Source organism: Triticum dicoccoides, chromosome 2A (genome assembly GCF_002162155.2).
Source record: "Triticum dicoccoides isolate Atlit2015 ecotype Zavitan chromosome 2A, WEW_v2.0, whole genome shotgun sequence".
Lineage (NCBI taxonomy): Eukaryota > Viridiplantae > Streptophyta > Magnoliopsida > Poales > Poaceae > Triticum > Triticum dicoccoides.
Genome location: NC_041382.1, coordinates 617,134,425 through 617,203,144, shown reverse-complemented (window position 1 = coordinate 617,203,144; position 68,720 = coordinate 617,134,425). Strand labels below are relative to the sequence as shown.

Here is a 68,720-nt window from a genome sequence, read left to right as displayed (position 1 = left end):
CCGGAGAGCCGCCGCCGCCGAGGTAGTCGTTTTTTAGAAAAAAAACCGATTTGTTTTTTTAAACCCTAGTTCCATTTTTTAAAATAAATAGATTGGTTTTTTTCCGGTTTATTTTTTAGCGAGCGCCCGTTCATCCGTTCGTTTTAACGAACGCGTTTTTCGTTTAGTTTCTGTTAATGAACGTTCGTTCGTTAACTTTTCGTCGTTTTTCTTTTTCTCGGATTAAATCCGCGGTTTTTCTGATCGCGATCTCTGATCCGATGTTCGTTCTAGTTTAACTTTTCGCTCGTTTATCGGAATCAGGCAATTCAAGCGCCTGGAGTTTCGTCTCGAAACCCTCTTTCCGTTTAACCAATTCAAACAAGTTTTTGCCACTATAAAAATTGCCTTAGACCCAGAATAGTAAACGAAGCTTGTTTCTCTTGCCGTTTGTCTTTCGTTGCTTTGTTTGTTTTGATTCTTTTTGCCAACCGGAGTTCTTAAGTTGAAATTTCTGGTTAGTTCTCTTGTTCGAGTTTTATCTGTGCATTAGTTGAGTACTTATTGTATGTTTGTTTGTTTGCGATAGAGTACCCAGAGTGCGCCGCTTGCTACTTCGAATCGCTAGGTTTCCCGGATCATCAGCAAGGCAAGTAACACTTTGATCATACCCCCTACTACCCAGTTTTATTGCATTAGATCAATCCTCACACATTTCATGATTAGGATCTAATTAAATTGTGGGTTTGGGGAGTAGTTGAGGTAGAACCTATTACCTGTTTATTATCAAATCTTTGGGAGTTACTCTACGTTTGCTTATTATTGCTATGCTATGCTAGTAGAAGTGGTTTGGGAGAGTGTATCCATGACAAATGTGAGCTTTGTTAATTAATGGTTTATTTAAGGTGGCAACCTAAACACACATCTGGGTGGATTGAGGCACCTGGGTATTCCAGCGATTGTCTGTTTTTTCTTTTGGACAGCCACCCAGGCTCAAAGGGATCATGAGATTATTCATACTAGAAACTTCCGTGTGCAGCCACAAGCTACTATGGGCTCTAGCATAGTTGACTAAGTCGTGCGAACTCTTACAGTGGTAGACTAGCAGATGTAGGGGATGTAGGTTGGTACGGTCTACCCGTTCGTAAGGTGCTAGCGCTTCTGAAAGACTATGTCTCGGCCATCCGTTTCTCAAACACCATGTAGTGCGAGAAAACCAACGGAGGAGATCGAATCTTGTGGGGAAAAGTGCGCAAACCTCTGCAGTGTGTATAAACTAATCATGGTCCCTGGTTATGGACATCTTGAGTATCTAGTACCTGGATTATCATGTGAATCTCATCATGTTACTCTAAAGTTAATTGTTGGGTTTTAATAATGATGCTTAATTGGGATTGAGAATGCTGTCAACCATTCTCAATGTTTAACAACTACCATGATAGTTAAATAAAAATTATTCCTTTGTAGTAGGGAAAAATTGGCTTTACGCAAAACTATAACCATAGAGCTTTCCACCAGCCATATATGCATATAGAATAGCCTATTTTATTCCATTACTCTTTATGTGTTACATTGCCAGCATATTCCATGTGCTGACCCGTTTCGGGCTGCAACGTTAATGTTGCAGTCCTTTCAGATGATGATTAAGGTGCCATTAGGTCGTGGTTCTATACTCAGTGATGCCGTTGGAGTTGATGGACTCACTTATCTTCCAAGCCTTCTGTTGTTATCATTATTAGATGGCCTTAAGCCATATTTATTGTAATAAGTTCTCTTTTGAGACACTCGATGTAATAAGTGTGTGATTGCTACTCTGTTATAAATCCTTCAAGTACTATGTGGTGTCAGTATTACTGATCCAGGGATGACACCGGAGCACAGAGATTGGACCGTTTGAGGTCTGGTCGCTACAGCAGTATCATGTCTTCACCACTAGCTTGTGTAAGCGTGATCAGAAGCTTCATAAGAGGGTAGTAAACTCTGTTGAACCGGCGGTTCCTCAGTATTTGCGCTAATCCGAGCAACCCATTTTGTGGAGTAGAGAGGATCACCCCCCCGGGTTGACAATCTGGGTCATCTGGCTTTAGTGGTGGCCCCTCAAGTTGGGGGATACAAGTTCACTAAGGTACTCATGGACGGGGGAAGTAGTATCAACATTCTATATTATGATACATTCCGCCGTATGGGGTTGACAGATAAGAATCTTAAACCGTCAAATACCGTTTTTCATGGTGCGGTGCCTGGTAAGTCTGCATATCCAGTGGGCAAAATAGCCTTAGAGGTGGCTTTTGGAGATGATCATGATTCAAGATCAAAAACATTGACTTTTGAGGTGGTGAAAATCAAAAGTCCGTATCACGCTTTGTTTGGGCGGCTGGCTTATGCTAAGTTCATGGCAAGGCCATGTTATGTTTATCTGCAGCTTAAAATGCCAGGTCATAAGGGGACCATCATAGTACATGGGAGCAGGAAGATCGCTTTGGTATGTGAGGAAGGTGATGCGGCTTATGCTAAGTCGGTTTGCGCCACAGAGGAGCTGAAGTTTTATGAAGACCAAGTTGATCCGGAAGACATGACTTCTTTGAAAAAGCCAACTACGAAACATGATCCGGCGTTGAAGTTTAAATCGGCTACAGATACTAAGATGGTTGATTTTGTTCCTGGCGATTCATCCAAACAGTTCAGTATCAGCGCTAACCTGGATCCCAAATAGGAAAGCGTGCTCATAGAGTTCATCCGTGAGAACCGGGACATCTTTGCATGGAAACCTTCTGACATGCCAGGTGTACCGAGGGAACTCGCTGAGCACACACTTAACATTGATCCTAAGTCTAAACCGGTCCGGCAGTTTCTCCGCCGTTTCAATGAAGAAAGGCGCAAGGCTATCGGTGAAGAGGTAGCTCAGTTGTTTGCCACAGGGTTTATCATGGAGGTCTTTCACCCAAAGTGGTTGGCTAATCTGGTGTTGGTTCTTAAGAAAAACGACACTTGGCGTATGTGTGTAGATTATACAGACTTGAACAAAGCTTGCCCTGCAGACCCCTTTGCCCTCCCTCGTATTAATCAGATCATTGATGCTACGGCAGGTTGTGACCGTTTGTGTTTTCTGGATGCTTACTCTGGTTATCATCAGATCAAAATGGCAGTTAAGGACCAGGAGAAGACAACTTTCATCACTCCCTTTGGAGCCTTCTTCTATGTCTCCATGCCCTTTGGGCTTAAGAGTGCCCAGGCGACTTATCAACACTATGTTCAGAATTGTCTTCATAAGCAAATTGGGCGTAATGTTCATGCATATGTGGATGATATTGTGCTAAAATCCAGGAAGGAGGAAACATTGATAGATGATTTGAAAGAAACCTTTGACAACCTTCGGGTTTACAAGATGATGCTCAATCCGGTAAAGTGTGTCTTTGGTGTCCCGGCGGGCAAACTCTTGGGATTTCTGGTATCGAACAGAGGCATTGAGGCTAATCCGGAAAAAATCTCAGCAATCACATCTTTGGCTAAACCGGCGTGTATCAATGACGTTCAACGTTTGGCCGGCCGGATTGCGGCTTTGAGCCAGTTTATCAGTCGTCTTGGGGTGAAGGCTATTCCTTTATATCAGATGCTGAAGAAAACAGATGATTTTGTCTGGAGCGAAGCGGCTGATAAAGCGTTTGAGGATCTGAAGAGGAAGTTAGTTGAACCGCCTGTGCTTGCAGCCCCAATCGATAAAGAACCGTTATTGCTATATGTGGCTGCTAATGCCCGAGCTATTTGCGTGGCTATTGTGGTGGAGCGCAAGGAAGTTGGAAAGGAGTATTCAGTTCAATGGCCGGTTTATTATATCAGTGAGGTGCTCATTGAATCAAAGCATAGGTATCCACATTGGCAGAAGCTGGTATGTGGAGTGTTTATGGCAAGCCGGAAGCTTAAACATTATTTCCAGGGCCATCCTATCACAGTGGTCAGTTCAGCCCCTCTTGGAGATATCATTCAAAACAGAGAAGCAACTGGCCAGATTGCCAAGTGAGCTATTGAGCTTGGACCTCACATGCTCAAATATATACCTTGCACAGTGATCAAATCCCAAACACTTGTGGACTTCATCAATGATTGGACGGAGTTGCAGGCACCAGAGGAAAAGCCAGATAATACATACTCGACTATTCACTTTGATGGATCCAGACAGTCGGAGGGCTCGGGGGCTGGAGTCATACTAACTTCCCCAAGAGGTGACAAGTTTTGTTATGTCCTTTGTTTAATGTTCCCTTGTACTAACAATGCAGCTGAGTATGAGGCTTTGCTCCATGATTTTAGGATGGCTAAGGAGATGAACTTAAGCCAGGTCAAGTGCTTTGGGGATTCAGATCTGGTGGCTCAACAAGTGTCTAGCACTTGGGATTCTAAAGACCCACTCATGGCTGCATATCGGCGAGAGGTGGACATAGTGGCTGGTCACTTCAAGGGTTATCAGGTGGACCATATAGACCGGCGCAAGAACAAAGTGGCTGAAGATTTAAGTCATCTTGGTTCTCAGCGTAAACCGGTTCCACCAAATGTCTTTCTTGACGTGTTGCATAATCCGTCAGTCAAGGTACCAACAGAGGAAGAGTTGGCTATTCCTGATCCGGAGGCTCAATTGGTGGCGGCTTTGCATGTCATACTGGATTGGACGATCCCATATCTGGCTTACATGAACCGGGGCGAGTTACCGGAGGATGAAACCTTGGCCCGACAGGTAATCCGGCGTTCCAAGTCCATGACCATAATCAACGGGGGGTTACATCGTTACAACGTCTCAGGAGCAATTCAGAGTTGTGTCTCTCCTCAAGAGGGTTGTGATATTTTGCGAGAAATCCATGAAGAGGATTGTGGTCACCACGCCGGTTCAAAGTCCTTGGTTGCTAAAGCTTTTCACCATGGTTTTTACTGGTAATAGCACATGCTGATGTAGAGGATTTAGTCAAGAGATGTGACGGTTGTCAAAAATTCGCAGGCCGTGGTCACATTCCGGCTCAGGAGTTGAGATGATTCCAATAACTTGGCCGTTTGCGACTTGGGGGCTTGATATGGTTGGACCCTTCAAGCGATCCAAGGACAAAAAGACCCACTTATTAGTCGCAGTTGATAAATTCACCAAATGGGTGGAAGCATAGCCAGTCAGTAAGTGTGATGCGGCCATGGCGGTTCAATTCATCAAAAAGGTGATATTCCGGTTTGGTTTTCCACACAACATTATAACTGATAATGGTACTAATCTGTCAAAGGGAGAGATGGAGGAATTTTGCCAACGTGAGCACATCCGGCTTGATATAGCATCGATGGCTCACCCCCAGTCTAATGGTCAAGCAGAGAGGGCAAATCAAGAAATTTTACAAGGTATCAAACCCCGGCTTATGGTTCCTTTGAAACTAACACCGGGTTGTTGGGTTGAGGAGTTACCTTCTGTGTTATGGAGCATCAACACCACACCCAATAGGTCTACGGGTTATACACCTTTTTTCATGGTTTATGGAGCGGAGGCAGTTCTTCCTAGTGACATCCATCACGACTCGCCCCGTGTGACAGCTTACGGTGAAACTGATAATGAGAAGGCACGTTCGGATTCCCTAGACCTGTTAGATGAAGAGCGTGATCTTGCAGCAGCACGTTCGACAATTTATCAACAGGATCGCCGACGTTATCACAGCCGCCGGGTTAAGACCAGAACCTTTCAAGAAGGCGATTTGGTGCTCCGGCTCATCCAGGATCAGACTGATATGCACAAGTTATCCCCACCTTGGGAAGGAACCTTTGTGGTCAGCAAGAATCTGCACAACGGGTCATACTACCTCATTGATGTTCGAGAGCACAAAGACTCACGCAAATCGGAGGAGGAGACCAAGCGGTCATGGAATATAGCTCTTCTTCGGCCTTACTATACTTGAGCCATAGGCTCTTCATATGTCCATATTTATGACAATGTGTATATTATATAATAAACTGGAGCCTCGAATAAAGCAGGGTCTCTGTTCTTTTTTACATCATGTGTGTTCTTACAAGAATTTCTACTGATAAATCGGAGTTTTGATTAAACCGGTCTCTGCAGCCGCACGACAATAAAGAAAATCACTAGGGGGCTTGGTCATATCTGAACCGTAGCCACACCTCTTGATTGGTTTAAACTGTTGGGGAACGTTGCAGAAAATTAAAATTTTTCCTACGGTTTCACCAAGATCCATCTATGAGTTCATCTAAGCAACGAGTCTAGGGAGAGAGTTTGCATCTACATACCACTTGTAGATCGCGTGCGGAAGCTTGCAAGGTGATGATGTAGTCGTACTCGACGTGATCCAAATCACCGATGACCAGCGCCGAACGGACGGCACCTCCGCGTTCAACACACGTACGGGACGGGAGACGTCTCCTCCTTCTTGATCCAGCAAGGGGGAAGGAGAGGTTGATGAAGATCCAGCAGCACGACGGCGTGGTGGTGGATGCAGGGCGTCACAGCAGCAGGGCTTCGCCGAGACTACGAGGGAGAGACGTAACGGGGGGAGGTGGAGGCGCCAGGGGCTGGTGTATGAAGTCCCTCCTCTCCCCCACTATATATAGGGGTGCCAGGGGGGCGCCGGCCCTAGTAGATGAGATCTACTAGGGGGGCGGCGGCCTAGGGGAGGTTTCCCTCCCCCCCAAGGCACCTAGGGGTGCCTTCCACCACTAGGACTCCTCCTAGGGGGAAACCCTAGGCGCATGGGCCTATAGGGGCTGGTGCCCTTGGCCCATGATGGCCAAGGCGCACCCCCTACAGCCCATGTGGCCCCCCGGGACAGGTGGCCCCACCCGGTGGACCCCCGGGACCCTTCCGGTGGTCCCAGTACAACACCGATAACCCCGAAACTTGTCCCGATGCCCGAAATAGCACTTCCTATATATAATTCTTCACCTCCGGACCATTCCGGAACTCCTCGTGACGTCCGGGATCGCATCCGGGACTCCGAACAACATTCGGGTTTCTGCATATCCATATCTTCATAACCCTAGCATCACCGAACCTTAAGTGTGTAGAGCCTACGGGTTCGGGAGACATGCAGACATGACCGAGACGCTCTCAGTCAATAACCATCAGCGGGATCTGGATACCCATGATGGCTCCCACATGCTCCTCGATGTTGTCATCGGATGAACCACTATGTCGAGGATTCGATCAAACCCTGTATGCAATTCCCTTTGTCAATCGGTACGTTACTTGCCCGAGACTCGATCGTCGGTATCCCTATACCTTGTTCAGTCTCGTTACCGGCAAGTCACTTTACTCGTACCGTAATGCATGATCCCGTGTCCAACACCTTGGTCACATTGAGCTCAATATGATGATGCATTACCGAGTGGGCCCAGAGATACCTCTCCGTCATACGGAGTGACAAATCCCAGTCTCGATCCGTGTCAACCCAACAGCTACTTTCGGAGATACCTGTAATGCACCTTTATAGTCACCCAGTTACGTTGTGACGTTTGATACACCCAAGGCACTCTTACGGTATCCGGGAGTTACACGATCTCATGGTCGAAGGAAGAGATACTTGACACTTGCAAAGCTCTAGCAAAACGAACTACACGATCTTTTATGCCATGCTTAGGATTGGGTCTTGTCCATCACATCATTCTCCTAATGATGTGATCCCGTTATCAACGACATCCAATGTCCATAGTCAGGAAACCATGACTATCTGTTGATCACAACGAGCTGGTCAACTAGAGGCTTACCAGGGACATAGTGTGGTCTAAGTATTCACACGTGTATTACGATTTCCGGATAATACAGTTATAGCATGAATAAAAGACAATTATCGTGAACAATGAAATATAATAATACTTTTATTATTGCCTCTAGGGCATATTTCCAACAGTCTCCCACTTGCACTAGAGTCACTAATCTAGTTACATTGTGATGAATCGAACACCCATAGAGTTCTGGTGTTGATCATGTTTTGCACGCGAGAGAGGTTTAGTCAGCGGATCTGCGACATTCAGATCCGTGTGCACTTTGCAAATCTCTATGTCTCCATCTTGAACATTTTCACGGATGGAGTTGAAACGACGCTTGATGTGCCTGGTCTTCTTGTGAAACCTGGTCTCCTTTGCGAGGGCAATTGCTCTAGTGTTGTCACAGAAGAGTTTGATCGGCCCCGACGCATTGGGTATGACTCCTAGGTCGGTGATGAACTCCTTCACCCAAATCGCTTCATGTGCTGCCTCCGAGGCTGCCATGTACTCTGCTTCACATGTAGATCCCGCCACGACGCTCTGCTTGCAGCTGCACCAGCTTACTGCTCCACCATTCAACATATACACGTATCCGGTTTGTGACTTAGAGTCATCCAGATCTGAGTCGAAGCTAGCGTCGACATAACCCTTTACGACGAGCTCTTCGTCTCCTCCATAAACGAGAAACATGTCCTTTGTCCTTTTCAGGTACTTCAGGATATTCTTGACCGCTGTCCAGTGTTCCTTGCCGGGATTACTTTGGTATCTTGCTACCAAACTTACGGCAAGGTTTACATCGGGTCTGGTACACAGCATGGCATACATAATAGATCCTATGGCTGAAGCATAGGGGATGACACTCATCTCTTCTTTATCTTTTGCCGTGGTCGGTGACTGAGCTGAGCTCAGTCTCATACCTTGTAACATAGGCAAGAACCCCTTCTTGGACTGATCCATTCTGAATCTCTTCAAAATCTTATCAAGGTATGTGCTTTGTGAAAGACCTATGAGGCGTCTCGATCTATCTCTATAGATCTTGATGCCTAATATATAAGCAGCTTCTCCAAGATCCTTCATTGAAAAACACTTATTCAAGTAGGCCTTAATGCTGTCCAGAAATTCTATATTATTTCCCATCAGGAGTATGTCATCTACATATAATATGAGAAATGCTACAGAGCTCCCACTCACTTTCTTGTAAACGCAGGCTTCTCCATAAGTCTACATAAACCCAAACGCTTTGATCATCTCATCAAAGTGAATGTTCCAACTCCGAGATGCTTGCACCAGTCCATAAATGGATCGCTGGAGCTTGAATACTTTGTTAGCGTTCCATAGTATGCGGCAATTGCTAACATGATTCGGACGGACTTTAGCTTCGCTACGGGAGAGAATGTCTCGTCGTAGTCAATCCCTTGAACCTGTCGATAACCCTTAGCGACAAGTCGAGCTTTATAGATGGTAATATTACCATCCGCGTCCGTCTTCTTCTTAAAGATCCATTTGTTTTCTATCGCTCGCCGATCATCGGGCAAGTCTGTCAAAGTCCATACTTTGTTTTCATACATGGATTCTATCTCGGATTTCATGGCTTCAAGCCATTTGTTGGAATCCGGGCCCGCCATTGCTTCTTCATAGTTCGAAGGTTCATTGTTGTCTAACAACATGATTTCCAGGACAGGGTTGCCGTACCACTCTGGTGCGGAACGTGTCCTTGTGGACCTACGAAGTTCAGCAGTAACTTGATCCGAAGTACCTTGATCATTATCATGGTTTTCCTCTTCAGTTGGTGTGGGCATCACAGGAACGGTTTCCTGTGCTGCGTCACTATCCCGCTCAAGAGGTAGTACTTCATCGAGTTCTACTTTCCTCCCACTTACTTCTTTCGAGAGAAACTCTTTTTCCAGAAAGCATCCGTTCTTGGCAACAAAGATCTTGCCTTCGGATCTTAAGTAGAAGGTATACCCTACAGTTTCCTTAGGGTATTCTATGAATACGCATTTTTCCGACTTGGGTTCGAGCTTTTCAGGTTGAAGTTTCTTGACATAAGCTTCGCATCCCCAAACTTTTAGAAACGACAGCTTAGGTTTCTTTCCAAACCATAATTCATACGGTGTCGTCTCAACGGATTTAGACGGTGCCCTATTTAAAGTGAATGTAGCTGTCTCTAGAGCGTATCCCCAAAATGATAGCGGTAAATCGGTAAGAGACATCATAGACCGCACCATATCCAATAGAGTGCGATTACGACGTTCGGACACACCGTTTCGCTGAGGTGTTCCAGGCGGCGTGAGCTGTGAAACGATTCCACATTTCTTTAAGTGTGTACCAAATTCGTGACTTAAGTATTCTCCTCCACGATCTGATCGTAAGAATTTTATCTTTCGGTCACGTTGATTCTCCACCTCATTCTGAAATTCCTTGAACTTTTCAAAGGTCTCAGACTTGTGTTTCATTAAGTAGACATACCCATATCTACTCAAGTCATCTGTGAGAGTGAGAACATAACGATATCCTCCGCGAGCCTCAACGCTCATTGGACCGCACACATCGGTATGTATGATTTCCAACAAGTTGGTTGCTCGCTCCATTGTTCCGGAGAACGGAGTCTTGGTCATTTTGCCCAAGAGGCATGGTTCGCACGTGTCAAACGATTCATAATCAAGAGACTCTAAAAGTCCATCGGCATGGATCTTCTTCATGCGCTTGACACCAATGTGACCAAGGTGGCAGTGCCACAAGTATGTGGGACTATCGTTATCAACTTTAAATCTTTTGGCATCTACACTATGAACATGTGTAATATTACGCTCGAGATTCATTAAGAATAAACCATTGACCATCGGAGCATGACCATAAAACATATCTCTCATATAAATCGAACAACCATTATTCTCAGACTTAAATGAGTAGCCATCTCGTATTAAACGAGATCCTGATACAATGTTCATGCTCAAACTTGGCACTAAATTACAATTATTAAGGTTCAAAACTAATCCCGTAGGTAAATGTAGAGGCAGCGTGCCGACGGCGATCACATCGACTCTGGAACCATTCCCGACGCGCATCGTCACCTCGTCCTTTGCCAGTCTCCGTTTATTCCGCAGCTCCTGCTGTGAGTTACAAATATGAGCAACGGCACTGGTATCAAATACCCAGGAGTTACTACGATTACTGGTAAGGTACACATCAATCACATGTATATCAAATATACCTTTGGTGTTGCCGGCCTTCTTATCCGCTAAGTATTTGGGGAAGTTCCGCTTCCAGTGACCCTTCCCCTTGCAATAAAAGCACTCAGTCTCAGGCTTGGGTCCATTCTTTGACTTCTTCCCGGTAACTGGCTTACCAGGCGCGGCAATATCTTTGCCGTCCTTCTTGAAGTTCTTCTTACCCTTGCCCTTCTTGAACTTAGTGGTCTTATTGACCATCAACACTTGATGTTCTTTCTTGATTTCAGCCTCTGCTGACTTCAGCATCGAGAACACTTCAGGAATGGTCTTTTCCATTCCCTGCATGTTGTAGTTCATCACAAAGCTCTTGTAGCTTGGTGGGAGCGACTGGAGGATTCTGTCAATGACCGCCTCATCTGGGAGGTTAATGTTCAGCTGGGTCATACGATTGTGCAACCCAGACATCTTCAGGATGTGCTCACTGACAGAACTGTTCTCCTCCATCTTACAACTGTAGAACTTGTCGGAGACATCATATCTCTCGACCCGGGCATGAGCTTGAAAAACTAGTTTCAGCTCTTCGAACATCTCATATGCTCTGTGATGCTCCAAACGCTTTTGGAGCCCCGGTTCTAAGCTGTAAAGCATGCCGCACTGAACGAGGGAGTAATCATCAGCGCGAGACTGCCAAGCATTCATAATGTCTTGGTTCTCTGGGACGGGAGCGTCACCTAGCGGTCCTTCTAGGACATATTGTTTCCTGGCAGCTATGAGGATGATCCTCAGGTTCCGGACCCAGTCCGTATAGTTGCTGCCATCATCTTTCAGCTTGGTTTTCTCTAGGAACGCGTTGAAGTTCATGTTGACATTAGCGTTGGCCATTGATCTACAAGACATATTTGCAAAGGTTTTAGACTAAGTTCATGATAATAAAGTTCTAATCAAATTATGAACTCCCACTTAGATTAGACATCCCTTTAGTCATCTAAGTGTTACACGATCCGAGTCGACTAGCCTGTGTCCGATCATCACGTGAGACGGACTAGTCATCGTCGGTGAACATTTTCATGTTGATCGTATCTTCCATACGACTCGTGTTCGACCTTTCGGTCTCCGTGTTCCGAGGCCATGTCTGCACATGCTAGGCTCGTCAAGTTAACCCTAAGTGTTTTCGCTGTGTAAAACTGTCTTACACCCGTTGTATGTGAACGTAAGAATCCATCACACCCGATCATCACGTGGTGCTTAGAAACGACGAACTGTAGCAACGGTGCACAGTTAGGGGAGAACACTTCTTGAAATTTTATAAGGGATCATCTTATTTACTACCGTCGTCCTAAGTAAACAAGATGCATAATACATAATAAACATCACATGCAATTATATAGTTGTGACATGATATGGCCAATATCATATAGCTCCATTGATCTTCATCTTCGGGGCTCCATGATCATCTTGTCACCGGCTTGACACCATGATCTCCATCATCATGATCTCCATCATCGTGTCTTCATGAAGTTGTCACGCCAATGACTACTTCTACTTCTATGACTAACGTTTAGCAATAAAGTAAAGTAGTTTACATGGCGTTATTCAATGACACGCAGGTCATACAAAAAAATAATGACAACTCCTATGGCTCCTGCCGGTTGTCATACTCATCGACATGCAAGTCGTGAATCCTATTACAAAGAACATGATCTCATACATCACAATTCATCATTCATCACAACTTCTGGCCATATCACATCACATGATCAATCGCTGCAAAAACAAGTTAGACGTCCTCTAATTGTTGTTGCATCTTTTACGTGGCTGCAATTGGGTTCTAGCAAGAACGTTTTCTTACCTACGAATCACCACAACGTGATTTTGTCAACTTCTATTTACCCTTCATAAGGGCCCTGTTCATCGATTCCGCTCCAACTAAGGTGGGAGAGACAGATACCCGCCAGCCACCTTATGCAACTAGTGCATGTCAATCGGTGGAACCGGTCTCACGTAAGCGTACGTGTAAGGTTGGTCCGGGCCGCTTCATCCCACAATACCGTTGAGCAAGAAAAGACTAGTGGAGGCAAGTAAGATGACAAAATCCACGCCCACAACAAAGTTGTGTTCTACTCGTGCAAAGAGAACTACGCATAGACCTAGCTCATGATGCCACTGTTGGGGAACGTTGCAGAAAATTAAAATTTTTCCTACGGTTTCACCAAGATCCATCTATGAGTTCATCTAAGCAACGAGTCTAGGGAGAGAGTTTGCATCTACATACCACTTGTAGATCGCGTGCGGAAGCTTGCAAGGTGATGATGTAGTCGTACTCGACGTGATCCAAATCACCGATGACCAGCGCCGAACGGACGGCACCTCCGCGTTCAACACACATACGGGACGGGAGACGTCTCCTCCTTCTTGATCCAGCAAGGGGGAAGGAGAGGTTGATGAAGATCCAGCAGCACGACGGCGTGGTGGTGGATGCAGGGCGTCACAGCAGCAGGGCTTCGCCGAGACTACGAGGGAGAGACGTAACGGGGGGAGGTGGAGGCGCCAGGGGCTGGTGTATGAAGTCCCTCCTCTCCCCCACTATATATAGGGGTGCCAGGGGGGGGCGCCGGCCCTAGTAGATGAGATCTACTAGGGGGGGCGGCGGCCTAGGGGAGGTTTCCCTCCCCCCCAAGGCACCTAGGGGTGCCTTCCACCACTAGGACTCCTCCTAGGGGGAAACCCTAGGCGCATGGGCCTATAGGGGCTGGTGCCCTTGGCCCATGATGGCCAAGGCGCACCCCCTACAGCCCATGTGGCCCCCCGGGACAGGTGGCCCCACCCGGTGGACCCCCGGGACCCTTCCGGTGGTCCTGGTACAATACCGATAACCCCGAAACTTGTCCCGATGCCCGAAATAGCACTTCCTATATATAATTCTTCACCTCCGGACCATTCCGGAACTCCTCGTGACGTCCGGGATCTCATCCGGGACTCCGAACAACATTCGGGTTTCTGCATATCCATATCTTCATAACCCTAGCGTCACCGAACCTTAAGTGTGTAGACCCTACGGGTTCGGGAGACATGCAGACATGACCGAGACGCTCTCAGTCAATAACCATCAGCGGGATCTGGATACCCATGATGGCTCCCACATGCTCCTCGATGTTGTCATCGGATGAACCACTATGTCGAGGATTCGATCAAACCCTGTATGCAATTCCCTTTGTCAATCGGTACGTTACTTGCCCGAGACTCGATCGTCGGTATCCCTATACCTTGTTCTGTCTCGTTACCGGCAAGTCACTTTACTCGTACCGTAATGCATGATCCCGTGTCCAACACCTTGGTCACATTGAGCTCAATATGATGATGCATTACCGAGTGGGCCCAGAGATACCTCTCCGTCATACGGAGTGACAAATCCCAGTCTCGATCCGTGTCAACCCAACAGCTACTTTCGGAGATACCTGTAATGCACCTTTATAGTCACCCAGTTACGTTGTGACGTTTGATACACCCAAGGCACTCTTACGGTATCCGGGAGTTACACGATCTCATGGTCGAAGGAAGAGATACTTGACACTTGCAAAGCTCTAGCAAAACGAACTACACGATCTTTTATGCCATGCTTAGGATTGGGTCTTGTCCATCACATCATTCTCCTAATGATGTGATCCCGTTATCAACGACATCCAATGTCCATAGTCAGGAAACCATGACTATCTGTTGATCACAACGAGCTGGTCAACTAGAGGCTTACCAGGGACATAGTGTGGTCTAAGTATTCACACGTGTATTACGATTTCCGGATAATACAGTTATAGCATGAATAAAAGACAATTATCGTGAACAATGAAATATAATAATACTTTTATTATTGCCTCTAGGGCATATTTCCAACATAAACACCAGAAAGGAATTTCACTAGGGGGCTTGGTTGTTATCACACCATAGCTACACCTCTTGATGGGCTTTAAAGCCACAAAGTAAATTATGTGGAGCCAAAGAGAGTGTTGCACAAAGCACAAACTCAAACATGGGCACACACTGAGCACAACTCACAAAGTTACTTGGGGGCTCTTTGTGCAAAGCAACAAAGAGTTTGAAAGGACCCTTGTAATTGGCTATCAAGCCACGGCTTGGAAGCCTGGTGTATTCACCTAAAACCCCGGGTTATCCTGCCTTCATTAAGTAAGCCACTCCTGTCTAGGTAATCCTGGTATGACCCACCGAATGTTTGACAAGTCAATCTTCTACGGACCCTGAACTTGTCAAAGTTAAAACGAAGATTGGTTAATTGGAGGCCCATCTTAAAAGGCTTTGTTAAATGGTTTAACTCAGAGGCCTGGCAGCCCATGAAAAGCCTCGATTTGGAGCCTGGCAGCTCGTAAAAAGCCTCGCATATTTCTTTTCTGAGTCCTATTTACTAAGTTTTTCGCCTTTAATGAGGTTCATAATATGTTCTGATAAACCGATGTCCTTGGCCCGGCTTGGCTTTCAACTACAAGTTGTCAGTACATGATCAGTTACAAACCGGCGTTCCTTACCCCGGTCTGGTTTAACCAAATCGCCAGTGCTATAAAGAAAACCCGGTGGTTATTATACCTAAAATCTAAAAAGTGGCCGCGCACCAACTAGACGTTCCGGGCGGCCGGCTCGCGACCGCACGATCACTTGCGATCGGCCTCCGGGGAGCGCCAGGTGTCGCCTGGTCGGTTCGTCCAACCGCGCGGTCGTGGGCGGTTTGTCCTCATCCGGACGAGTGTGGACCCACATGTAAGCGGGCGTGGCGTAGATCGTGGGCGGCTGTTTTCGAAACACGAGCCATTCTCGCTCTTTATCCCCCTTTCTCTCTTGTTCCTCCCCCATTCTCCGCTCCTCTCCTCCGCCCTCGCTCTCGCTCCGCGGCGAAATCACGTCGCGGCTCTCCAAATCTCTGGTGGACCGCGCGGGGATTCGCTGCTGTCCCTCATCGGTGTTGCAAGTACCCAGTGCATCTCTCCTTTATCTGTCTTGTCGTCGGGGGTCTAGGTCGTCTCGAGGTCGTCGGCGGTGGAAATGGCGGGCTGGGATTCCTAGGGTTTCTGCGGTTTCTGTGGTCAACTTACTCACACGGTCGTTTTGGTGTAGACGCTTTTCGGGTGGGATGGGTGTGCTTCTGTTCGACTAGTCACAGTGTCATTGGATCTGCCCTTGGATCTGTAATGGTGGGGATTCGTGGGGGGAATGTGTTTCTTGTTGGTGCAGGTGGTTGTTGGATTTGCGCTCGAGGCAGACGTCCACGACTGCCCTCTGCTATCCTCCCTCTCTCTCTCTCTCTCTCATCGCCGGTGGCGAGGTGGTGTCTAGGTCGACGGGTGGCGGATGTGGCGGACTGCATAGGGGGGGAGCCCTTGCTGTGTTTCCGCTGTGTTTTGCTTCGTTTTTGTGCGGTAGTGGTGGTGGTGGTTTTTGTCCCGCGATTCGTCCTTGATTCGATGTTCATGGCCGGTGCAGGAAGTTTATGAACTGGTTGGCTATGCATTTGCGGTTCTGTGAACTTGCTGTCTCTCTTAGTTGTGTTCGAGTTTTGCAGAAATTACCGTGTAGTTGGTAGACACTTGTGTTCCAGTTGCACAAAATTCTATCCAGTTGGCTTCATTCATATAGTAGTTGGCTGTCCCTTTGTTCTGCAGTTGCACCAATTTTTGCTAGGGTGTCTACACAATGTTCAGTTGCACAAGTTGCCTGCTCAGTTGGCTGCATCACTTTTACTATTTGGCTGTCTATATGTTCTACACCTGCACTAGTTTGTCCCCCTTAGTTGGTTTGCTGTTTTGCACTAGGTCAACTGTCTATATGTTGTTCATTTGCACAATTAGATGGATGCATTCATATACTAATTGGCTGTATATATATACTATTTTTGAGTTGCACAAGTTGCTCTGCTTTCGTGGTCAAGTTGGTTGTCCATGTGTTTTACAATGGACACTAGTTGCCCTGCTTAGTTTGCTTGCTATTTTGTGCTAGGTTGTCTGTCTACGCGTTGTTCAGTTGCACAAGTTGCCTGATTAGTTGGCTACATCCATGTACTAGTTGGTTATGTACTTCATTTTGCGCATCTTCTAACTCATTTTGCGCATGAGTTGGCTGTTTCCCCCTCTGCTGTGTGCAACTAGGGACTCTTGTTTGTGCAATTTTAGCCCCAATGCTTGCTTGTTTTCCAATATAATCTACCCAATCCACCAGCGTTGTGGTGGATGTGGTGGTTTATGTGTTATTCTCGTGCTTTGTGCAACTAGGACCCCTTGATTTGTGCAAATTAGTACCAATGCTTCCCAATTTTCCATTTTAATTTTTCTCAATGTGCAAGTCTTTTGTTGTGGATGTGGTTGTTTTCATGTGTCTCCCCTCATGTTCAACTAGGGACGCTTTTTTTCAGAATAAGTTATCTCACTGAGCTTGTTGCCTTTACTTAACTTTTTTCTGCCTAGGTATTACTTGTCACAGTTGGCAAGTAATAACTAGGCAGAAAAAAGTTAGTTGGCTTATTTGATGTCCAGTTTGCACAAGGTTTATTGTCCAGTTGGCTGCATCATTGTAGTAGTTGGTTGTCAACATCTTCTAACTATGTTTTTTTGTTGTATTTCCTGCCGCAGGGCAAAAATGGTTATAATAGGAGGAGATGCGGATGGCAATGAAGGAGGTGTATTTTTTTCACCTTTTTTCTTTTGTTTTTGAGTTGTTTTCAACTTATGTATGTATGCTAATGTCTTTTTTTTCATGTTTTCTTTTGGTTGCTTAATCAATGTTCTGGAAGTCAGCCGCTTCGCCGAAACTCGAAGCGTCCTGCTAATCGCCAGCCACGACCTGCGCAGAGTGTTGAGCAGGGAGAGGATGTTGAGGTAAGTGGCATGCTGATGACACAAGTCCATTTTTTTTGGTTTTGTTTGGGTCATATAACATTTTTTTTGTTTTTTCCCAGGCTCATGTTTTTTATTTTTTTTCTTAGGATGCTGATCAGTTCCGTGTTATAAAGCGGACTAGACGTGCAGCACTTGGCAAGGGAGCTGAGTCATCTTCTAGGGTAAGTAAAATCTCGAATATAAGTGGTTTTCTCGCCTTTTTTAGATAGTGATGAAATTATGCAGAAGTTCGGACCACTATTTTTGTTTTTAGTCTGTCAATAACAACCTTTTGTAGTTGACATCTCTAGTCATATTGATTTAAATACAGTTGACATTAGTTGGCATCTTGTAGTTCACTAGTTGGCATCTTTTCATAGTTGACATCAGTGGTCATTTTTGTGTGTAGGCAGCAGTTGCTGGAGAAGCTGTCGCATCTTCCACAGCAGATGCTGAGGTATGTGGGTTTTTTTGTGTGTTTATGAGCTATTTGAATAGTTCTTTGCAAACCTTTTTTTAGTTACTGTTTTTCTTGTGTTGCAGTATCATTTCTTATTGTTGCACATCCACTAGAACTTTTTGTAGCTGCCAGGTCTCGTGCTTTTTTTAATTTTTTTTGAAGGTTGCACACTGGCAGTCTTGCAGTTGTCCTCATGAGCTTTATTAGTTGCAAAAATACATCATATTAGTTGGCATGATTCATTTTATGAATATATAGCTCATTCTAATACTGATCCAAATGATGATTGCTAGTTTTTTTTTTCATTCTTGTTTTTTCTCTTGTGTTTAATGTTTGTGTAATGCTTTCATTTTCTAATCAACAGGGCAGCGGTGAAGGAGTTGAGGTGGCTCCAGGGGAAGATGTGGAGCGACCATCACAAGCAGGCAGGATAAGGGCATCACCAGCGCGCTTTGCAAATTTCAACGCTTCTCTAACCGCATTACAGAAGTCAGAGCTAGTTTCGAGGTTGTTCGGGAGGCTATTGAACTTATCAGACACACTTCCAGCGGACCTCACTAAGTTCTTGGTGCAGTCCTACCAGCCACAGACCTCTGAAATGGTTTTCCCAGGAAGGGAAAGGATCAGTGTCGATGCTGACAGTGTTCAGAGGGTATTTGATCTCCCAAACAGGGGTCAAAAACTCAGATATTTAGTTGACAAGGATGCCACTAGGAGATTCAGACAGGCTTTCAACATAACTGGAAATTCTCATCCCCAGATCACTACATGGCTCAAGATGATTCAGGATATGGCTGGAAGAACGGATGACACATTTTTATGGCCTGGCTTGCGGTTGCCTTCAGCACTTTTCTAGCACCAACGACGGCCTTGAAGCTCAGCCCAAAGTGTTATGGACTTGTGCTAGATCATCAAATGCTAAAGAATACAAACATCTGTCTCTTTGTAGCAGAACACATTAACGAAGCTTTCCGGAACATGGACCAGGAGAAGCAAACTGTCTATTGCTGCTTGTATCACTTGATGGTTAGTGAAAACGACCACTTTTTTCCATCTGTTGCTGTTCTTTCTGTGCAGTTATAGTTTGCTGAAATTCTCATAACAATAACTGAACTTGGCTTTTTCTTTTGTTTGGGTCTGGTGCAGATACTATACCTTGATGCACTTGTACATGACATCCCAGTAAGCAACTGCGCGATACGATCGAATGCATGGGATAGTACTCTAATTGCCAAGGTGATCAAGAAGGATACTATCTGTCCTGGTGTGTTCGGCAAATTACAAGTGAGTTCTTTTTTGTTTTTTTCCAACAGTGTCTTCCTTCTATGTTCTTTTGATGTCTGGTCACTCTTTTTGGAAATTGCACAGAAAACTGTCATCAGTTGGCACAACAATGCATGTAGTTGCATAGATTGTAGCTTTAAGTTTGGCAATCTGCACAGATGTTCATTTTAAATTGGCACACCGTCTTTTTTAAGTTGCATAGTTTTACTAATCTTGTTGCACAGATGTGTTGCATCAGTTGGTAGAAACTTTTTTTAGGTGCCATGTGTGTTGCACAATTTTTGTGTCTTTTGTTTAGTTGCATATATGTATAATTGAATTTGTCTACCCCAGTATCTTGTTTGTAGTTGCACAGGTTGTAATGTGTGGTTTCGTTCAACACACAAATCTATTTTGATAACCTTGTTATTTTCTATTTCTCTTTTTCTTCACATCAGCTTAAAGAGGAGTATAGAGGCACGGAGCAGACACCACTGTTTGGTGGAATTTTGCAAGCTGAAGCATTCGTGGCATCCAAGTTACCAATAACATACAATCCGCAGGTTAGTGTTTTGCATACAGAAACTTGTATCACTTACCAATATTTTTCTATTGGCTGGGATGTATGTTCAGTTGGACATGTATAACTTTTGTAGTTACGAGAATACAGAATTTAGTTGGCTGTGATGTATGTTCAGTTGCACATATAAGATTTTGTAGTTGCACATGTTCTTTTGGACAGTCAAAGTGTTCATTTACAACCATTGTCATCAACTTTTGGCAGAATGCATGTTTTTTAGTTTGTGTCACAGTGCATGTGTAGTTGGCTAGAATCATGTTTTTAGTTGGCCAGAAAGTGTGTATTAGTCGTTTTTGCTTATCACATCATGGTCAGTTACAGACATTTTTACTTTTTATTATTTTTCTAACTGAATCAGTACTGATTTTTTTTGTTGATGCAGAAAAAGGCAAAGATTGTGAAAGTGGTCAATGAGCTGTGCAAGGCTGTAACTGAACAGGTTGGCACCTTCATTGAAGCAGTTGCCAAGATTGATGACGAGGAACCAGATATTGATCCTTACGTACAGCAGCCATCAATGCAAACTGGGGCGTCACGCCGTGCTCCAAAAAGAAAGAGACAGGGGTCAACTATAGAAGAAGAAGAAGAGTTTGTTGAGGATGAGTCAGAAGAAGATGAGGAAATGGAAGCAGCGATAGATGTTGACGATGAAGCAGACACAGATGCGGATGAATCATAGGAGGAGGACAAGGATGAGGATGACAATGAATAAGATGCAGAGGAGGAGGAGGAGGAGGACAAACAAGAAGAGGACAAAGGAGAGGAGGAGGACAAGGAAGAAGATAGTGATGCAGAGGAGGAGGAAGAAGAAGGTGAGGCCAAAGAGGGGGACGGGGACAAAGGGGCCGCAGTTGATGGCAGTGAGAGGGGAGAACACAAAGGCGCAGTAGCTGATGGCAGTGAGAGGGAAGAAGACGATGATGAAGAAGACGAGGATGGTTATGGTGATGATAAAGGGGGATCCAATGGAGGCAGCGACAGCAGCGATGACGATGATGATGACAACGCCCCTGGTTCTGGTGGTACAGGTGGCAACACATCCAGGAGGACTAGCACTTCTGCCACCCCTGCGAGCAGCAGCAATTCATTGAGTAGCAAGAGCACACTACAGATGTTGATTGACAAAACTTGCTGGAAAGACAAGGATTTGCCGAATTCAAAGAAAAATGACGAAGCAGAGTCTCAGGGCAGCATTGATATGTTCAAGCTCTGCAACTTGAAGCCAGCTTTGCCAACCACCTTTCCTATGCCAGATTTCAGCGACAAAGATATGTGTGAGAAGATCAACTTTGCCATTGACAAGAGCCTGTTCTTATCAAGTGAAGCTGAAAAGAATCAAATTGACATGGAGGAAGCAGGAAAGGGTCTTGACTGGGTTCATTCAAAGGAAAAATACAAGGAATATTTAAACCAGCTCCGAGACCTAAGCTCCAGCAAGAGCAAGGCAGCATCCATGGCAAACCCTCACGTGGTCCAGAAGCGTAAAGCAGTTTCAATGAAGAAGAATCTGTAGTTGCCTCAAACCAAGGAGAAGATGGTGAGTGCAGATGCTGAAGTAAATATGGTCAAGGAAGTTGCGCTTCAAACTGATATGCCAACTGTAGTGAGCAAAGAGCCAACCAATGTCAGAGAAGTTCAATAGATCAAGGGGAAGACTCCTCTTTCAACAGTCCCACCAAAACCACCTAAGTAGAAGATTGTCAAGTTTGCCAGGGGCACAAAGGGGGAACAGGCCACAAAAGATTTGGGGTTCAGAGACGAGAGAGAACTGCGAGCCGCAGCCATTGATGCAGGGGTGCCAAGTTCTGCTAGGTTGCTGCCAACTCAGACTGGAAAGATGCCAACTACAGATACCAGTGTGCCAACTGATGTGTCAGTTAGCAGCATGGTCACATTCAAAACCACCACAGCTGGTCAGGAAGGCACCACTGCAACTGCAAGTCCCAAGGTGCCTACTCATAGAGATGCTTCAATTCCAAACACAAAAGGAGGTGATCCAACTATCAAAGTGCCGTCCCCAAGAGCTAAATTTCAGCAACCATTAACACAAGAGGAGGTGTTCAACATTATAAGTAGGTGCAAGCCTCCAAGGCCGCCAACTACAACACTATTGCAAACCAAGTCAGTGAATGATGCACCCGTGTTTGTGCCGCAAGGAGATGCCCTGGTCCTTGAACCCTTATGAAGATCAAAGTCTTATCATGGTGACGGGTTCTGCGATGCACCATCTTTTGACCTCGGCATAGATGGTGATGCTCCAGCACCTGCTCCAGCAGCAGAAACAACGGAAGCTGGTGTGATTTGCATTGATGAGTGTGAGTTGGACCCAACAGCTGTGAATGAAGGATGTGATGCTGCTGATGTTGGCAAGGCAATAGCTCAAGAACTAGATGTTGGTTCACCAGAGAATTGCCACACCCTGATATGCGCAGAACCAGAACTTGGCACGAGCAGTTCTTCGGGACCACCTCTTGAACGAAGACAGAGGAGGGTAAGAAGGCCCACAGCATCTCAAAGGTCTCCATTCATCGACTACAACAAGAAGAAGACTTCCAGCACCAATGAGGCAGTGAACAAGCTTTGCGCTGCCCTCTTGTATTGGGTCAGGCATCACAAAGGAGCAGATGATGGAGCTACCAGGTAAACTAACTCCCCACAGCCTACATACATATCTTTTTCAGTTGCATAGGACCAGCCACTTAGTTGCACAGAAAGCATAGCACGTTGCACAGAACATGGCTTTTAGTTGCACACTGTTCTGTTTTCAATTTCATGCATATTTTTTTTGCTACTGTGACCCTTCGAGCTAACTTGTCTTTTTATTGCTTTCAAAAAAAATCAGCCCTGAGATAATCAGGTATGGTGCTTTCTACATTTCTTTAAAGGAGTTAGTTGATTCGATGAAGCCGGTTCAATGGTTGTCAAAAATTGTTATTGAGACTGGAATCTTACACATCATGGATAACTTACCAGAAGGGTCAAAGAAGGTTCTTATGCCACTGAGGTTTTCTGTAAGTTTTTCCAAAACCTTCTTTTTGCCCTCATCTTTGTTCTGTAGCACTTTTTTTCGTTGACCATTTGAGGGAGGCCTTTCACCTACTAAGGAGTTTTGGGCCATGTTTTATAATCTCTGCAGATAAATTTACAGCAAGGGATCCATAATGTGAATGAGATAAACAAGAAGTTTGATTACAAGAACCGTCTCGACAAGAAAGACTTGGTGAGTGTTGTGCCCACATGATCAATCTTTTTTTAGTTGGCACCCACAGCATATCCAGTTGCACATGACACATCTGTTAGTTGGCAGACACTTGTTGTAACCTGTTATTTACTTGACCAAGTCTTTTACTGTTTTTGCTTAGCTATAGCCTGTATTTTGTGTCTGAAATCGTTCATGGTTGCAGGTCATGCTGCCAGTGCTCGAGTGCGCTGATGTAACCGATAAGGACGGAGGGAGGCATTATTGGGTCTTCAGTGTCAACTTGAGGGACAGACGCTTCGAAGTTCTTGATTCAAGCAAGACACTGGACAACATTGAGCTGATGAACACTGCCTCTACCATCGCGGGGGCAGTATGCCAGCTATGGAGGAAGCATTACCCAAAGTTCAGCATCGAGCACTTCCAGATTATTGACATTGATGTACCGAAGTAGCTCGACAAGTAAGACAATAAGCATTTCATTCCTTCTCAATCATATACCATCATTTTGTAGTTTTTAAGTTTTTCTACATGTGCAATCTTTAGTATTTTTAAGACACAGTACTAGTCTTCAATCTGTTTTATCATTTTTATGAGTTTCTAATGGATTATCTAGCCAGTTGCAGAGTGGCGCATAAGTAGTTGCACACTGGCACGTAAGCAGTTGCACAGTGGCACATAATGAGTTGCAGTAGAACACAAGCAGTTGCACAATAGGACATAAGCAGTTGCACAGTAGAACATAAGCAGTTGCACAGTAGGACATAAGCAGTTGCACAGAGTGCATTACCTTTATTTGGTTTTAATTTTATGTGACAATTTTTTTTTGCCCATTTTGCAGTAATGAGTGTGGGTTGTTCGCACTGCTTAACGCCACCGAGTGGAATGGTAGCCAACTGCCCAACTACGACCCCAAGGAAGTACTCAACATCAGGAAGAAGCTGGCATATGATTGGGTCACCAGCGTGCACAACATCGCCCCATGGAGGAAGTTGCTGAGATACGACAAGGAGTAGGTCAGTACTATTTTTTCTTTTTTTTTGCTGCATGGAGGAAGTTGTTGGTTTGTACAATTTTATTAAGCAGATTTTGTAGTTGCACACTACTAGTAATTGCGTTTGCAACTCAATATCATCACTTTTGTTGATACATTAGGAGCACTGGATATACAATTGTTCAACAACTAAATATTTAACTAGTTGCCAACAAAGGCACAAATAGCAACTTTTTTTACACAGTGCATGAACTAATTCAAGCAGCATAAATTAGATAAAGAGGAATCATAGATATGAATGTGTCCACTTGGTCCGAACATTGCTAAAAAAACATCATTCTTTTCCTTTTTGTTCCAAAGTTACAAATGAGGAAACAGAATCACAGGAGCCTGAGTGGACACACACCAGCAGTGTGCTCTGTAGATTGGCACTGGCTGCATTTGTTTTTCTTCTTTGGGTGTAGCTCCAGCGCCGATTTGTACCGTCGACTCTTTGCCCTACCCTTTGTAGTAGACCTTGGAGGATCCCTGGGCACAAAATCATCAGAAGCTTGTGCAAGGGATGCAGCCTCCAACGGGGCAGTAGGACCGGCACGATCACCTGTGTAATAATCATATAAAAAGTTTAGTATTTTTGTTATTGTGCAACCAACACTGATGTTCTGTGCAACCACACAGTACATTTTATGCAACTAACTAGTTGCTGTGTGCAAGTTAAGTTGAAAAAAACACCTTCAGTAGCACGGCCTGTCATGGTACTTGGATTGTAGTCGCCTATGGGCAGAACATGAAAAACAAGTTAGATTTTTAGCTTGATCCTCAAACTAACACAGCGCGCGCAACTAGGCAGCATGTTCTGTTCAACTGGGCACTATGATATGTGCAACTAAAGTCACTCACCCTAGTTTTTGTTTTGGAGTCGGTGAAGGTACTAACCTGGGTGATGAGCCCCCTGAGTCCTGGCGGGGAGGAGGTCTTTGAGGGTTGGCATCACCTATAGGCAGAACAGGACAAACAAGTCAGTTGTGTTTATCTTTTGATGCTCGAACTAACACAGCGTGCGCAACTAGGTAGCCTGTTCGGTGCAACTGAGCACCATGATGTGTGCAACTGGAGTTATAGACCTAGTTTGATGGGGAGTTGGGGGCAGGTAATTACCTGGACGACGAGCCCCCTGAGTGTTGCCTGTAGGGCCATTGGGAGGAGCACGCGGGGGAGGAGGTGGCGGAGGATGCCGTGTACAACCAGGAGGGGGAGGAGGTCCTTGAGGGTTGACATCACCTATATCCAGAACTGGAAAAATAAGTTAGCTGTGTTATCTTGATGCTTGAACTAACACAACATGCGCAACTAGGTAGTATGTTCTGCCCAAGTGGCTACCATGGTGTGTGCAATTGGGCACAATGATGTGTGCAACTGAAGTTACACACCTAGTTAAATCAGGAGTTGGGGCAGGTAATTACTTGGATGATGAGCCCCCTGATTGCTGCCTGGAGGTGGAGGAGGTCCTCGAGGGTTGCCATCATCTGATGGCCCTGTTGCAGCAGTCAGTTTTTTCTTTTTCTTGGCCTTGTTCAGGTGGCTGATCTCGGTACGTGCTGCACGCATATGCTTGTATACAATAGCTTGTGATGGATCAGAACCACTCGCAAACTTTGCTAGTTTCCGAAAATCGTGTATCATGTTCCTCTCCCTTATCTGCTTCTTTGATTGAGGAGGCATTTCATCCGGTTGCTCATAACCAGTCCCTGGCGCACTAGGTACAGCAGTAGGTGTCCACCGTCTTAGCACGTACCTTTCCGGTATGACATCAATGCCAACATGGGTGAACACTTTGAGGATGTGGCAACAGAGGATGCCGTCCTTGTCCATTTTACAGCACTCACACAAATAGGAACCCTCCTCCACCCTTGCCTGCACCAAGTAGTTTCGAGAACCATATTTCGCAACAAATTCCTGGTTCGGTCTGAGCTCAAACACATCAGCACCAACTTGGAATGCATTATAACGTCCAATCAGCTCAAACTCTTCTCTGAACTTGCGGTAAAGGTCTCTAGTATAGGTTTTGTAAGCTTGCTTCTCTATTGAGAAGTTGGACCACAACTCAATCTAAAGGTGTTCTATCCTGTAATCATTGCAGCCTTCCTTGGCAAGGATGTGGTTCTGGATTTTTTCATATTGCTTGACGAAGTTCAGCATTGAGTTGTGTGGGTTCACATATCTTTTCAGGACGGTGTTGAACCCCTCACTACGCTGTGTAGACTGGAGGAAGGGGAAGAACCTGTGTTTGAAGTAGCACGGCACCCAAGTTGACCTGTATTCGTACAACTTCTCAAAGTGCATGTCTGTCATAGCCTCATACTTCATCATTAACCCAGCCCAATTCTGCTCAAACTCGTCTATAGTGAAGCTGAAGTCAACACACTTGTTGAAATCATCAGAGAGTCCTGGATTCCGGCACAACAGCCAACCAACCTTTTCCTGAGCCTTTTTCATGATGTGCCATCGACAACAGCGGTGCACGATGGTTGGAAAGATGCTCTGTATTGACTGCCTCATCGCACCATCCTGATCGGTGATGAAGTTGTCAAGAGGTTTGCCATCCATAGCCTCTAGGAATGCTCCAAAGACCCAATCAAAGCTCAATGCCAACTCCTGCCTCACAAACGCGCAACCCAACATGAAAGATTGGCCATGTCGGTTTATTCCTATGAAGGGAGCGAACGGCATATTGTACAAGTTGGTCATGTAGGTGGTGTCAAACGATATGCAATCGTGGTACGCCTCCGCATAAGCTTTTCGAGCTAAGCCGTCCACCCAAAATATGTTGACAACTCTGTCCTCTTCATCATATTTCACCTTATAGAAGAAGTATGGATCGGCTTTTTGTATATCCTTGAAGTGTGCAATTGTCTCAATCAGATCACCCTCCTTTGTGTCATCTCTACGGAAACTTGTACAAAGATTTGTTATTGCCTTTGGTCCGAACGGCACCATCATCTCAGATCCATAGAACTCTGCCATTACATGCATCATTCGTCCTGCATAATACAAAAACAAACAGTATATCCTTTTTTTAGTTGCACAAATGCTCACATCCAGCTGCACAGTAATAGGACACGTGTTGGCACAGAAGATAATCGCAGGAAATGGACACCTAGCTGCACCTTTTTAAAAACACTTTGTAGTTTTTGCATACAGGACATTGTGTAGTTGCACAGTAAAGACAATCTAGTTGCACAAGAAGCACCAAAAGTGATATATAAAAAGCATGGGAAATTGGACAGCAGTTGCATAGTTAAGCCATTTCAGTTGCACAGTAGTACCATAACAGTTGCACACTGGACTGCCTAGAGGGAAACTTAATTCTTCAAGGGATATAGAAAAACACCACACCTGTAGTCAAGTTGCAGTTATACAAGATGCCCAGAGACTCCTTTTCATCAGGTGAGATGCCTTGGCGGGATCTCAAGTATTTGGACAATGAAGGTTTGTTCACGAGCGGATGATTGTGGTCACGAACAAAGTGCGTCACCTCCCATCGCCCATCTATCAGCTTCACCAACATTTTCGCCTTGCATTCAGTCTGCTTTATTGTCTCGCGTTTGCGCTTCTTCTTCTTCTTACTAGTACCAGCCTCCTCTTTAGCAAATATTGGAGGTTCTTCTTCCATCTCCTCATCACTGTTAACAGATTTTGGATCTGGAATAGGGTCCAGGACAGGAGGAGCCTCAACTCCTCCATCATCAGCTTTGGGCTTCTTGAACTTGTTGCAGCAAAACTGTTGTTTTATCAATTCATTGGTGCGGGCTGTCCGTCTAGAGGTGTTCATCTTGATAGAGAAACCCATCCGTAGTGCGTAGCTGTTGTAGTGATCCTTAGCAATTTGAAGGTTGTCAAACCTCATGCCAACATAGGGTTCCATAGGTTGAGAACCATCCTCATCCTCTCCTTCTTCTACTTGCACAGCTCTGTCAACAGCCCCAGCTCCTAGCTCAGTCCTGGTTGGACCAGGAACATTTGCCTCGGTTCCTGTGTCATCAAGAGTATGGCTCTCTGACTGCAAAGACACCACTACAGGGGCACCACGGGCTGATGACTGGCCTGCCACATTGTCATGGCCCGTAGGGTTACCATCACGACTTGCTTGCGTGTAGTAAACAGATCGACCATTTTCTGTCCAATTTCCTTGTTGTATGATGGGTTCCTGCTGATCCATATCATGAGGAAGCTCATTGAGATCTAGAGGCAACTCATTGAGATCAAGCATTTTTTTTCCTTGTTCTTGGATGCTGCCACACACTCCCTGCACATATATAAAAAGAAGAAATTGATGTCATCAGTTGGTAACCACAGAAAAAGAGTGTTTCAAACAACCTAAAAACTTAGTAAATAGGCAGTTGCACACCATTTTGTGATAATCTTAGTTCCAAAAACAACATGACCGTAGCATAATCTTTATTATAACAGTTACGAAATTTTTTGTTTGCATAGATTTGTTATGTTAGTTGCATAGTTTGCAGTAAATAACTGGCAAAAGCATGACTTCTTTTTGCTACATAGTTTTTCTGACTTTCCCCCTTTTTTGTTTTGTTGCAATGATATGTAGGTTCCCGTTTCACAAGGAGCTCTTTTCAGATTTTTCTGCACATAATTGGATGCTACATTTGAGAAGGAAAATCCAGGTGAAAGAAGAAAGAAGAATTGGAGGACAGATTATAGTTATATGTTTTTCATCGCTGTTTATGTTTCTAGTTCTGGTATATTTGAACATATTAATATGGTTTGCAATAGGTGTGGGACCAGAATATATGCGTGGGGCAAGATTATATGTGTGAATATGTTAATATGGTTTGTGGCTTCATTAGCCATGGACAAAAGTTCTTGTGTTTTTCCTGTTGCACTACAGATTTCTGGTTTTCGCTTGAATAGACGTCTCAATTGCCAGTATGCATCTTTCCACTTGGCCAGCATACATATTCAGTTGGACATTCAATGTTTTTAGTTGGCTAGAATAGATGTCTCAGCTGGCCAGGTTGCATTTATTTTAGTTTTTGGCCAACATGCATGTTCAGTTGGACAGTTAATGCATTCAGTTGGCTAGAATAGATGTCTCAGTTGTCCAAGATACATTTTCTCAGTTTTTGGCCAACATGCATGTTTAGTTGGCCAGAAAACATGTTTTTTATTTACACATATACTACAGTTTTTCCAAAGTGTTCACTCACAAACATGTATTGCGAAATATACATGTTTACTTGGCCAGGATACATGTTTAGTTGGCCAGGATACATGTTTTTTAGTTGGCCAAAAAACACGTGGGGTACAATGCATGTTTTAGTTTTGGCTAGCATGCATGCCGAGTTGCCAGAATATAGGTTCAGTTGGCTGGGATGCATGTTCAGTTGCACATTTATGAATTTTTCGTTGCACATATCTATTGGGCAGTCAATTTTTTGTTCATTTTGCAAACAATAACTACAAGTTGGTAGAATGCATGTTTAGTTTTTGGCTACAATGCTTTGTTGAGTTGGCTTTAATCATGTTTTAATTGGCCAGAGAACTTGTTTTTAGTTGGCTTGTTTAACACATCCAGGTGGTAGAAACTTGTCTGGCATGCATCAAGTAGTTTTTGGCATGTTTAACACATCCAGCAGTAACATCAAGTAGGCTGGTGTGATGTGCCAGATTCACCTCTTTTTTGAAGCAGATTCTCCATGGATCCATGGAGAAGGGGGTTTACATATGCCTATGTAGTAGAAGAAAGGGGGAAGTGAAGAGGTGCAGAGGGGGCTTACCTGCTTGATCTTACTGCCTGGTATGGCTTTGACCACCCTGCCCTTTAGATCTTGAAGCAGCTCCTTCTACTTTGGGGCTCCCATGGTGGCTGTGTAGGAGGAGGAAGAAGGGTTGGGGGTGATTTCTGTTGGATCTGCTTCTGGCATGGAGAAGAAGAAGAAGGCAGCGTGGGAGGGGCTGAGGCGTGGGGGCGAGCGGGGGCGTGGGTGCGAGCTGGGGACAGCTGGCTACATGGGGCTCGATCGGTTTGTTTGGTGGCCGGTCGATCGGTCGGTTTGATGGCCCCTTCCTTTTCTGTTTCGTGGGGACAGGGGGTTTCCTTTTAAAGCCGGCCGCTCGGCTGCACTAGTGGGCAGCCGGCCGCCCACTAGACTCGCCCGTTATTATATCCCGGTACGGTTTATCATCATAATCCGGCAAAATAAGGGCGAAGTTATCAACGCTCCGGATTGGTGTTGACACCTTTATCATACAAGCAGTTGGTCAACCAACAAGTTCTTGTATCCAGGAACACAACTCATCATGAGCTATGCATAAGTAGATCCCAAAAAGTGGAACAAGTTTTCACGAAGTGTCACAAAACATGCTCGATGGCGTGACAGATAAAGGAGTTTTTGCTATCCTATTACAAGAAGCTTCAAAGCGGCTCCAATTGCATAATTGTTTTTTGGCATTGGCATACAATATCTTGTAAACTGGCTGCCGGTTTATGCTTCTTCGTCTGGACGATTTGACGGTTGAGGGTCATTTGGTGCAATCACTTCTTCTTCATCCCTCCCTAGACGCTGGAAATCAACCGTTAACCAATCGATTCCGGTTAAAGCTTGAAACACGGCTTCTTCATGGATAAGGCTGGAGGGGTTAATGTAAGGAGCGTAAGTATGCTTACGGATTGGAGGCACAAGTTCTTCAACTTCATGGATTTCCGAAGGCTGTCTTTTCCCTTCAATGTCGTAAGCCGGCTGGAAATGAGATAGATCGGTGTCTTCTGCCAATTTGCTGGCTATTGGCCGCATTTCCTTTGTCAGCCTTCGGATATCATTATTGTCGAAGTTTTAACCGTCCTCTTTAACACCTGGATATCCTTTTATAATGTCCTCCGCTTCAAGGTCCGGAATCCATGCCTTGGCCTGGATTAGTGCGGTTAATGCTCCTGCTCTTGCAGCTGCCTTCTTCAGTTCCGTAATCCGGGCTGGTAACATGGCCATCTTCTCAAGAGTTTCTTTTATCAATGATGGCACCGGTTTATTGTAAGCCGCGGTGCAAATAGCGCGCTGGGATCCAGAGTACAGCTTTTCAATCAAGGTATATGCCGCTTTAAGCTTCATCCGCATATCTGTGCCCAAATGAGCAATACGAGTGCCTGTCACGGTTTAACATCAGCACTCTGGTCAATGATAAGGTCTCATGAATTGGACAAAGCTGCACAAGGAGATACTTACCAAAGACAGCGGAAGTCATGGCGTTGATTTGCCGTTTCAAACCATTTAGCTCATCTACAACTGGTTTTAGGGCTGCTTCGGCATCCTCAGCTTTATTGGTTAAACCGGCCTTCTCGGTTTCCTATTCAACACGATCTTTGTTAAAAGACTCTTTTAGCCTTTCCATTGCTGTCAGGGCTTTGGTCAGCTCCTCCTTGGCTTTCACAGCCTCTGCTTGTTGGGACTTCACGTTCTCTTGCAAATCAGCGGTTCGGGCATCTCTATTTCTTAGTTCGGCCTTCAACAGTGAAGATATGTCAAACAACAGGATATATATTTTCTAAGTACAAAGCGTATAACATGTTATGCACTTCGTACTTGGGGGCTAATGCCTATTTTCTCTGATTCACTGCATCTTTTATAAGTCCCCAGAACAATGCAAGCATTATCCTTGACACTTGGGGGCTAATGTACATCTATTCACAACGGACGCATGGATTAAAACCCGGATTACCTTGCAAAGCTAAACCGGCCTTTGGGGGCTACGCTAAGGAAAGCCTATAATTACATTGGTAAAGTATAGGTCTTGGTTTTTACTAAGGACCTGACATTTTGAGGATCAGTAACAGAGAGATTTAAAAGTGTTACAAAGACCTAGTTTACGATTGACATCATAAAACGGCCCTTGGGGGCTACTTGGGCTAGCATTTCAACTTGGGAATCAAGAAGTAAAGGGAGATGAAAATGCCTCATAACATTCCTTCATCAAGTTCAGCAAACCGGCTTCATAGTCACGGTTTGAGTGCAGACGGTTTAAGAAACCAGAGTGAAGTTCTTCAGCATTGAGATGGGCATAACTTGATAAATTAGCACTCCATTTGCCTTTTTCCCTAGCAGCACGCTCTTCTTTGGCACTATGTTGGGCCAAGATTGCGGGATGGCCAGGAGAGCCGTGGCCCATGCCAGTAACGATAACATCATCTCCTTGGCCTTCAGTGGTCTTGGCGGGTGATGACGGAGTCTCAGTATCTCTCACTGGACTAGCCCGGTTTGGAGCTGCCGGTTCAGTGTCAGGCATGGCAGGATCAACTTCTAGTGGTTCATCAGTATTCCGATCTTGAAGGGGCGATTCATCAGAGGCGGCTTCAGGATGAGGACCCTCCGGTTCACGAGTTTGGTCCGGTTCACCTCTTTGTTCTTCTTCAAAAACTGCCTGGTCTTCTGGCAGATTGTTGACCCGAGCTTTCTTGCTGGGTCTGGCTTTGGCTCTGCAAATAAATTAAAAGAGGGTTAGCATCTTATTCAAGATTGTAACACATTGGAAGAAAGGGTTTGAAAACTTACCCAGCCACGGTTTTTAGAGGAGGGAGTTGGGTTGTTGTCGACTCGCCAGAGGATGAGGGAGGTGTCACTTGATAATTTGAATCGAACGAATTAAGAGGTTGTCTGAAATAACCTGCCTTGGGATAAGAATTGTCAGAAGTGGGAGAGACCTCAGACCGGCGCTTCCGAACCGGGGTATCAGGTAAACAGGTCGAAGTGACCTGTTGGCCACTGTGCCGGGTGGTCCGGCGAGCTTCTTGTTGCTGCGTCTTCAAAATAAATGTTGGATCCAAGTAAGCAAGAGGATGAGAAAAGCTTACTTTCTGGACTGTTTGACGGGTTTTTTGTGTTGGCATAGAGTCTGAACCGGAGGAAAAGGTAATTACCTCTACATCATCAGCTTGGCTGCCTTCTACGTCCTCCTGATAAAGATCATTGTTAATGAGGTGCATGAAAAGGGAGCCAAGTGAGTCAAGTTCTACCTCAACTTCTGAATCATCAGCATCTTCATCAAGTTCCATGTTGATCCGGTCAGCCATTTTCCGTTTTGAGGTCCGCTTGACGGCTTTGGTTTTGGGACAGGATGGTTTGACCGCTTTATCCCCAGTTGGCTTTACCGCTTTATCTACGGATTTCCGTTTCCAGAAGGGATCATCACCCTATTCATACATAAACAGAAGAAGGATTACAAGTTGAACAAATTAAAGATACCAAAGATGAAAAGGAAGTATAGTGCTTACAGCAGGCGGTTTGTTTTGAGTATAGAAGGGGTTCAAGCCGGTTTGACGATAGACTGATTTCGATTCATTCAAAATTTTCTTTACGCCTTCAGTGACCTCCTCATCGGTCACCTGAATATTGATATGGCATTGGGGGTCTTCAACATCACCGGTGTACTCACACACTAAACCGGGGCGGCGGCTTACCAGCAAGACGCTCCAAGATATCCAACAGCGCACGAAATCAACGCATGTTAAACCACTAGCCATAAAGGCCCGGAGCTTGGTGATTTTAGGGGCATATTTGGCCTGTTCTGCAGAACTTAAGCGTTGCAGCATTGGATGGGTGTTGGAAAGCTGGTGATCACGATAGCCTGGAAGGGGATTCTCATCTTCAGGAGAAGTATCTCTGTAGTAAAACCAAGTCTGGTTCCATTCCTTAGGGTGGTTGTGCAGTTTGGCATGAGGGAATTCAACTTCCTTCCGCTTTTGAATAGAGACACCACCAAGTTCAGTATTGGGGCCATTTACAAACTCTGTACGCTGGTTTAGATGAAAAAAGTCCCGGAATAGCTCAGCAGTGGGTTCTTCTTGCAAGTACGCTTCACAGAAAACTTGGAAGTTGCATATATTGGACACCGAGTTGGGTCCAATATCTTGAGAATGGAGTTGGAAACTGGCAAGAACATCCCGAAAAAACTTTGACCCTGGCGGTTTGAAGCCACGGCCTATGTGGTCGACAAAGATCACTACCTCACCCTGCCTCGGGGTAGGAGGATTCTCTGTTCCTGGAACTCGCCACCGGATCTCCGTCTTCTTTGGCAAGGTGCCGATACTAACCATTTCGTTCAATTGATCTTCGGTGATCCGGGAGGGAGCCCAGATGCAATCGGCAAACTGTTTGGCCATTGTGAAACGAAAAGCTGAAAAGGAAATGCCGGTTGATGAGTCATTCATGGAGGAGCGCAAGATGCAATGGAATAAACATATACCGGTATGTGAAATTGCGTGAATCCGAGACTAATATAATAGTGAATGACAAGGTCATATTAAGGGCATACATGTGTTGTTAAACCGGATTATTACCATCAACGTACAGATGGCTTGCCGGTTTAATAGGGGACTAATGGTATGAGATAGATTGTTTTTACAAAGATAAACCGCCTAGATGGTAAAGAGGATACATGTCTAAGGCAAAGAGGGTTAAGTAAGGTAAAAACAGGTTTCACAGGATCACAAGGGCATATTGGATCTACCACAAGTCAGGAAAAGAAAAGATTTAGACCTAAAAAGGTTGGTCTTGGAGCAGTTCATGACAGCACAGATCAAGGTTCTTTGTTATGCGCATAAAGGCTTGATTTAAAACAAGCAAGAAGGGGAGCTCTAGAACTATCACACAGAGCGTATCAAGCCTAAGGTTTACTGTCTAAAATACTGACGAATAACAAGAAAGGAACACCATGAACTTGTGGGAACCCTAATGGATCTAGAAAGGAAGGAAGGACTTACTGCGGCCGCGGAAGCAACAGAGGTGTGCTGCAGGGCTCTGGTACGAACAGGTTGATGCAGCGGCCGACGGTGAGGTAGAGGCGAGGCCTGACGATGGCGGTGGCGCTCAGGTGCGGAGACATCGCGAGGAAGAAGAAGGGATGAAGGGGGAACAAAAAGAAAATAAAGGGGTCCTCTGCCCCTATTTATAAGGCGAAGCTATAAAACGGCAAGTGCGGGAATTGAGGAGCTCAAAAATGGATAATTAATGATGGTGTCACCTCGATGACTGGATATGCATTAATGAAGGTAATCCTCAGCTTCAACGAATAGATGATGTCAGGGCGGTTTGTTACAGTCCTGGAGCATGACGTCACGGCGGTTTACAAGATCAAAGTGAAAATGCAAAGGAGGAATTTTTCTAAGTGATGAAGATTGACATGAACCAGTTCAAACCAATCTGGGGCCTAATGTTGGGGATATTGCTACTGGACGTAAACCGGCCAGGAGTAGCCAGATTAGCTTTATGAAGATTAGAAGCCCATGAAGACGTAAGAATTATGGCGCTTTATGAAGGCCCAAGGCACAGAGGCGAGTTAAGGCCTGTAGATGTAAACTGACTTAATTATGTAACTTGCATTTTAAGATAGGAAGTGTAGAGACCGAACCGGACACGTTTATGATCCGGCTTCGGGACTCTATAAACCGGCAGTCGTCAACCTGCATATATAAAGGGACGACCCGGCAGTGGTTTAGGGAGGACAGACAGCAACTCGAGAGCCAGACAAAGCGGATTCGCTCCCTGGCCTTCGAAACCCTAGCAATACCAATCACAACTAGACGTAGGCTTTTACCTTCATTGAAGGGGCCAAACTAGTATAAACTCCCCGTGTCCCCTTGTCCGGTTTAACCCCTTTAAGCTAACCCGTTGCGATGGCTCCACGACTAAGTCCTTTCACAATGACATCTGCCGTGACAAACCCACGACAGGAGTGGTAAGCAAAATCGACTTACTGGCGCAACCGATGTTTCCTTCATACATTGATAGCCAATCCATACCCAAAATTACATCCAAACCTTGTGATTCCAAAATGATTAAATCCAAGGGAAACACTTGCCTACCTATACTCAATGGCACTTGAAAACATCCTTTACTGGTCATATACTCTACTCCTGGTGAGCTTACTAACATAGGTGTTCTAAGAACCTTGGTGGGCAGTTTATACTTATCCATGAATCCCCTTGATATGTATGAATGCGATGCACCAGTATCAAAAAGAACGATTGCAGTAAATGACTTAACCAAAAACTTACCTATTACTACATCTGGCTGGGCTTCAACCTCCTCCACGTTAACGTGGTTCACCTGTCCCCTGTTGAAAGGGTTCGACTTCTTCCCAGAGCTTCCATTGCCATTTCCATTCTGGGCTTTAGGACATTCATTGGCATAATGTCCGGTCTTCTGACACTTATAACAAGTGACTTGACTCAGGTCTCTCTTGGCTGGGGTTGATGGGTTGGTACGGTTCTGACCGTTGCTTCCCCCATTCCCATTACCATTCTTGGGGCCATTATGTTTATGCGAACTCCATCCTCCATGGGTATGCTGAAAATGTCCTTCCGTTTTCGGGGTAAAACGTGGCTTCTGCTGAGATCCTGAATTGTATTTCCCTTGTCCATACTTCCTATTGCAGTTCTCAATCTGCCGCTGCTTCCCTTCAATCATAAGAGCACGATCTACCAGTTCCTGATAGTTGTTGAAAGTTGCTACCATCAACTGCATACTCAACTCATCATTCAGTCCATCCAGAAACTTCTCCTGCTTAGCTGCATCCGTAGCAACGTCATTCGGGGCATAACGTGCTAACTTACTAAAGTCATCCACGTATTGGCCAACTGTCCGTCCTCCTTGGCGCAAGTTGTGAAACTCACGCTTCTTCATGGCCATAGCTCCTGCTAAAACATGGGCTGTACGAAAAGCCTGCTAAAATTGATCCCATGTCACTGTGGCTATAGGGTAGGTGATAGTGTAATTCTCCCACCATGACGTTGCTGGTCCATCCAACTGATGTGCGGCAAAACGCACCTTCTCAGCGTCAGTACATCCCGTAGTGGTTAACTCCCTTCCAATCTTGCGGAGCCAATCATCTGCTACTATAGGCTCGATGCTACTGGAGAACACCGAAGGATTCAGTCTAAGGAAACGGGTTAAGTGATCAATAGTTGGTGGTGGTGGGTTTGTTGTTGTTGTTGTTGTTCCCCTGATTCTGATTCTGGACTAGCAACTGCATCAACGAATTCTGCTGCAGGATCAACTGAGTGAGCTCCGGTGGAAATGCAAATCCATTGTCACGTCTCGGAGGCATCTGATGGGTTTAGAGGGGAGAGATTAGAATAGAATGAGGTCTAATGAGAAAGCACTACCCATATGCACCTGAGACAAACACAAACATTTCACTCAATCAATCAATCAAGTCATACAATCGGTCTAACTATCACAAAAGTGCTCGGACTACTCTATTTACATGGTGGAATACTACTACTGATGTGGTGGTCTACTAGAAATATTCCTCGGTTGTAGACTCCATGATATCTGCTCCAGCTTCGTCTTCAAAGTCATCATCGCTCAGGTCAGAGTCGGTGTCGTCGATAATGATGTAGTCTTCCGGGCGAATCTCCTTGGGTTCTTCGTCTTCTTCTACTCGTGTGGGGTCTCCCATGAATATTCCGATCTTCTTAATCAGGTTGTCATTCTTCTCCACTAGTACGACGATTTCCTCCTCATAATCTTCATGTGTAGCCTTGAGTTCTTCCTCCAGTTCCGTGATTCTTGTCATCGCCTTCTTCAGATCTATCATGCCTGCGCACATCTGGTTCTCCTAACGTCGAATGTGCTGGTTTAACTCCTGGACAAAAGTTGCGATTGATCTATCCTTCTTGGTGTTGATCATTTCCCAGTGCTCATCTCGGCGCCCACAAATCTGATAGATAGTATCCTTGAGATCATTGCGGTAAACTTCTCTAATACGTCCCATGGCGATGTGGGCTGCCATGCTCTTTCCTAGACTCCAGGTTGGTGCATCAAACGAAAACTCTATGGGCTCGGTGACTGGTGCGAACGCCCTTCCTGGAACTTGAACTTGAATCATCATCTGGTAAAGTGGCTTTGTAGGTCCCGGTGAAGCTTGGTACTCCGATGTTCAGGTACTTAGTGACTTCCTTCAGGTGGCGTCCAAAGGGTGTATCTTCATCCGGTTGCATGAACTTGTTCCTCGCATCCGCCATCCTAAAAGAGTATAAGAGATGAGGAGTCAGAAATGAGAAGAGTGAGCAGTGATCTAGGGCTTTAGCTTTGTGGTCGTGTCCTACAGTCAGTGTGTGCTCTGATACCATCTTGTAGCAACCAGACCTCAAACAGTCTAATCTCTGTGCTTCTATGTCATCCCTGGATCAGTAATGCTGACACGCACAGTACTTGAAGGATTTATAACAGAGTAGCAATCACACACTTATTACAATGAGTGTCTCAAAAGAGAACTTATTACAAATAATATGGCTTAAGGCCATCTAATAACGATAATAGTGGAAGGCTTGGAAGATAAGTGAGTCCATCAACTCCAACGGCATCACTAAGTATAGAACCACGACCTAAAGGCACCTTACTCGTTGTTTGAAAAGTCTGCAACATGAATGTTGCAGCCCGAAAAGGGGTCAGCACATGGAATATGCTGGCAATGTAACACATAGAGAGTAATGAACAGAAATAGGCTATACTACATGCATATATGGCTGGTGGAAAGCTCTATGGTTACCGTTTTGCATAAAGCCAGTTTTTCCCTACTGCAAAGGAATAAATTTTATTTAACTATCAAGGTAGTTGTTAAACATTGAGAGCGTAGACACCCTCTCAATCCCAATTAAACATCATCATTAAAACCCAACAAAATTAATTAAAGTCACATGATGAGATTCACATGATAATCCAAGTACTAGATACTCAAGACGTCCATAACCGGGACACGGCTAACCATGATTAGTTTATACACTCTACAGAGGTTTGTGCACTTTCCCCCACAAGACTCGATCTCCTCTGTTGGGATTCTCGCACTACATGGTGTTTGAGAAACGGATGACCGAGACATAGTCTTCCAAAAGCGCTAGCACCTTACGATCGGGTAGACCGTTACACCTACTTTCCCCTACATCTGCTAGTCTACCACTGTAAGAGTTCGCATGACTTAATCAACTATGTTAGAGCCCATAGTAGCTTGTGGCTGCACACAGAAGTTTCTAGCATGAATAATCTCATGATCCCTTTGAGCCTGGGTGGCGGTCCATAAAGAAAACAGGCAATCGCTGGAATACCCAGGTGCCTCAATCCACCCAGATGTGTATTAAAGTTGCCACCTTAAGTTGAACCATTAATTAACATTCTCACATCTGTCATGGATACACTCAAACCCAAGCCACGCCTACTAGCATAGCATGGCATAAGAAAACGTAGAAGTAATCCCAGGGCTTGATAATAAAATAGGTAATAGGTGCAACCTCATCTACTTCCCAACCCACAATTTATTCAGACCCTAACCATGCAATTGTTTGAGGATTGATCTAATGCAATAAAAGTGAGTAGTAAGAGGTATGATCAAAGTGTTACTTGCCTTGCTGATGATCCGTGAAACCTAGAGATTCGAAGTAGCAAGCGGCGCACTCCGGGTACTCTAACGCAAACAAACAAACAAGCAAACAATAAGTACTCACCTAATGCACAGGTAAAACTCAAATAAGAGATCTAACCAGAAAGTTCAACTTAAGAACTCCGGTTTGCAAAAAGAATAAAATCAAACGAAAGTCAAATGGCGAAAGAAAACAAGCTTCGGTTACTAATCTGGATCTAAGTCAAATTTTACAGAAGCAAAAACTTGTTTCAGTTGGTTAAACGGAAAGAGGGTTTCAAGACGAAACTCTAGGCGCTTGAATCGCCTGATTCCGATAAACGAGCGAAAAGTTAAACTAAAACGAAAATCGGATCAGGAATCGCGATCAGAAATAATCGCGGAAAATCCGAGAAAAAGAAAAAAAGCGACGAATAGGCTAAACGATGAAAACCGTTCATTAAAACAAACGTCCACTATTTAACCAAACCGAAAAAACCGAACTAAACCGATCTAATAATAAAATAAAAAAACGAAACTAGGGTTTACGAAATAAAACCGATCGGTTTTAATAAAAATCGGCGGCTACCTCGTGGAACGGGTCGGCGGCGGCGGCGCACTCCAGCGCCGAGTCGGCGGCGGACGGGCAGCGGATCGGCGGATCAGCGGGCGGCGGCGCGGCGCGGCGAAGCGGCGGATCGGCGGGTGGCGGCGCGGCGGCAGCAGCGCGGCGAAGCGGCACGGCGGCGGTGCGAATCGAGGCGCGGCGGCGGAGCTAGGGCCGACGGGGCGGCGGCTTGGGCTGGGGCTGGCTCAGGCCTCGGCCTCGCCTCTTAAAGGGGCCAGCCGGGTAGTGTCCTAGCCGGATACGGCCCGGTTAGGTCGGTTCGTTTTTTTAATAGTTTCATGTAGAAAAACAAATAAAAGAAAAACAAAACAGACTCCAAAAATCCGAAATAAATTTTCCCCGACTTCTAAAATCAAGCCGGACATGGTGAACATTTATTTGGGGCCTAAATGCAATTTTGAAAAACGCGTATTTTTTCCTAAATTCAAATAAAATAGCGAAAAACTCCAAAAAAAATCTTATTTGATTTTTTATTAAATCCTCAATATTCCTTTAATTTGGGAAATTCATTTTATTCCCTCTCACTTATTTTTATAATTGGAATTATTGAAGATAAAATAATTAAATCAAATGATCCTATTTTCAAAATTTGAGAAAACCCCAAATATGAAAATAACGAAATCCCCAACTCTCTCCATGGGTCCTTGAGTTGTGTAGGATTCCTAGGATCAAACCAAAATGCAAAAAAAAATATGATATGCAATGATGATCTATGTATAACATTCCAAATTGAAAATGTGGGATGTTACAATCACTCTGCAGCTTATTTTCCTTTGCCCTCCATTTTCTACACATCAGATCTATATTTACTCTTACCATAAGGTTGGTATTGAAGAAGTTTAGTTGTGCATTGCTCTTGGCTGTACCTTTTGCCTGTATCGCTGCACTTACATTTATAGCTACTTTGTTATGTAGCATCACTCTTCATCTTATCTTAAATATTCTCCATTTTTTCGTATATTATCACATCTATATTTACTCTTAACAAAATATAGCATAAAGGCAATGCTTTTGAAGAAGATTCTGTGGTAAACTTCTTGAATTGCACCCCCATCAGCATGGACAAATAGAGCCTGTCTTCACCAATAATGTAAGTTTGTCCATCTCAAGCCTTCAAACTTTGTTGTATATATTTGGTTAAGCATGACTGCAACAGCTGTTTATTTTTGTGTTTGCATAAAATTGCTTGTTTAAAGTTTATTATGTAGTTCACAAACAAAAGTTTGTCCTTTCTCAATTTAAGTTTTCAGTTGTACAACCAAGTTCCTTCTTCATACCATGTAAATTAAACTACATAGAGCAAGCGATCTTCTTTTGCACTGCATGTATGCTTCTATTCTTCATCCGTAATCCAGTGGTGTGGTGAACCTACCCACTACAGCACAATGTCATATTCTGCAATGTCTTAACTATGAACAATGTCATATCATTCTACTATTATTTAAACCGTCTCTTTATTTGCCAATCTTAAATTCTATAAATTGACAGCACACTAACCATTGATACTTATGAGTTCTTGATCTGTAATCCAGTGGTGTCGTGAAGCTGCCAACTCCTTCACAATGTCATTTTCTGCCATGTATTGACCTGAACAATACCATATTGTGTTAATGCAATTTTAAACTATGTTACTTTATTCGTCAGTAAGAAATGTGATGAATTGTCAGCACTGATACTTTTATGTGCAAAACTTATCATCTGTCTGCTTGTTTATCTTTCAGAGTGTGAAAGATATAAGTGTTAAACAAGCGCAGTCTCATCATCTTTGCGCTGGAGCTCCCCAGCAGGGCTAACCTTTCTTGAACTCTATTGAAGTGCTGTCGGTTTTGTATATTATTTTGTTGGCGTGTTTATTTGCATTGGTGGCGATCTTTGATGTCCAGTGTATGTAATCTGCTGTCTCCTTGTGCTTTATTATCATAGTGGCGAACTTTGATGCCCAGTGGATGTAATATGCCGTAATTTCTTTATTGTATAGTCTAGGTTTTTTCTTATTCACGATGCTGCAGTTATTTTACTGTATATATATCCTGTCTTCGCAGTCAACCGGCCAAACCGTAAAATTACGGTACATAATCGGGCCGTCATGCAATCATGATGTAGGTTGGGCCTGAAAGGTGCCAAACAGCTCACGGGCTGGCAGCAGCCCGAAATGAACCCCGGCCCATGATTGTGTGAATCAAATCACGGGCTTTTAACAGGCCAAAATTGTCTCGGTCCTTGTTTGGCCCAATCAGATATCGGCTGCGAGCAGGTTGGATGCAAACCGGGCTTTAGTTAGGCCCAACTATATGACAGGCTTTTAACAGGCCAAAATTAATATAGGGCCGAAATGTAAAACGGGCCCTTAACAGGCCAAAACTAATATCAGGACAAATTACTAAGTGGGCCTTTAGCAAGTGGGCCCAAAAGCATAGTGTCCAGTTGACGGGCTGAATCTGATATGGGCCATAATTGAGCCCAAAGCCTCTTAAAGGGCCGGACCTGATCTGGGCCGTAATTTGGCCCAGAACGTGGTAGGCTTTTAATGGGCCAAATCTCATATGGGCCACTATTAGGCCCGGAGCATGGCAGGCCATTAATGTACCGGATCAAATATGGGCTGGCATCTAGCCCAAAACATGGTAGCCAGTTAACGGGCTGGCCTACTAGGGTCCTCAAAATCTTGTGGGCCTACAGCTGGGCCGGCCCATTAATGTCGGTGAAATCTCGTGGGCCTTTAGCTGGGCCGGCCCATTATGATCCGCGAGAATCTTGTGGGCCTTTACCTAGGCCGGCCCATTATGGCCCGCAAAATGTTGTGGGCCTTTAGCTGGTCAGCCCATTATGGTCCGCAAAATCTTGTGGGCCTTTAGCTGGGCCGGCCCATTATGATCCGCAAAATCTTGTGGGCCTTTAGTTGGGCCGGCCCATTTAATCTTGATGGGTCAGTCCACGTGTCAACATATCATAGGCATGTCTCGCACATTGGATGAGTGACACATGTGCCAACGCGGACCTGGCACGTGACTCCTCCAGCCAATGACGATTTTACACGTGGAAAATCCCCATTGGTCGGGGCTGTTAACGGGTTATCGGATCCAAAACCTGACCCAATAGCTTAACGGCGTTCCGTTACGGTGGATGCCATGTGTCGGTCACCCTTGACGAAAGCACTTATGTGACGCGCGATTTATCGTCATGGAAGTGGACACTTCCGTGATGATAATTTTGGTAATGTCATCGAACACTTCTATGACAGCACAGGTATGACTATCTTGATTCTGTCCTAAAATCGTCATGGATGTACATGCATGACAGAAAATGCGACCTACTGTGACAAATACGTATCATCACGGAAGTGTATTTTTTTTTGTAGTGCAAGTGACGCCACAAGAGGCAGGGCCATCTAAAAGTAGTTAGCAAGATGATTGGGATTCGGCAACTATGAGAGAGGTTTGTGCTGTTGCAGATAAGGTTGTCACTGGGAAGGCACCAATTCATATCATCCTTTCAGATTCTCTAGATTATTTTCACACCCCAGATGTGACAGGTGCTCTAGGGGTGCAAGTGGGCCTGGCAGTACCACATCTGGCCCACCAGTGCAAAAACGCACAAGGAGGATAATCAAGCCAACTGTTGTCCAAAGGTGTCCCTACATCGACTACAATAAAACAAGGACGTTCACTTGCAATGAACAAGTGAACAAGCTTTATGCAGCAGTCCTCTATGATGTAAGGAATTTACCTGGAGAAAATGTCACAGAAACAAGGTAAAACTAATATGTTGCGTTAAATCTGTACTCCTTTTTTTCTTTTAGATGATGATATTTTGCACAGTGAAATACGTTTTTAGTTGCCAAATCAATCTTTACAGTTGCAGTTCCATGTCTTTTGAAATTGCACAAAAATAGTAATATAGATGAACATCTTTTTTTGTCATAGACATATGTAATAGTAGCACAACGACACTAATTCATAATTTTTATAGTTGGAACAGTCAGTTTTTGTACTGGTAGTTTCATGCAACATCACTTGCACAATAGTAGTAATACAGTTGGCACATTAGGCCTGCACACCTTTGCATCAATTACTTGTTTTTTTCACTCGCTTTTCATGTGTTTATGAGAACCATTTAATCTTGTTTTTATTCTTTTTCTTTGCCCTCGTATTTTTTTTGAACAACCCTGACATCATTAACTATGATGGGTACTTTGTGAGCCTAAAGGAGTTGGCTGACTCAATGAAGCCTACCAAATGGCTATCAAACGGTGTTGTCGAAGCTGCACTTATCCAAATCAGAGAAAACTTACCTAGTGACTCGAAGAAGCTAAGGTCATCATACCACTGAGGGTTGTTGTAAGTTGAATGAGAACTTTTGTTCTTGTTTCGCACAACATTCCTCTCCCTTCCTTTTTATAGTGTGTTTCCTAAGACTCATCTTTTCCAATGCAGACACGCTTGTAGCGAGGAATATACAACTCTGCCGAGATACATTCTAAATTTGAGAAGACTAATCGCCTAGACCATCAAGGTATGGTCAGTTTTTTCTGGCCACACAAACTTTCTATTTTTCAACTTTTCTTGTTGCATAGCTCTTGTTTTTCACTGGACAGTTCTTCACAACTCATAATTATTTTTATTTTTGTTTTGTTTTTCTGTGATGTCAATATGTGCAGGTGATGTTCCCTATGCTCGAGTTCGCTGATCCCTATGATCGAGAAGGAGGCAGGCACTACTGGTTGTTTAATATAAACTTGAGGGATCAATGTTTTGTGGTTCTAGATTCTTGGAGGAAGCTCGACAACCCTGACTTAATGCATTGTGCTTCAACTATAGCAGGGGCAGTGAGGTGTTTATGGAAGCAGCATTACCCAAAGCACAATATCAGTCACTTTCAGGTCGTCGACATTGATGTACCCAAGCAACTCGGGAAGTAAGTCATGCACGCACGCCATTTCCCTCTTTCATTTTTTTTATTGTTGGCTTATGATCAAGAGAAAATTCCACTAGGGGGTGGGTGGTGCGTGGTCCTTAGATTTTTTTGCACCAACCACACCATCTAGTTGCACAAAGTCTTCATACAGTTGCAAACATGTCAATGGGTAGTTGCAAATTTTTTTGAGCTAGTTGCATGATGCAAAGAGCATGTATAATGTATGTTTGTCCACCTTTATCTTCTTGGATTTTGAAACAACAGCAGTTTAGGGGGGAAAGTTGCATGGTCAAGAACATGGTTTTGCAAAATCAAGGCTGGTAGTTGCAATTTTTTTATTTTCTTTTACTATGTTTTCAGTTGCACGAGCATGGCCCAACTCACGTCGAAATAACAATGTGTTTTTCCTTCTTCTTTTTTGCACAGCAATGAATGTGGTGTGTTCATGGTGTTCAATACTAGCAATTGGAATGGGAGACAATTGCCAAATTACGACCCAAAAGAGTGCCTAAGCATGAGAAGGATAATGACCCACAAGATGGTTGACTTTGCTCTCAACAAAGCCCCGTGGAAGGATATTCTACGGTACAAAGAGTAAGTTTTGTTTTTGCTCCCTCTTCTCCGCTACCATCGATCTACATCAGAGTTGCACAATGCTACCCAATCAGTTGCACACCCAATACAAGTTTAGTTGCACATTTACCTGGGCTTTTTTTGCCCAGGTTGCACATTTTGTTTCTTGAGTACTGTAGTTGTTTTAACCCTAAGAGTGATAAAATTTTAGACCTTTTTCTTTTCCTTTTTACATGGTATAGTACTTGGAGATGTTATAGTTGCACATACAGGGAAGACACTTGCACATTGGTTCTAATTAACTTGCACAGTTCCTTTCGGTTCTGGTAAACCATCAAAAAATCAATCACTAAATGACAACACACATAGTAACATTCTTTTACCAAGCAACACTTGTAAATGTGCAAATTTGCCAACAGAGGCGTAAATAGATAGTCTCACACATAGCCAAGTGATAGTCTGCCACTTTTTAACATGAATTCAAATCGTGGTGCCAACTGTAAGTTTAAAGAACACAAAGAAAAAGTTTCCAAAGCAGTTTTTTGTTGTTGGATCTTCATAGCTCCATCCATGTACTAAAAGTGCAACCAAAACTTTTTTTGATGGTTTCCCCATTTTATCTATTGCTTCTATCTCACCAAGTTGTCACGCCAACTTCATAGAGCAGCTCCCGACATTGTGCTTATCTGAGTTGCAGTAGCTGCACCTATTTTTCTTTTTCGAGTGCAGCTCAAGAGCTGAATGATAGTGTCTACTCCTTGCCCTCCCTTTTGTAGTTAAATTTAGCAGATCCCTAGGAGTTGCATCGTCATTGTCATTGCTCGTAGGCGACATCTGCTCAGTGCAGTTAGGATGGCCTTGTGTTGTGTTCCCCATGGGAAGAGGTGCTGAAGCATTACTGACACGTGGCACAACATAACCCATCGGAGGAGGTGGTTCAGCACCACCCATGGGACGTGGCGTTGGACCATGAGCAGCATGACCCATGGGAGGACATGGTGGGCCATGACTACCATGGCCCGTGGGAACAGGTGATGGACCACAACCACCACAGCCCATCGGAGGAGGTGCTCCAGCAAAACCCCAACGGCCCATGCGAGGAGGTGGTCCACCACGACAAATGGGAGTAGGCGGTGGAGCATGACCAGTAGGGCCAGGTGTTGCAGTAGGCCCTGTAGATGTTGGTGGCACGGGAGGATCCTGGTTGTTATCACCAGTGGACGGACATGCCTTTCTTGTAGCCCTTTTTTCCTTCTAGACTTGTTTAGCTACACAATCTCTGTTCGCGTCGCACGCTTGTGCTTATCAATAATGCCTTTTGCTACATCAGAACCACAAGCAAACTTTGCTAGTTTCTGGAAATCTGCAGTCATGTTTGCATGCCTAATTTCCTTTAGAGATTCAGGAGGCATTACATCAGGCTGCTGGCTAGTGGCACCTGGCACACTTGGGACAACAATTGGCGTCCAACGTTGCAACATGTACTGCTCTGGGATGACATCAAGCCCAATATGTGTGAACACTTTCAGTATGTGGCAACAAAGGATGCTGATACGTCTCCAACGTATCTATAATTTTTTATTGTTCCATGCTATATTATATTCTGTTTTGGACATTATTGGGCTTTATTATACACTTTTATATTATTTTTGGGACTAACCTATTAACCGGAGGCCCAGCCCAGAATTGCTATTTTTTCCTAATTAGGGTTTCACAGAAAAAGAATATCAAACGGAGTCCAAACGGAATGAAACCTTCGGGAACGTGATTTTCGGAACGAACATGATCCAGAGGACTTGGACCCTACGTCAAGACATCAACCAGGAGGCCATGAGGTAGGGGGCGCGCCCTCCACCCTTGTGGGCCCCCTGTTGCTCCACCGACATACTCCTTCCTCCTATATATACCTACGTACCCCCAAACTACCAGATACGGAGCCAAAACCCTAATTCCACCGCCGTAACTTTCTGTATCCACGAGATCCCATCTTGGGGCCAGTTCCAGAGCTCCGCCGGAGGGGGGCATCGATCACGAAGGGCTTCTACATCAACACCATAGCCTCTCCGATGAAGTGTGAGTAGTTTACTTCAGACCTACGAGTCCATAGTTATTAGCTAGATGGCTTCTTCTCTCTTTTTGGATCTCAATACAAAGTTCTCCCCCTCTCTTGTGGGGATCTATTTGATGTAATCTTCTTTTGCAGTGTGTTTGTTGAGACAGATGAATTGTGGGTTTATGATCAAGTTTATCTATGAACAATATTTGAATCTTCTCTGAATTCTTTTATGTATGATTGGTTATCTTTGCAAGTCTCTTCGAATTATCAGTTTGGTTTGGCCTACTAGATTAATCTTTCTTGCAATGGGAGAAGTGCTTAGCTTTGGGTTCAATCTTGCGGTGTCCTTTCCTAGTGATAGTAGGGGCAGCAAGGCACGTATTGTATTGTTGCCATCGAGGATAACAAGATGGGGTTTATATCATATTGCATGAGTTTATCCCTCTACATCATGTCATCTTGCTTAAAGCATTACTTTGTTCTCTTGAACTTAATACTCTAGATGCATGCTGGATAGCGGTCGATGTGTGGAGTAATAGTAGTAGATGCAGGCAGGAGTCGGTCTACTTGTCTCGGACATGATGCCTATATACATGATCATACCTAGATATTCTCATAACTATGCTCAATTCTGTCAATTGCTCAATAGTAATTTGTTTACCCACCATGAAATACTTATGCTCTTGAGAGAAGCCACTAGTGAAACCTATGGCCCCCGGGTCTATCTTTCATCATATTAATCTTCCAATACTTAGTTATTTCCTTTGCCATTTATTTTACTTTGCATCTTTTATTTCTCTTTATCATAAAAATACCAAAAATATTATCTTATCATATCTATCAGATCTCACTCTCGTAAGTGACCGTGTAGGGATTGACAACCCCTTATCGCGTTGGTTGCGAGGATTTATTTGTTTGTGTAGGTGCGAGGGACTCATGCGTGGCCTCCTACTGGATTGATACCTTGGTTCTCAAAAACTAAGGGAAATACTTACGCTACTCTGCTGCATCACCCTTTCCTCTTCAAGAGAAAACCAGCGCAAGTACTCAAGAGGTAGCAGATGCCATCCCTCTCCATTTTGCAACACTCGCACGATTAGTGTCCCTCGGGAATTTTTGCCACCACTAAGTAGTTCCTGGAACCATACTTCACAACCCAATCTGTATTTGGTCTCAGCTCAAACGTTTCCATACCAATCTGGAATGCATTGTAGCATCCAATCATCGAAAACTCATCATGGAACTCGGAGTAAAGATCTCTAGTGTATGTCTTGTATGCCTGCTTTTCTATTGGGAACGGTGACCACAAGTCAACATCCAGATGTTCTGTCCCGTAGTCATTGTACCCATCCTTGATGAGGATGTGCGTCTGTATTTTCTTGTACTACTTCACAAAGTTCAGAATTTACTTGTGAGGGTTGATGATACGTCTCCAACGTATCTATAATTTTTGATTGCTCTATGCTATATTATCTTCTGTTTTGGACATTATTGGGCTTTATTATTCACTTTTATATTATTTTTGGGACTAACATATTAACCAGAGGCCCAACCCAGAATTTCTGTTTTTTTGCCTATTTCAGAGTTTCACAGAAAAAGAATATCAAACAGAGTCCAAACAGAATGAAACCTTCGGGAACGTGATTTTTGGAACGAACAAGATCCAGGAGACTTGGACCCCACGTCAAGCAACCAACAGGGAAGCCACGAGGTAGGGGGCGCGCCTACCCCCCAAGGCGCGCTCTCCACCCTCGTGGGCCCCCTGTTGCTCCACCGACGTACTCCTTCCTCCTATATATACCTACGTACCCCCAAACGATCAGATACAGAGCCAAAACCCTAATTCCACCACCGTAACTTTCTGTATCCATGAGATCCCATCTTGGGGCCCGTTTCGGAGCTCCGCCGGAGGGGGCATCAATCACGGAGGGCTTCTACATCAACACCATAGCCTCTTCGATGATGTGTGAGTAGTTTACTTCAGACCTTCGGGCCCATAGTTATTAGCTAGATGGCTCTTCTCTCTTTTTGGATCGCAATACAATGTTCTCCCCCTCTCTCGTGGAGATCTATTCGATGTAATCTTATTTTGCGGTGTGTTTATTGAGATCAATGAATTGTGGGTTTATGATTAAGTTTATCTATGAACAATATCTGAATCTTCTCTGAATTATTTTATGTATGATTGGTTATCTTTGCAAGTCTCTTCGAATTATCAGTTTGGTTTGGCCTACTAGATTGATCTTTCTTGAAATGGGAGAAGTGCTTAGCTTTGGGTTCAATCTTGTGGTGTCCTTTCCCAGTGACAGTAGGGGCGGCAAGGCACGTATTTTCTTGTTGCCATCGAGGATAACAAGATGGGGTTTTTTATAATATTGCATGAATTTATCCCTCTACATCATGGCATCTTGCCTAAGGCGTTACTCTGTTCTTATGAACTTAATACTCTAGATGCATGCTGGATAGCGGTCGATGTGTGGAGTAATAGTAGTAGACGCAGGCAGGAGTCGGTCTACTTGTCTCGGACGTGATGCCTATATACATGATCATACCTAGATATTCTCATAACTATGCTGAATTCTTTCAATTGCTCAACAGTAATTTGTTCACCCACCGTAAAATACTTATGCTCTTGAGAGAAGCCACTAGTGAAACCTATGGCCCTAGGTCTATCTTCCATCATATTAATCTTCCAACACTTAGTTATTTCCTTTGCTTCTTTTACTTTTCTTTTATTTTACTTTGCATATTTATCATAAAAATACCAAAAGTATTATGTTATCGTATCTATCAGATCTTACTCTCGTAAGTGACCATGTAGGGATTGACAACCCCTTATCACGTTGGTTGCGAGGATTTATTTGTTTTGTGTAGGTGCGAGGGACTCGCGCGTAGCCTCCTACTGGATTGATACCTTGGTTCTCAAAAACTGAGGGAAATACTTACGCTACTTTGTTGCATCACCCATTCCTCTTCAAGGGAAAACCAATGCAGTGCTCAAGAGGTAGCAAGAAGGATTTCTGTTGCGGTTGCCGGGGAGGTTTACGCAAGGTCAAGTCAAGATTTGGACTCCCGACAATGAGCCATTTCTGGCGCTGTTGCTGGGGAGGTCTACGCAAAAGTCAACATACCAAGTACCCATCACAACCCTTATCTCCCGCATTACATTGTTTGTCATTTGCCTCTCGTTTTCCTCTCCCCCACTTCACCATTGCCGTTTTATTCGCCCTCTCTCTCTATCCTCCCTCTCTTTCTCTATTTGCCTCTTTTTTGCCCGTTCCTCGTTTGCTTGTGTGTTGTCTTGCTTGCTTGTCATGATGGCTCAAGATAACACTAAATTGTGTGACTTTACCAATACCAACAACAATGATTTTATAAGCACTCCGATTGCTCCTCTTACCGATGCTGAATCTTCTGAAATTAATGCTGCCTTGCTGAATCTTGTCATGAAAGATCTGTTTTCCAGCCTTCCTAGTGAAGATGCTGCTACTCATCTAAATAGCTTTGTGTGATATGCAAAATAAGAAAGATGTTGACAATGATATTGTTAAATTGAAGCTATTTCCTTTTTCGCTTAGAGATCATGCTAAAGCTTGGTTTTCGTCTTTGCCTAAAAATAGTATTGATTCTTGGAATAAGTGCAAAGATGCTTTTATCTCTAAGTATTTTCCTCCCGCTAAGATTATCTCTCTTAGAAATGATATTATGAATTTTAAGCAACTTGATCATGAACATGTTGCACAAGCTTGGGAGAGGATGAAATTAATGATACGTAATTGCTCAACACAAGGTTTGAATTTGTGGATGATTATACAAAAAAAATTATGCCGGATTGAATTTTGCTTCTAGAAATCTTTTAGATTCGGCCGCGGGATGCACTTTTATGTAAATCACTTTAGGAGAAGCTACTAAACTCCTAGATAATATTATGGTTAATTATTCTCAATGGCACACTGAAAGATCTACTAATAAAAAAGTGCATGCGATAGAAGAAATTAATGTTTTGAGTGGAAAGTTGGATGAACTTATGAAATTATTTGCTACTAAGAGTGTTTCTTCTGATCCTAATGATATTCCTTTATCTACTTTGATTGAGAATAATAATGAATCTATGGATGTGAATTTTGTTGGTAGGAATAATTTTGGTAACAACGCGTATAGAGGAAACTTTAATCCTAGGCCTTATCCTAGTAATTCCTCTAATAATTATGGTAATTCCTACAACCATTCTTATGGAAATTATAATAAGATGCCCTCTGATTTTGAATCTAATATTAAAGAATTTATTACTTCGCAAAAGAATTTCAATGCTTTGATTGAAGAGAAATTGCTTAAGATTGATGAGTTGGCTAGGAACGTTGATAGAATTTCTCTTGATATTGTTTCTTTGAAACTTAGATCTATTCCACCTAAGCATGATATCAATGAGTCTCTCGAAGCCATGAGAATTTCCATTGATGAGTGCAAAGAAAGAACCGCTAGGATGCGTGCTAAGAAAGATTCCTTTATAAAAGCGTGTTCTTCTAGTTTCCATGATAATAAAGATGAAGATCTAAAAGTTATTGATGTGTTACCTATTAAATCTTTGTTTTGCAATATGAATCTTGATAATGATGGGACTGAATATGATCCACCTTTACATAGAAGGCGTTCCAAAAATTCGGAGTTTTTAGATCTTGATGCTAAAATTGTTAAAAGTGGGATTGAAGAAGTCAAAACTTTAAATAGTAATGAACCCACTATTTTGGATTTGAAGGAATTTAATTATGATAATTTCTCTTTGATAGATTATATTTCCTTGTTGCAATCTGTGCTAAATTCTCCTCATGCTTATAGTCAAAATAAAGCTTTTACCAAACATATCGTTGATACTTTGATGCAATCTTATGAAGAAAAACTTGAGTTGGAAGTTTCTATCCCTAGAAAACTTTATGATGAGTGGGAACGAACTATTAAAATTAAAATTAAAGATCATGAATGCTATGCTTTGTGTGATTTGCGTGCTAGTGTTTCCACGATTCCAAAGACTTTGTGTGATTTGTTAGGTTTCTATGATTTTGATGATTGCTCTCTAAACTTGCACCTTGCGGATTCCACTATTAAAAACCTATGGGAAGAATTAATGATGTTCTTATTGTTGCAAGTAGGAATTATGTGCCCGTAGATTTTATCGTTCTTGATATCGATTGCAATCCTTCATGTCCTATTATTCTTGGTAGACCTTTCCTTAGATGATTGGCGCAATTATTGATATGAAGGAAGGGAATATTAGATTCCAATTTCCGTTAAGGAAAGGCATGGAACACTTCCCTATAAAGAAAATTAAATTACCTTATGAATGTATTATGAGAGCCACTTATGGATTGCCTACCAAAGATGGCAATACCTAGATCTATCCTTGCTTTTTATGCCTAGCTAGGGCGTTAAACGATAGCGCTTGTTGGGAGGCAACCCAATTTTATTTTTATTACTTGCCTTTTGCTCCTGTTTAGTAATAAATAATTTATCTAGCCTCTGTTTTGGTTGGGTTTTTTTTGTTTAATTAGTGTTTGTGCCAAGTAGAACCGTTGCGAAGACTTGGGGAAAGTCTTGTTAATCTTGCTGTAAAAAACAGAAACTTTAGCGCTCACGAGAACTGCTGCCATTTTTATTTGGAAAGTTCTATTTAGTTAATTATTTTTGCAGATGATTAATAGGTAAATTCCTCACGTCCAGAAATTTATTTTAGAATTTTTGGGGTTGCAGATCTTGCGCTATCTACAGATTACTAAAGACTGTTCTATTTTTGACAGATTCTGTTTTTCGTGTGGTGTTTGCTTATTTTGATGAATCTATGGCTAGTAAAATAGTTTATAAACCATAGATAAGTTGGAATACAGTAGGTTTAACACCGATATAAATAAAGAATGAGTTCATTACAGTACCTTGAAGTGGTGTTTTGTTTTCTTTCGCTAATGGAGCTCACGAGATTTTCTACTTTAAGTTTTGTGTTGTGAAGTTTTCAAGTTTTGGGTGAAAGATTTGATGGATTATGGAACAATGAGTGGCAAGAGCCTAAGCTTGGGGATGCCCATGGCACCCCCAAGATAATCTAAGAACACCTAAAATCCAAAGCTTGGGGATTCCCCGGAAGGCATCCCCTCTTTCGTCTACTTCCATCGGTAACTTTACTTGGAGCTATATTTTTATTCACCACATGATATGTGTTTTGCTTGGAGCGTCTTGTATGATTTGAGTCTTTGCTTTTTAGTTTACCACAATCATCTTTGCTGTACACACCTTTTGAGATAGACACACATGATTCGGAAATTATTAGAATACTCTATGTGCTTCACTTATATCTTTTGAGTTATATAGTTTTGCTCTAGTACTTCACTTATATATTTTAGAGCATGGTGGTGGATTTGTTTTATAGAAACTATTGATCTCTCATGCTTCACTTAGATTATTTCGAGATTCTTAAATAGCATGGTAATTTTCTTAAATAATCCTAATATGCTAGGTATTCAAGATTGATAATAAAATTTTCTTATGAGTGTGTTGAATACTAAGAGAAGTTTGATGCTTGATGATTGTTTTGATATATACAGATGGTGATATTAGAGTCATGCTAGTTGAGTAGTTGTGAATTTGAGAGATACTTGTGTTAAAGTTTGTGATTCCCATAGCATGCACGTATCGTGAACCGTTATGTCATGAAGTCGGAGCATAATTTGTTTATTGATTGTCTTCCTTATGAGTGGTGGTCGGGGACGAGCGATGGTCTTTTCCTACCAATCTATCCCCCTAGGAGCATGCGCGTAATACTTTGCTTTGATAACTTGTAGATTTTTTCAATAAGTATATGAGTTCTTTATGACTAAGGTTGAGTCCATGGATCATACGCACTTTTCTTCCTTCCACCATTGCTAGCCTCTCTAATATCGTGCACCTTTCGCCGGTATCATAGACCCACCATATACCTTCCTCAAAACAGCCACCATACCTACCTATTATGGCATTTCCATGGCCATTCCGAGATATATTGCCATGCAACTTACCACCGTTCCGATTATTACACTACAAGAAATATGTCAACTTATGACCTTCTGTCAGTGACCCTAGAAGAATTGGTCATAAATCTATGACCATTTTAGACCAATTGGTCAAAAGCTGTTCGGGGGGCTCCAAACCCTAAACCATTGCGACCATTTTGGTCAGAAAGGTCGTAATTTCCTTACATGAAATGGTCATAAAGCATACAACACTAGTGCGATGCCTTATTTCTAGCTGATCATGACCAATGTAGATGGTCATAACCTTGTAAATTGTGGTCGGTTGCTATGACTAGGCGCCACCTCATCAGTTTTGCCTATGTGTCATGTCGGGGGAAACTGACCCACGAACACCTATGGGGCCGGCGAGCCGGGCCCCTTTCGGTTCGATGGGGGGGCGGAGGTTGCACGAAGAGCAGATCGAGGCGAAGCACACGAGCGGTTTACCCAGCTTCGGAGCTCTCTGGAGAGATAATACTCCTACTGCTGCTTGTCTGGCTATGTTATCTTGTGTTCTTGTTCTCGAGATAGCGTGGTGTCTTTCTGGTTTACAAATGAGTCGAAGTGATTGAAACTCCGAACCTTCGAATCCCCTCTACGTTGTGCATGGGCCTCCTTTTATACGCTAAAGGGGTCACCGACAGGTGGCAACGCAGAGGAGGGTAAAAACGTAAAAAGCGAGGTAGGTGATACAGTTGCTTGTACAGTGCACCCTACCTAATTCTGACGGCAGGGGACAAGGGCTTTAAATGCCCGTCTGAGTCGCCCGAATAGTGCAGAAAAGGACCGTTAGGGGTGCCACCGTTCGCCACGATGGCGATCTTGTCAGCTTCGCATGCCACTGCGCACCGCTGGCTGCACAGCCTCCCACCACGCGCGCCCGGAGAGGCCCCCAGAGCGACACGTTGGTGGATGCGCTGGAGCGTGGGCACAGAGTGGCCGCCTGCCGCGGCAAGCGCCTTGCCGCTGCTGCTATCTTGTCGGGCCCGGAGGCTTGTCGCCTTGTCGGAGAGTGTGGCGCGTCGCGGCAAGTTCCTTAGAGTGGCTCGGTTGGCCTTCCCGGCAAGCTCCTCTTGCCGGGGCCTTGTATCCTGAGCTTAAATACTTTGTTCTTGAATGGCTCCAAGGGAACCTTGGAGGGTCTTTGGCGTTCGCCCGGCAAGCCTTTGCCGCGGGGTGCGGCAACTACCCGTGCACAAGTTCGGGGTACTAGGGTACCCCTACTCTAGTACACCGACAGGAGCCCCCGGGCCTGGGCCAGACACGGTGCCGAGCGCTGTTGGGCCAGGCCCAAGACAGGGCACGGGCACACGCGGGCTGGGCTACACCAAATCTCGCTCCGTATCCACCGCGCTCCCCCATAACGGCACGCGTTGAATGAGGCATCGTGGGGGAGATCATGGGTGGTTGTTTATTAGGAAGGGCGAAACGTCCGCCTCGTCCCTCTTTATAAGCAGAGGAAACAGGGGCAGTTCGTTTCCCCTCGCTGGTTGCTACTACCCCTTCTTCACAAACTCCGCCGCTCCCCCCTTCTCCTCGAAGCCGAGAGAGCAGCGCTCCGCCCCTCCCATTATCACCAGCATATCCACGCCGTCGACTTCCCTCACCACCTCCGCCATGGGCCCGAAGGCCGACAAGGGAAATGGTGTGAAGTCGGCCGAGGCGCAGCGGCTCGCGGCGTTGCGGAAGGAGCGGGCGATCTTCATCCCCCAGCTCGGCGTGCAGGTGCTGAGGGAGTACTTCTACCTCTTTTGGGCGACGGAGACGCGTGCGCATCCGCGCACGAGGGTACTTCCGGCCGCTGCCTCGGAGTTGGCTCCAAATGGGTACCCGTTCTTCCCGCTATTCTTCTATTGCGGGCTCTGCCCGCCCTTTTCGGAGTTCTTCTGTGACATTATGAACACATATGGCTTCCGCCTCCTTGACTTCACCCCCAATGCTGTCCTGACCATGGCAGTTTTCGCACACTTGTGCGAAAACTTTGTCGGAGTCCACCCTAGTGTTGCCCTTTTCCGCCACTACTTCATGCCTCGGGTAGAGAGAGGAGAGCCGCTTGCCGGAGGGATTGCCTGGGTCTCGAGAGTCGGCAAGAAGGAGGCGTACTTGGATAGTGAGCTCCGCAGCAAGTGGGAGGAGTGGAGAGCGGAGTGGTGCTGGATCGTCTAGGAGAATCCGCAGCCCTTCACCGCCGTGCGCCAAACTCCAATAGTTCGCGGCAATGACTGGAGCAACGTGGCCCCGGAAGACGAGAAGCTGAAGATCGCCATCACTAGGATTCTTCGCCTCAGGCTTGCCGGGCTCACTGTAGGTGCTGTCGGGGCAGATTTCCTCCACCGCTGCATTGCCCCCCTACAGGAGAGGGGGAGGCCCGCCTGGGAGTTCAAGAACTCAGCGTACATCATGAGACTGCGGCCGGGCCTCAACTATAACTTCACCGTCTTGGAGTTGGACGCAATGCTCTTGGAGTTATTCAAACGTGACCCCCAGCACCCATTCACTCTGCCGAGGAGCGTAGTTCCTTTGTGCAATAACTCTTCGCTTGACCGGATCCGCGCCATGATGACGTTGTGTGATTCACACGGAATCGTTCCAACTTGGCAAGAGCCTGCGGATGACGTCGTGCAAGCGTTCTTCGACACTTTGGAGGAAGTGCCGGTCCGTGCTGACGAGCAGAAGAGCCTCACCCGTGACACCACCGACGAGGAGCTGCAGCTCATCGCTACTAGGGCGGAAGAGGCTGCGGCCGCAGCTGCCGCGGGCGCATTCGGGTTCACCGTGGAGGAGGCGGAGGCTGCAGAGGCGGTAAACCTTGCCGAGCGCGCGGAGTTCATGGGCGAGGAGGAGCTTGCCGGTTCCGAAGCCGAGCCGAGCGAGGCCGGCGAGGAGGAGGCTGAGCCTTCAGAGAACTTGCCGCAGGCGGAGCCCCCGGCCCCGCCAAGGAGGCGCCTTCGCAGCCGGCTCCACAGCCACCGAGCCGCGCGACGCGTTCTACCGCGGCAAGCAATGTTGCCGCGGGAGCGCCTCACGCAACAGCGGCAACTGGAGCGGGATCTTCCCGGGCCACCGCCACTGCCCCCGCTAAGCAGGCAAGGGATCCTACTCCTCCACCTCGCCGCACAGGAGGAGGGCCGGACTTCGGTCTTTCCGTGCTCAGCTCCGACGAGGAGGAAGAAGAGTAAGTTTCTTTGGTGCTCTTGTAGTTCTTCAATCTTGCTGTTTATATCTTGTATCTGACTTGCTCCAATCTGGGCTCCTTTCTTTTCAGGACGCTGGCCCAGAGAGCGGCGAAGAGGGCCAAGGCCGCGGTGATCGTCATCGAAGATGACCCCACCTTGTCGATAGGGGGTGGGTCCGAGATCACCTTGACGGACCCAGCAATCACTCCTCAAAGCAGCCCCTAGCGCAGCCCCCAGCGTAAGTTCATAGTTTAACCTTCTGCTGCCGGGCGCGCTTGAGTGCTTTTTCCTTTGTTGATATCTTGCTTGTTGACTTGTGCAGGAGCAGAGCAGCCTCATCAGGGGCGCCCGGAGGCCGGTCCCGAAGTGCCACCTGCTTCGACTGTGCCGCCAAGGGAGGAGTCCCCGGCAAGGGAGCGCTCTCCGGCAAGGGGGGACTCTCCAGCAAGGGACGGCACTACTGATCCTGCGGCGACCGAGGCCGCAACTGAAGATCTTGGCACAGGTAATCCACTTGCCCAGAAACTTTCCCTTGGGTTCTGCTTCTTCCGTTTTTCCTTTCTTGGATTTCCGATTGATTTTCCTCCCTTCTTCGTTCTTCAGACCCATCTACGGCTGAGCCAATGGAGACAGAGGGCGCTGGCGAGGAAGGTGCCGGTGCTGATGTGACCGCCGGCGAGGAGGCCGCCGGGGCTGCTGCTGCGGAAGCCGGCGAGGGGTCGGGCGATCGCACTGACGACCCTGAGGCTGCAGGAGCGCCAGGCGCTGCGCCGACCGCCGATCCCTCTGCCGCTTCTGCGGAGCCGGGTTCCGAGGAGCCCCAGTCCGGCGCCTATTTGAAGGCCGGCGACGACATCTTCATCAAGCTACCATGGGCGTCGAGCTCCAGGGCGCCGGTCGAGGGGGAGACTTTTGACGGGGAGGTGCTCGCCTCTGCTGGACTGTCATTGGTTGACGCGCCCGGCAGCAGCAGCGGCGAGCCTGAGGAGGAACAGCTGCTGCGGAAGCTGCTGTCACCCTACCGCACCCGGCAAGCCAAGCTGGCTTCCCAGGAAGCGCTTGTCGCGAAGGCAGGAGTGGACATGGAGAAGCGCGCGGAGGAGCTCTGGGGCCAAAATCAAGAAGCTCTCCGGTCTCTGGCGCAGGAGCGGGAGCGAGTCGACGAGGAGCGCACGGCCTTTCTTCTCGAGAAGGCTGAGGCTGAGGAGGAGCAAAGGCTGGCCGCCGAGAAGCAGTCCGCGCGGGAAGGCGAACTAGTGCAGCGGAAGGCCCACCTCGACAGCTACGAGGAAGAGCTCGCCGAGCGTGAGCGAGCACTTGGCGGGGCGCTCAAGGAGGCAAAGGACGCCGCGGCAACTGCAGAAGCCGCCAAGAAAGAGCTAGAGGAGAAGGTGACGCAGCTGGAGGCCGACATTGGGAAGAGAGGCGAGGAGCTTGCCGCGCTCAAGCGTGAGCGCGGGAAGGATGCCGCCGCCCACGGTGAGCTGCAAGGCCTTCTCGCTGAGAGGGGCAAGGAGCTCAGCGCCGCCAAGGATTCCAAAGCAGACCTGGAGCTGAAGCTGGCCACGCTGACGCAGACGCTGGAGGCCGCAAAGGAGCGGGAGAAGACCTTGTCGGAGAAGGTCAAGGCTGACGCGGCGCTGCTGGAGAGCATTGCAGTCACCCAGAACTCGTTCAGAGACACTGTGGAGCACTGGACCGAGGGTCTGGTGAACACTGCCGCAGTCATCAACGAGGAGCTGGCGCAGCTGGGGATGGAAGACTTTGGGTATCCTTCCGACGAGAGTCTTCAACCCAGCGCCAAGCTCAGCCTGTTCTTCAAGGGCGTGGCGACGGCACTCCAGCGGCTCTGGGAGAGGATCCCGAAGCAGCTGGCCGACGAGTCGCGCAAAATCTGCGCCGGGGTTCTCCAGAAGGTGCTGATGAAGGTGGCCTTCCGCAACCCAGGCCTCAGCTTCACCAACGTCCTCAGGTCCTTGCCGCTTGACGCCGATCTGGACGCACTCAAGGCCCTTGTCGCACCCATTATGGACAAGGTGAGCGAGATCAAGAGAGTCGAGGGCGGACGCGTAGATTAGGCTGCCCACTTCTTCTTTTCCCTTGTCGCTGCTAATCATGTTATGAAAACAGTCTATTAGAGCTGCGACAAGTTATCTTGTAATATAACTTTATTTCTGTTATCAATTGCAATGTTATTTCCTCTACTAGATTCCTTCCTTTGTATGTTTTTACCCTACGCTTCTAGGGAACTTGTCGGCGCAGGCGCCCGAGCCGCGAGCGCTGAGTGCGGCAGCCTGCTGGCGGCGCTGCTTCCGACAAGAAACCTTGTCGCGACTAGTTGCAGCACGCTTAAGTTGTTGAGCGGACTCGAAACAAAGTAAGGGCGCAACTAGCCACGAGTAGGTTCCTCCGCGCACAGGCTTTCCATACAAAGCAGGGTCGTTCGAGGAAGATAACTCAAAAATTTAAAAAAGTGATTGCTCAAACTTTGGCAACTTAGCTTTTCTGTCATTTGCTTCCCGGTAAGGCAAGTCTTTGCTTGAACGACGCCTGGTCCATACCACAATCTTCTCCTTCCCCCCGGGCAAACTTGTGTGCGAGAGAACCTTCTTTTCCTTTAAAAGAAAAAGAAAGAAGAGAAAATAATAATATGGAGCTCTTCGGCTCGTTGCTGCTTACCGGATGTAGGTGCTGCACAAAGTGTCAGATAATCGCATGCAAGAAAGGAACTAACGCATGAAATAGACAAGCTGTGCGGAGCACATGGGGTTTTACTTATGCACGGGATCTGCGCCCGGCTTTGTACAAAGGATTACATGCAACAGCGGCAAGACTTGTACAAAAGGTGGTTGCCGGAACGGGTTCCGGCAACCGCGCCTTATGGGAAAAACTTATGAAGATGTTTTATGTTCCAGGAGTTGCTCACCGGAATGCCATCTTCGGTCTCAAGGCGGACAACGCCAGGCCTTGTGACTCGTCTCACCCGATAAGGGCCTTCCCACTTTGGCGTCAACTTGTTGGAATTCTTGGCGGACTGAACGCGCCGAAGAACAAGGTCGCCTTCCTCGAAGCTTCTGGCTTTAACTTTGTGGCTATGATAGCGGCGCAAAGCTTGCTGGTATCGAGCAGCTCGTACAGCAGCCTGAAGACGATCTTCCTCAAGGAGCAGCGTGTCGTCTTGCCGCAGCTGTTCTTGCTCAAACTCATCATAAGCGAGCACTCGAGGTGATCCGTATACGAGTTCCGTGGGGAGAACTGCCTCTGCTCCATAGACTAGAGCGAAAGGTGTCTGGCCAGTGGCTCGATTTGGCGTCGTTCTGATCGACCAAAGAACCACCGGCAGCTCCTCGATCCAGTTTCTTCCGCACTTGCGCAGCCTGTCGAAAGTTCTGGTCTTGAGCCCGCGCAGCACTTCAGCATTTGCCCTCTCCGCTTGACCGTTGCTTCTCGGATGAGCAACAGAAGCAAAGCAGACCTTGGCGCCAAGGTCTTGGACATACTGCATGAAGGTGCGGCTCGTGAATTGCGTGACGTTGTCGGTGATGATCCTGTTAGGGATCCCGAAACGGCAAACAATCGACCTGAAGAACTTGACTGCTGACTGTGCTATCACCTTCCTCACTGGCTGCACTTCCGGCCACTTTGTGAACTTGTCGATTGCGACGTACAAGTACTCAAAGCCCCCGACTGCTCGGGGGAAGGGGCCGAGGATATCGAGCCCCCAGACCGAAAATGGCCAGGATAAAGGGATCGTCTGGAGAGCTTGAGCTGGCTGGCGTATCTGTTTGGAGTGGAACTGGCACGCTTCACACTTGGTTACTTGTGCAGTTGCATCCTGGAGGGCTGTCGGCCAAAAGAAACCTTGCCGAAAAGCTTTGCCGGCAAGTGCTCTTGCGCCAATGTGGTGGCCACATATGCCTCCATGTATCTCCGCCAACAGCTTTTGTCCATCTTCCCGGCGAATACACTTCAATTTCACACCGTTGAGTCTTCTTCTGCACAGTATGCCATCGACAAACTGGTACATACTTGACTGCCGGGCTACTCTTTCCGCTTCTTCTTGTTCTTCGGGAAGTTCTCCTGTCTGAAGGAAATGGACAATCTGCTGTGCCCATGCTGGAGCTTGCGGCTCGACAACAAGGACTAAAGGCATATCTGCTGCTGCGGGAACATCCGCTTCTACGGCAAGGACTTGCGGCCCTGCCGGAGCTTGATGTTCCCCGGCAAGCTTGCTGGAGCAAAACTTGTCGGGAGCGTCTGCTTCAACGGAACAAACCATAAGGCTTGCCAGAGCAGACTGCCCCTCAGCATCCTTGGTGTTGATTTTGGGGACTTTCTTGGCGACGGCTTCGGGGAGTTCTGCCGGAAAGTTGTCACCAGAAATCAACTTCCTCTTCTTGCTTTGTCCAGTTGATGGTGTTACGGATGGTTGAGTCAACTTAAGCACAAAGATCCCTGGTTCCACAGGTAACTTTAGTGCGGCGCACTTTGACAAGCCATCAGCAATGTCATTCTGAGCTCTTGGGATATGCTCCATCTGTAGGCCGTCAAAGTGCTCTTCTAGCTTCCTCACTTCATCAACATACGCTTCCATCAACGGACTCTGGTAGTTCTTGTTCACTTGTCGGATGACAAGCTGTGAGTCACCCCTGACAATAAGCTTCTTGATCCCAAGGTCTGCTGCAATTCTGAGACCGGCAAGCAATCCTTCATACTCTGCAGTATTGTTGGTTGCTTGCTCTTTGGGAAAGTGCATCTGGACTACGTACTTGAGGTGCTCTCCGGTGGGTGCGATAAGCAGCACGCCTGCACCGGCGCCTTGCAGTGAGAAGGCACCATCAAAGTACATCAGCCAATATTTGCTTGCCTCTTTGACGGGGATGCTTGTTTCTGGAATTTCTTCATCTGGGGTTGGCGTCCACTCTGCTATGAACTCTGCCAATGCTCTGCTTTGGATAGTTGAGGTGCTCTCAAACTTGAGGCCAAAGCTTGACAATTCCAGCGCCCACTCGACAATCCTGCCTGTTGCTTCTGGATTTTGCAGTATCCTCTTCAGCGGAAAGCGAGTGACGACTGTGATCTCATGTGCTTGGAAGTAATGGCGCAGCTCTCTCGAGGCCATGAGGAGGCCGAAAAGCAACTTCTGCACACCAGAGTACCTTGACCTAGCCCCCTGCAGAAGGGAACTGACAAAGTAAACTGGGCGCTGCACCATTCTTTTCTGCATCTTGTCGTGCTCCTGCGCAGATCCATCTTTGTCGGGACCAGAGCTTGTCGGCGAAGCCCCCTGCTTATCGCTGGATGCATCTGCCATGGTTGCCGGCTCATCATCTGTCTCTCTCTCCGCCACTAACGCAGCACTAACCACTTGATTGGTTGCCACTATATACAGCAGCAACTTCTCTTGCGGCTTAGGTGCGACAAGTGTTGGAGTGGAGGACAGGTATCTTTTCAAGTCCTGCAACGCAGCCTCCGCCTCCGGAGTCCATTTCATTGGACCTGCCTTCTTCAAAATTTTGAAAAATGGCAGGGCGCGTTCAACAGATCTAGAGATAAACCTGCTGAGACCAGCCACGCAACCGGCAAGTCTTCGTACATCCTTGACGCGCTTTGGTGCTTCAATTTGCTCAAAGGCTTTGATCTTGTCGGGATTGGCTTCAATTCCCCGCTGAGACACGAAGAACCCGAGAAGCTTGCCGGAGGGGACTCCAAACACACACTTCTCGGGGTTGAGCTTGAGGTTGATCTTGCGCAGATTTGCAAATGTCTCGTCTAAATCTTGAATTAGGGTTGCCCTATTCTTGCTCTTGACCACTATGTCATCCATGTAGGCTTCCACATTTCTGTGCATCTGCGGTTCAAAAGCGTGGTGGACTACCCTTGCGAATGTAGAACCAGCATTCTTCAAACCGAAAGGCATCCGTACGAAGCAATACGTGCCACACGGGGTGATAAATGCGGTTTTCTCTTCGTCTTCTTCTGCCATGAAGATCTGATGGTATCCTGAGTATGCATCAAGAAATGAAAGCAAATCACATCCGGCCGTGGAGTCAACAATATGGTCAATATGCGGCAAGGGGAATGGGTCTTTGGGACAAGCTTTATTAACATCGGTGAAGTTAATACAAAGTCTCCATTTCCCGTTAGCTTTGCGCACAACAACAGGATTGGCCAACCAAGTGGGATGGAGTACTCCTCTGACAAGGCCTGCTGCTTCCAACTTCTTGATTTCTTCTGCGATGAATTCTTGGCGCTCTACTGCCTGCTTCCTGACTCTCTGCTTGATGGGCCGCGCATGAGGACAGACGGCAAGGTGGTGCTCAATCACTTTCCTGGGAACACCGGGGATATCAGACGGTCGCCACGCAAACACGTCGACATTCGCCCGCAGGAAAGCAACGAGCGCGCTTTCCTATTTGGGGTCAAGAGTGGCGCTGATGGTGAAGGTACCACCAGTGCCATCCTCCTTGGCGGACACCTTCTTAGTCTCAGGTGGAGCTGCCATTGCCTTCTTACACTTGCCGGTGGAGCCCGATGGTGCGTCCTCGACGGTAGCGCAGCACTCCGAAGAGGTGCGCTTGCCGGAGTGGGCATCAGAGCTCTTGCCGGACTTGGTCTTCTTCTTCCCCCCGGGAGCTTCAGCAGCAAGTGTCTTCGTTCTGCTGCGGCTGCGGCTTCCCAGTAGATCTTGTTGGCGCAGATAAGAGCATCCTTCTTGTCGCCAGGGACAGAGATGACACTTATTGGGCCTGGCATTTTCAGTATGTTGTACGCATAGTGAGAGGCTGCCATGAACTTGGCGAGTGCTGGACGGCCAAGGATTCCATTGTAAGGCAATGGAATGTCGGCAACGTCAAACGTGACCCTCTCAGTCCTGAAGTTCAGCTCACTGCCAAATGTTACCGGCAACGTGATCTTTCCCTTTGGCTTGCTCCTTCCCGGGTTGATTCCTTGAAATGTGCCGGTCTCTTCGAGCTCGCTGTCAGGGATCTGGAGTTTCTGGAGCACCGCGGAGGAGATCAGATTCAAGCCGGCCCCGCCGTCAACTAGCATCTTGGTGACCTTGAGGTTGCGGATTGTTGGTGAGACTAACATCGGCAAGCACCCGACCGCAGTTATGCGATCCGGGTGGTCCTCAATATCAAAGATGATAGGCGTGCCAGACCATTTCAGAAGCTTGCGTGACTCGACGGGTGGTGCTGCTGCATTAACTTCTCGCACCCACTGCTTGAGCTGGCGGTGCGAGGCATGCAGAGAAGCACCACCGTCAACGCACAGGACCTCTATGGCTTTCTAGAACTCCTGCTCATCAGTCTCCTCATCATCCATGTCTTCATCGTCGTCGTCACCTTCATCCTTGTCGCGGCCGCGAGGAGGTCGGTCCCCTTGCCGCTCCTTGGCTTTGCCGCGGCGTCCTCCTCAACCGGGACGTTTCTTGCCGGATCCACCAGCTCCTTCCTGGGCCTTCTCCTTGTCGCGCCGCTCGTATTCAGCTTTCTGTTGCTCAACAAGCTGCTCGACCCTCTTGCAGTTCTGAAGATCATGGCCCTTGGTGCGGTGAATCTTGCAATACTGCTTGTTGGTGCCGTCCTGCTTGTCGGCGACCGCCACCTCCGCGGCAACCTCCTTGCCGGAGTCACCAGCTTTGGCCTCCTTGGCGCCACCACCGTTGCCGGACTGCTCAACAACTAGCACCTCTTTACCTTTCCTCCTTCTGTTGTTCCGCCGCCGGTTTTTCCTTGCCGGGGCAGCATCTTCACTGTCAGATCCCCCCGCTCCTATATTTTCTCCGGGGAGTCTCCTTCCTTCCTCAGCACGCGCACACTTGTCGGCCAGTGCATATAACTCACTGACATCCCTGATCTTGCACATCGCCATTTCCTCTCGCATCCTGCGGTTTCGCACATTCTGATGGAACGCGCTGATCACCGCGGCAGGGTGGACATCTGGGATGTTGTGCTGCACACTGCTGAATCTCTGAATGTACTTGCGCAGGGGCTCTCCTTCCTTTTGGGCGAGCAAATGAAGATCACTCTCCTGGCCATGAGGCTTGTGTCCGCCTGTGAAGGCGCCGACAAACTGATGGCACAGATCAGCCCAAGAGGATACGGAGTTGTCCGGCAAGTGCATGAGCCAGGACCTGACGTTGGGCTTGAGCACCAGCGGGAAGTGGTTGGCAAGGATCTTGTCATCTCGTCCCCCGGCAGCTTGCACCGCGATGGTGTAGATGCTGAGGAACTCTGATGGATGCGTCTTGCCGTCGTACTTCTCCGGTACGTCTGGCTTAAAGTTCTTTGTACTGGGCCACTGGACTTTCCGCAGCTCACGAGTGAACGCAGGACAACCTACCGCATACGGCAGATCGCCTGGTTCCCCTGGCGCATGCATGTCAACAGAGGGCCCAGCGCGCTTGTCGGATTGACGTCGCGCTTCTCTTTGGCGCTCGATGCGGATTCGAGCGTCTTCTTGTTGTCGATCATGAAGAACTTGGCGCTGATCGCGACGAGCTCGTGGATCCGACGATGCAGTGGAGTCGCTGTCGAGGTGGATCCGGCGAGTCGGCGATCTTGGCCTTCGGGGCGGTGATTGCATGGTAGTTGCACCTCCGCCCGTTTCGTCGCCACCGGCTCGCGTCCGGCAACCCTGCCGCGGCGGCGATGCGCTCGGCCGCCGTGGAGTGTCGCCGTTGGCGTAGCCGATGAGACTCTGAATGGTGGCCCTCCATTCGTCGATCTTGTCCGACGTCGGAGGGTAATCTAGGAGAAGTTGAGCTCGCGCCAAAGCTTCTGCTGGAGTGGTGGGTGGCAGTGGCGGACGGCACGAGGAGCGGGACTTGCTCAAACTTCTAAATATGTTAGAAGGAGCAGTATCCCGTCCAGGCGACCGCGCCCCGCTCGTGCCAGCATGCTGGCGTGCATGCTGGTCTTGAGTGCCCCGAGATCCACCAGCTTGGCCTTGGTCTATCATGCGCATGGTGCTGCGAGCGCCATGGTGTTGTTGATCTTGCGCCTCCTAAGAATGGCGCGGAACATGTACAGTCACCGAGGTTTGTGCAGCCTTGTCCTTGGACTTGGCAGCACTGTGAGCACCCTCATCGACGGCTGTCCTTCCGTCGGCGTCCACTCCACCACCCGTTTGCTCCAGAAACGACGTGGACGGAGCGGCTGCCGCCGAAGTCTTCTTCTTCGGTGGCATGTTGATGAAGGGAATGAAGATCTAGCTCGTGTGAACACCGGATCAGGTGCACACAATCTCGACGCCCCCTACCTGGCGCGCCAAAGATGTCGGGGGAAACTGACCCACGAACACCTATGGGGCCGGCGAGCCGGGCCCCTTTCGGTTCGGTGGGGGGCGGAGGTTGCACGAAGAGCAGATCGAGGCGAAGCACACGAGCGGTTTACCCAGCTTCGGAGCTCTCCGGAGAGATAATACTCCTACTGCTGCTTGTCTGGCTATGTTATCTTGTGTTCTTGCTCTCGAGAGAGCGTGGTGTCTTTCTGGTTTACAAATGAGTCGAAGTGATTGAAACTCCGAACCTTCGAACCCCCTCTACGTTGCGCATGGGCCTCCTTTTATACGCTAAAGGGGTCACCGACAGGTGGCAACGCAGAGGAGGGTAAAAACGTAAAAAGCGAGGTAGGTGATACAGTTGCTTGTACAGTGCACCCTACCTAATTCTGACGGCAGGGGACAAGGGCATTAAATGCCTGTCTGAGTCGCCCGAACAGTGCAGAAAAGGACCGTTAGGGGTGCCACCGTTCGCCACGATGGCGATCTTGTCAGCTTCGCATGCCACTGCGCTCCGCTGGCTGCACAGCCTCCCGCCACGCGCGCCCGGAGAGGCCCCCAGAGCGACACGTTGGTGGATGCGCTAGAGCGTGGGCACAGAGTGGCCGCCTGCCGCGGCAAGCGCCTTGCCGCTGCTGCTATCTTGTCGGGCCCGGAGGCTTGTCGCTCACCAGGCTTCGAAGTACCTTGGTCAGTCTTCTCGGCAAGCTCCTCTTGCCGGGGCCTTGTCGCCTTGTCGGAGCGCGTGGCGCATCGCGACAAGTTCCTTAGAGTGGCTCGGTTGGCCTTCCCGGCAAGCTCCTCTTGCCGGGGCCTTGTATCCTGAGCTTAAATACTTTGTTCTTGAATGGCTCCAAGGGAACCTTGGAGGGTCTTTGGCATTCGCCCGGCAAGCCTTTGCCGCGGGGTGCTGCAACTGCCCGTGCACAAGTTCGGGGTACTAGGGTACCCCTATTCTAGTACACCGACATGTCATGTCCATGTGGCAGTTTTTGCCCTAGGTTGTGAAGCAACCTATATTTCTATCATTCCCAAAATTCCCAAAAAAATCTCATAAATTCTTTGGGTCATATCTTCATCAAATATGTAAAAGTCCTTCCTTGCCTAGTTCAAAACTAATTCAACAATATTCATTTTCCTGTTCTGTTCACAACAACACTTTATGAAGGAAGTGCTATTTATATATTCTTTATTGCCCTAGGAATTTTTGGGCACTCTTTTCTATCCAAATCGTTACCGCATGACAAAATTCAGCTCCATTTTCCTAGCAAATCTTCCTCGGCAAATTTCCAAAGTTTTTGTCCACCTAGAAGCATTGTGAAGGAAGTACCTTTTTTATATCTCTAAATGACATGAAATTTATACAGTTCCTTCATATGCCCAAATTATCAT

At 46.2% G+C, this 68,720-nt stretch overlaps 1 pseudogene; it reads right to left on the bottom strand.

The window, feature by feature from the left end:
• Nucleotides 1-24,634: 24,634 nt before the first annotated feature.
• On the bottom strand, nucleotides 24,635-35,147 carry LOC119358010 (annotated as a pseudogene).
• Between the last annotated feature and the right edge of the window lie 33,573 nt (nucleotides 35,148-68,720).